Source organism: Schistocerca nitens, chromosome 6 (genome assembly GCF_023898315.1).
Source record: "Schistocerca nitens isolate TAMUIC-IGC-003100 chromosome 6, iqSchNite1.1, whole genome shotgun sequence".
Taxonomy (NCBI): Eukaryota; Metazoa; Arthropoda; class Insecta; order Orthoptera; family Acrididae; genus Schistocerca; species Schistocerca nitens.
In genome coordinates, this window is record NC_064619.1 from 731,957,228 (window position 1) to 732,029,316 (window position 72,089).

Sequence of the window (72,089 nt, forward strand, 5' to 3'; positions counted from 1 at the left end):
GTCGAACAAGGCAGAATCTACATGTACCTTGAAAACTTGGGACTTTTAAAAATTCCTCAAGTAACCAGGGCAAGCAGTCATAGAAACCCCACGTGTAGAGCATACGGAGGATACCAGTCCTCTAGAAGGTATTGTAGCATTTCTCCAAAGCGTAGAACACAGCCACAATCTGGTATTTCTACAGAAAACTTTCTTGACATGGATGGACAAAGTGACAAGATGCTCAATTGCAGAATGGCACACTCAAAATCCACACTGTGCAATGGTAAGTAAATTGCACGACCCAAACCACCATACCAGCCAGGCACGAGTCATATGTCCCATCACATTTCAGACAACTTGTCAGAGAAATGGGGTGGTAGCTAGAAGGAAGGTGTTTGTTCTTATCAGGCTTAGGTATGGGTATGACAGCAGCTTCATGCCAGTTTCTAGGGATGTGCCCTCTGCTTAGATGCACTCCAACATATTAAGCAGAATGTGCTTGCCTGCAAGAGAAAGGTGCTGGAACATCTGAATTCGAACAATGTACGGTTATGAGGCGGAGGATTGGGACGAAGTGAGAGCATGACCTAGCTCCCTGGTAGTAGAGGTGGCATTGTAGCACTCACACTTTGAGAACAGAAATGTATCACCCTCACCTACTCTGCTTGTTTCTGATGAAGGAAGGCAGGGTCACAGAGGAAGGAGCTCAAAATTTCTGCAAAATGGCAGCCCAAGATGTTGGAGATAGCAATAGGGGCTATGATGATCTCATCTGCTACTGTCAGGAAGGAACTTTGCAAATGAATCTTGATCCTGGAGAGCGATCGGATGTTGACCCATATGACAGAAGAGGTAGTGGAACAGTTAAAAGAACTAATGGAAGAAATTTAGCTAGTTTTTTTGCTGTCCCCAGGAACAGAAAACAGTGCATATATATTTTGATAGTGAATGCATTTTTCCATCAAGGTATGGTGGTTGAAAATGATGAGAGCATGGCTCCATGTGCAAAATGCGCCACAGCAGGCCTCAATCCACCAAGGGACCAGGATACAGAGTGGTATAGATGAAGTGCAAGGAATGCAACATCCTGTGGTGGTAAGGGGAACGTTTGTAAGATATCTCACCTGGTCATCACAACTAGGGAAATAATGTTCATCAAAGGTAACCAGGGAGGAGTAAAGCATCCAGTTGGCCTTAATAAGCTGCCATTTGGTCACACACAAAGGTAGAATAGGAGTCAGCAAAAGGGTAACACACGGGAAATGGTCACACGAGTGCGTATCAAAGAGATCAGACCACATGAGACAATGGGCAAGTTGGTTGGTGCAGGAGGAGAGCTCCAAATGAAATGAAATGAAATGAATGGAGTCTGAAAGGAATGTGGGTGCTCCTGTGTTACAGCAGAAGGGGTTAAGTTGATTAAGAACATCAGCCAAGAGGGCACCTCTTGGACAGGTTCTGAGAGAACCCCAAAGGGGATGGTGCATATTTAAGTCACTGAGCAGCAGAAACGGTTGAGGTAGCTGCCCCATAAACTGCAGCATGTCTGCCTGGTGATACTGAATGACAAAGGGGTGTAAATGGCACAAAGGGAAATGGTGAAGGAAGGAAGGAAGGAAGGAAGGAAGGAAGGAAGGAAAAGGCGAATTGCAACAGTTTGAAGGCTGTTAGTCAGGGAGATGGGCTGACCATGAATATCATCCTGTACAAGCAGCAGGACTCTCCTGTAAGATGAAATGCTGACCTAGGACGGGAGGGGAAGTTGTCATTAAAATAAACCTGGAATAAATGTGGGAGCTCAAAGCAATCGTGAAGGCGCAATTATGTTTCCTAAAGGCAGATAATAAGTTGGTGCTAGCCGTAAATTCTCTCTGTTAGATTGAAAACCATGAACATTCCATTGGAGGAGAATCGTGACAAGGAAAAAATGAACACAAGCCTTCGAAGACTACAGAGCACAGAGGCAGGATCATCCTGCTCCTCGACATCTACAGAATCATCGGCATGTTTCTGCTGTCTGCCTGTGGAGTCCAGGGCAGAGTGATGCTCGGTGTTGCGCACTGGTGACATGGATGTTGGCCGTGCAAGGGTATCATGTGGTGACACCACTGAAGGGGAAAACTCATTTGCCTTTCTTTGACTACTTCTAGCTTTTTCATTTAGCAAATGGAGGCTTGAGTCGGTCGGCTGGAGAGTCTTGGGAAGTCTTTGCAGGAGTATTCCTTCTGTCCTTTCTGGCCTGCTGGTTGTGTAGTTGATGACTATGCCCCCACAAGGAGAGCGTTTGGTGGCGTTTTACACAGCCAGACAGGGAGAAGAGGATGCTACTATTATGCTGGGTGATTTTACAGTAGTGATGCTAAATTTTGAAGCTGCATGTCTGCTCGGCCATGTCCTTCACGGAGTGAAATGTCACAACAACAGTACTGTAGATGCCAGGAGATAGAACACAGAGTTTCTGACTAGTTGACAACTTACAAGTGACTGGGTAAGGCCCTTTCTCCTTCACCCGGGTCTCCCATATAGCCCACTCATCAAGATACATGGTACAAATGCAGGAGGCAGAGGCAAGGTCACCATTGCAGTTCACGTAGCAGGGAGGAGGTGGACAATCACCCTCGTGAGCATCCCTACCACAGGTTACACATTTGGCTGGGTGCCAACAGGACTCTCGAGTGTGGTTGTAATGATGACACTGGTAGCAGCACATCAGGTATGGAATATATGTTCTGACTGATAACTTCATAACCTGCTTTGATCTTTGATGGAAGAACCACTCTATCAAAAGTGAGAAACAGGGTGAGTGTGGGTGTGGGATCTCTCCCACCAACACCAGCATTTCTGAACCACAATAAATCCTATGTTCCCATAACCCTACTTGCGTCATTAGTCACTGTCCTCATCCATCCACCCCATCCATATTCCCATTCCAGAACTACACAACTGTCAATCCACCATGACACCTAGTCATTTCATTTCTCTCCTTTTCCGCTATTTCCCACCTCCCCACTTCTCACCAACCTGCCATCTGACTTGCAGGACTTCACTGTCTGTGTGTGCATGCGAGTGGTGCACTCACGCACACACATATGAGTGTCTAGTGTTGACAAAGACCTTAATGGCTGAAAGCTTTAATTGTGAGAGTCTTTTGCTGAGCCTATCTGTGTCTCAGCATGTCTGCTATATGGTGAGAGGCAACTTTCCTTCTCATAATAAGCTCAAACATTTGACTTCCTTATCTCAGTCCTCACTTGTTTCTTCCATTTTATATTTTGATTTCCAACATTATGCTCAGATATTTAAATGATGTGACTGTGTCAAGCAGGACACTACTAATGCTGTATCCAAGCATTACAGGTTTGTTTTTCCTAGTCATCTGCAGTGACTCACATTTTTATTATCAGCTGCCATTTGTCACACCAACTAGAAATTATGTCCATGTCATCTTGCATCATCCTATACTCACCCATCTTTGATGACTTGCAGCCTAAGCCCAATGAGACTTTATGTTGACCAAGCAGTTAAGGAAACCCCATATATATTTGGAGTAGGAATGTCCACATGCAAGCCAAACACCATTGGCTGGGTGGGGGGAATCCTAATCAGTGTACATGAATAGCTAAATTTTCTAAGCTCACCATAAATATGTCCTCCAGAGACTACGTAACACAATTCAGCAAGTTCATACGAGTGGGGGCTGAGGTGGTACTTTGCAGCCCTTTCATCTGGTGTAGCTTTTTGGCCACTTGAAATCATGTTGACATATTTATCAATCCATGCCATCCTCTGCTGTGCCTAGCGACCTCACTGGATGTATTTATGACTACACTGATTGATCCATCTTACATCCAGTGGAATAATAAGGAACCTCATTTAATAATTGTAGCAAGAGATACATCACAGATATTGGTCTAACCTACAGTCAAAGGCAACAAACATGGTTGTGAGTGACACTTCGTTTCATAATAATTACGAACATGGGACTCTACACCTAACTTTTTTCTCTACTGTATGTCTTTCATGTCTTCCATGACTTATCAACCAGCAAGATTCTTTTCTTTCTATTTGCTATGTTTATGACTAACACTAATGATATTCCAAAGAGTATGCTGCATCCCATTTTAACAAAGTTCATTGTGGCACATGCCTGCTTATTTCAGGCAATAAATCAAACTGTTTGTTAACCTGAACTTCCAATATGATTTCTGTATTTATTTCCTTTTACTTGTCACTTCTTACCCTTTCCCAGTTCCCATCATGTTTTCCTTCAGCAGCCTATCCAATTCTAGCTACATGATTACTAGTTTTGCATAATGTACACTAATACTTGTCCTCTTCTCTCTCCTACCTAACCCACAGTTACGTGGGAGAGCATCATCAAGTACTTTATTGCTACTTGTGACCAAACTCACAAACTGATCCATAATCATTCCAAGTCTTATTAAAGAGGTGCCTATATTATACCAATAGCTACATTTACAAAGAACATTAATTCTTGAGTAACAGAAGAAACACACAAACTGCCATGCAGGTAACATTACAACATTGCAAAGACAAGCACTAAACAGCACTTAGAAATGCCATGCAAACACCATTATCTACAGGCAGACATGTTTTCATATCTAGGAATATAAATACAAATGTCAGTAAGAATATACAATCAGCAAATGACCTGCAAACTCAGTAATATGGTGCTGTGATCAACATACTGGACACTCTGTCAAGATGACAGCAGTTTTCTCTCTGCCTGGCTATCCAGACTTAGGTGTTCTATAACTTCCCCTAAAACACTCTAGGCAAGTACAAGCCTGACTTTCTTACCCATCCTCTCTCAGTCCAAGATAGAGTTCAATTTCAAATGGCACAGGATATTCAACCCTAGTCTGCTTTCATTCCTTTCTCCCTCCCTTACTTCTTATCTTAACTGAATACCCACCTCTAACAATATACTACTACTTCTAGCAGTGACTCACATGTCACACTTCCACACTTAAGGATTTTTTTGGTGTGAAGATGCCTAAATGGTTAAATGAAGAGACTAGATCTTTGTACAATCCTGCCCAGTCTTTATATAACTATACCACCCTAGAGAAGTCCAAAATTCATGTCTCATTAAACTCAATAAACTCATTTTAATAATGGAAGCAGCCAAACCACTATGGAAGCTACAGCAGCAAAATACGGAAGTCACCAGAGGCCTGTTGAGATCTACAAAAATTGTGTCCCAGTGGTGGATTTAAAAACCAGAAAAGAATCTGCCCATATGTGGCACGTAATTCACTGTCAGGTTTGAAATAAAATGTCCCTGGCAAATTGTGGCATGCACCCAAGACTCTTTCAGTGAGGATATTTTCACAATCACTGTTAATATGCTGTGCAACAGGTCTGTGAACGGTATAGCATTCCAAGGAGACATTAAAGAGGATAGAGCCACTTTTTAAATGACTGTTCCAGAGGACACTATTTGCTTTTTACTTCTCTCTATCTTCTATAAAATATATCTTACAATCTTGTTTTGATTACTAGACATACTCAAATCTGTTTTGAAATAGGGCTCACTCCTTCACATCCAATGAAAAACAGGTACCTGACAATATTTCACTATATATATGTAATACTACTAATTTATATAAGGATAACCACTAGTGGAGCTAAATAACTGAGCCACATGAAAAACACGTTACATAGAAGTGCTCAAACTGAGGGTTTTTTTTTTTTTTTTTTTTTTTTTTTTTTTTTTACGGCCGATGACCGCAAACAATAGTTTATAATGCTATTCAATGACACTCAAGTCTTGCATAGGCTTTGCTACAGTTTTAAAATGTGTTTCATTTTAGAATACATTAAAGGATATGTATCCTTGATAATTAAAATAGGAAATTACAATTTTGTTGTAAACCACACATTAGACTCTATATTTTTGGAATTGTGTAACTTTATTCTCATCAGTCATTTGTATATATTTTTGGGTTGTTCCAAATTGGAAGTTTTTTAATATTTTGAATCGTTTATTTCATCACCACCTCTATGATAATTGCATATGGACTGCAAGCTGACTGTTATGCTTCCAACACAATGGTTTCACCCTGAGGGTTTGCCCACCCTTGGCCCACAGGTGGGTCTCCACTAGAGTGTACTTATGAATACCACAAGGACATCAATGTTATGAACACGATACAGTATACAAACAGTTTGTTAATACGTGAATAGTTAGATGTACCACCAAGGGGAACCAGCAATATGTCTGAGCAGCACAAACATCAGGTAACAGAGGTCACTGCTATCAAGGAAACACGTTCCACCCACATGTCATTTGGTTATGTACATGTTTTCACCTGCTGAAAATGTGCTGGCTAAATCTCATAGTCACAAACCTCAACTAGAAAAGACCAGCCAAGATGCTCCATTCTACACCAAATTGTCACTGCACTGCATCATGGTATACTACACAGTATCTACGAAGCTGCGAGCAAGGTGTACATCATGGAGGCATATGTGAACAGACCGCAAGTAGAGTTGGTAAAGGGAAGGACTCCAATTCGGAGAGAAGGGACCACACGAAAACTGCAATCGTTAGCCCTGATCTGGGCTGCCGATACGGGAGATGGAATGCCGTGGGCAGGAAAAGGAGATCATATCTAACTGGCGAGCAGTTGCGCACATCTGATCTGCAGTGAAGGGGCACCAGCCTCCACCAGTACGCTGGTTGGTCACCGGACTCGTCCTAAAAGCTCCTGTCGCTGATCAAACCCCACAGTGGTTCACAGGGTCGAGTAAATGCACTGCTGAAGGCACTGTCAAACCATAAACCACACTCCAATAGTCAGTACGAGATTGAACAAGGGCATTGTAGAGCTGCAGCAGCGTACAGCGATCTGCATACCAATTGGTGTTGCTCAAGCAATGGAGGGCACTGAGGTGCTGCCACCACTTCTGCTTAAGCTGATGAAGATGAGAGGGCAAAGTAAATCGAGTGTCGAAAACCAGACCTACGAATTGATATGTCTCCACTACACTGAGTGCATCATCATTAAGATAAAGTGTCAGTTCCGGATGAAAGGTATGATGCAGACAGAAGTGCATGACACACGACTTTGCTGCTGAAAACTGGAAGTCGTTGGCTACAGCCCATGACCGCAGCTTGTGGATGGCTCCCTGGAGGTACCGCTCAGCTAAAACAGTACTGGAGCACCAATTCAAAACACACAAGTTGTCTGCATACAGAGAAGGTGAGATGGAGAGTGCGACACCCGCTGTTGGACCGTTAATGACCAATAAAAATAGGGAGACACTCAATACAGAGCCCTGTGGCCTGGATATGGATGGAACTATGGGAATCAACAACTTGTACACGGAAATTATGGAGCAGTAGGAAGTTTTGGATTAAAATTGGGAGTGGTCCCCGGAGACCCCACTCACAATATGTGGCAAGGATATGACTTCGGTAAGTCATGTCGTATGCTTTATTTAAGTCAAAAAAGACAGCAATCAGGTGTTGGCATCTGAAAAAGGCTGTTTGGATGGCAGACTCTATGGACAAAAGTTGTCAGTGGTAGAACGGCCCTGGCAGAAGCCACCCTGACATGGAGCCAGCAATCCACATGACTCCAGGGCCCAACCCAACCGCCAACATAACATACATTCTTGCAGCTTACAAGGAAGGTTGGTGAGGGTTATGGGCCAATAGCTATCCACATCAAGAGGGTTTTTACAAGGGTTTAAGCACCGGAATGATTGTGCTCTCCCACCACTGCCATGGAAAGACACCATCACAACAAAGACTTTGAAGATGATGAGAAGATGTCGCTTGTAGTCAGATGAGAGATGTTTAAACATCTGGCTTTGGATGTGATCAGGCCCAGAAGCTGTGTCGAGGAAATGTGCAAGGGCACTGAGGAGCTCCCACTCTGTAAATGGTGTGTTTTAGGATTCAATGCAGCATGTAGTGAATGAGAGGATGTTCCCTTCCAGCTTCCGTGTGAAAGTGGATGGATAGTTCTCTGGCACAGGACTCGGCACAAGGCTCAGCAATCGTGTTTGTGTCAGTACAAAATTCGCCATTTATGGTACCAGCTGTTGTGGCCTGGTACCTGAAAAGACGTTAGATCTCTGCCCAGACTTGGGATCGCGCCGTGTGGCACCCGATGGTTGAGACGTATCTCTCCCAATACTACTACTTCTGTTGCTTAATAAGCTAGTGTACACGTACACACCAATACACCTTAATTGCTTCAGCAACTTCTGGCGACCACCAAGGGACTGACTTTTGCCTCAGGCACCCTATAGAGCGAGGAACTGTATTTTCTGTTGCAGAAACAATTGTGCTGGTCACTTGCTCAACCATCACTTCGATGTGACTATGTGGCATAGATTCGGTGGTGACAGCAGAGGTGAAAGTTCCTCAGTCTGCCTTGTTCAAAGCCCATCTGGGCATGTGTCCATGTGCCTGACACTGGGGCAGTGACTGGATGATGGGGAAGTGGTCACTACCACACAGGTCTTCATGTCCTCTCCATTGGATAGATGGGAGAAGTCCTGGGCTGCAAATTCATAAATCAATGGCCGAGTAACTACCATGAGCCACACTGAAATGTGTAGGGGGCCCAGTACTTAAGAGGCAGACATCGAATTGCAACAGTCAAGTTTCATTATCTCTGCCTTGGCCAGTTAGCATGGACCACCCCACAAGGGGTTATGGACATTTAAATCCCCCTGAAGTAGGAAAGGTTTAGGGAGTTAATCAATCATTACAGCTAAAATGTTGAGGTGTACTGCAACATCTTGAGGAAGATATAGTCTGAAGACAGTTATTTCCTGCATCATCCTAATTGTGACATCCACAGCATCAAGAGGGGGTTTGAAGCACACATTTACTACACTCCGAGTTTAGGACTTAAACGCAAACTCCACCAGTCATTCTATTATAGTCACTACGGTTCCTGTGATATCCCTTATAGACATGCAGGGCAGGGATCCACATTGCTGTGAACCAGGTTTCCTGTGGGGCAATGCAGATACTAGGTGTAAAGTTTAACAGTTGCCGTACCTCAGGCAGGAGGTGGACAAACCACCGCAATTCCACTGGAGGATGACATCATGAGCCTGGGAGGCATGGAGCATTCAATGAGGCAGTTTACGACTGAGGCACCTGCTGCCACCGATTTATTGCCCGAGCAGATTATCCATTGTGTCTGAGGGTCTGGCAAGATCTAGGTCCTCAGTGGACACCAAAATCTCCACCCCATCCTCAGCCACAGAGCTTATAGGTAGCAGAGGTGTTGGTGATACCACAATTTCCTTGGTCTTAGGCATTTTATTTTTGGATTTCTCTCGCTGCTCCTTAGGTTTCGTAGGCTGGGAGGACTTCACTGGCTCAGTATACAGGACTGAGGATGAGTGTGAAGCCGTATGACCAGCTGCTTTTGGTATCTTCAGCCACTCGTGGTTGTTGTCTTTCCCACTAGAAGAAACCTGGGAAGGGAGGGTCACAAAGGACACCTTCCTAGCTAGTGTAGCTGAAGAACACTTCTCCGGAATAGAAGTGGTGAAGTATGCCCCCGATGGTTGGGGGAATGGGGGGGTTGCTGCTGAATTAGTTCGCGCAGGTGCAACAGGGAGGGAATTGCCCCACCATCAAGGAAGCAGGTGTAGTCTTCCAGCTCTGAGTGATGACAAGGGTTGGCATAGCTGATGGTGCCAGAACCGTTGTAGCAGCAGTGTAAGGTGATGTCATATGCACAGGATACAGGAGTTAAAATTTTCTCTTTGCCTCAGTGTAGGCCAGTCTGTGCAGGGCCTTGTACTAGACAATTTTCCTTTCTTTCTGAAGAATCCTGCAGTCAGGTGAGCAAGGTGCATGGTTCTATCAACAGATGACACAGATAGGAAGCGGGGGCAAGGAGTACTGGGATGTGATGGGCATCTGGTATCTCGGCATGTGATGCTGGATGTACTGCGGGAAGACATATGGCCAAACTTCCAGCACTTAAATCACCACATCTGGGGAGGGATACAGGGTAGACCATCACCTTGACCTTCTTGGGCAATGTATCACCCTCAAAGCCCAAGATGAAGGCACCACTGGCAACCTGATTATCCTTCTGACCATGGTGGACACACTGGACGAAATGTACACTTCACCGCTCTAAATTGGCATGCAGCTCATCGTCGGACTGCAAAAGAAGGTCTCTGTATAATATGATACCCTGGACCATATTTAAACTCTTATGGGGCGTGAGGGTTACAGAAACATCCCCCAGCTTGTCGCAAGTGTGAAACTCCTGTGCCTGGTCAGAGGATGATGTTTTAATCAAGACTGACCCAGATTTCATTTTGGACAAGCCCTACACATCCCTGAACTTGTCCTCTAAATGCTCAACATAAAATTGAGGCTTCATCATAATGAAAGAATCCCCATCAGCTCTAATGTACAACGTACCGGGGCAAATAAGATCCACTGCCATCTTTAGCCTGACGTTCCTCCCATTGAGTGGCTAGTGAGGGGAATGATTTGGCGTCATACTCCTGTGCATTGAACTGAGGTCGTGATCACTTAGAGACTGCTGGTGTTTCACCACCATCAAGAGATCATGGACTATGCTTCATCATGTGTCATCCTCCATGATGCCACCCACTCCGACCAAGGACCCTCCCCATGGACACCACCCAGCCGCTGCAAAGGCCACCTGACAGGATGGCCATTGCCGGGAGTCCCGATGCCCCATGGAAATGGGCATCTACTCCTTGGAATACGTGGGGAGTTAACGGTGCAGGCATCAGCAGAGCAATCCTTGTGTGGTCAGGGGGCTACAACCAACAGGGTACATGGCGGCCCCACCACAACGAACTGGCTACTGTGCTGGGTATCAGGTGCAAAGAAGTCCATGGTCATCATCAATGCAGAAATCGACACTGCAAAGTGCATGGTGGAATTGCATCCAGGAAGGTGTCCTTGCCCAAGAGATGGAGAATGGTCATGACTGCTATGTGATGATGAGAAAGTGGGCTAAAGATCTCAATGCACATTGGACACCATGCACCTTGTAAAGGCCTTCCCCTGTTGGCTCACTCTTCAGGATAATTTTGAAGAATGGAGGTCAAACCTTACAGGGGACCATTACATGAAGGCCAAAAGGTGTGAAACTCTTTAGTTGCTCTTATGACAGGTGTATTCTAATCCCCGGACCCACAGGGGTGAAAATTGTAAGAGTGAGCAAAATATAATACAGAAACCTAGGTGCTAGTTCATTTAGGAACTATGCTGTTCAAATGTCTCTAATGCAGTTAAATTTTTACATCAATATTTGCTATGATATGGAGACAAATGGTGGATTGCATACCTGTTATACCTGTTCAGTGAACTGAACCTATTTTGCAGAAACACCACCCAGAACTAACATGTAATTGTCGATTATTCTTTTTTCCTGATTATTGATTTTTCAAGCTGATTTCACATTTTTTAACCTAGATGTTCAGAGAAATAATAATTTAAAAGTGATCATTTTACAAATACATACCTCATGTGCTTGTACTGAATTAATACTTTATATATCTGTGTGTGGTAGCATCTGCACCTTTGTGCGTGTTGATAAAAAATGCTGCTGATAGAAAAACATGTTCTTCAGTAATGTAGTGACTACTGGGTTAGCCTCCAAAATGGAAATAGTGTCATATCTACGCACTGTATTTGTGGTGTCACCGCTAGACACCACACTTGCTAGGTGGTAGCTTAAATCGGCCGTGGTCCATTAGTACATGTCGGACCCGCGTGTCGCCACTGTGTGATCGCAGACCGAGCGCCACCACATGGCAGGTCTCGAGAGACGTACTAGCACTCGCCCCAGTTGTACGGACGACATTGCTAGCGACTACACGTATGAAGCTTTTCTCTCAATTGCCGAGAGACGGTTAGAATAGCCTTCAGCTAAGTCCATGGCTACAACCTAGCAAGGCGCCAATTGTATCAGTGCATGTATCTTACAAGTCTCATTTGTATAGTCAAGAGAGATGTATCACAAGGAGTGATTAAAAGTTAAGTATATTCCAAAGCTACGTATTTTCTTTATAGCAGTCATAACGTATCCTGTTCCAGACCTTTTTTTTTTTTTTTTTTTGTGGTTTTAGGGCGCACAACGTCAACAGTCATTAGCGCCCAGACTACTTTAGGAATGCACCGCGAGTCACAAGTTTAAAACAGCAACAAAACGGAAAACACGATGAAAGACATACTGACAGGCATAGGATTAAAAAAGAAAACAACATAATCAAATGTCCTTTGAGAGGGTTGTCAAATTGATAAAATGAAGAACGCGAGCAGCTGCTCGTGGGTCATCCGCTAAAATGGCTTCTACAGTACATGGCAGGCCAATATCGAGACGTAGGGTGTTAAAATTCGGACACGACGTTAAAATGTGGCGGACCGTCAGCAATTGCCCACATGGGCAGAACGGCGCCGGCGCAGCCGTCAGCAGATGGCGATGGCTGAACCGGCAGTGGCCAATTCGCAACCGGGCCAAAACTACCTCCTCCCGCCGAGAAGGGCGTGAGGAGGACGTCCAAGCCACGGGTAGAGCTTTCAAGGCCCGAAGCTTGTTGTCTGAAAGTGCAGCCCAAGCGGCATGCCACAGCGAGACAATGCGCCGACAAATTACCCTGCTACAATCTGACGAAGGGACACCACAAGAAGCTGTCCGAGGCTGGAGGACCGCAGCCTTGGCCGCGGCATCTGCAGCTTCGTTCCCAGGGATACCGACATGGCCAGGAACCCACATAAAGCTAACCGGAGAACTGACGTCCACCAGCTGCTGAAGAGAGCGTTGGATCCGGTGCACGAAAGGGTGTACCGGGTACGGATCACCGAGGCTCTGGATAGCGCTCAGGGAATCGGAGCAGATGACATATGCAGAATGTCGGTGGCGCAGATGTAAAGGACAGCCTGGTAGAGGGCAAAGAGCTCAGCTGTGAATACCGAACAATGGCCATGGAGCCGATATTGGAAACTTTGTGCCCCGACAATAAAAGAACACCCGACCCCGTCATTGGTCTTAGAGCCATCTGTATAAATGAAGGTCATATTAATGAACTTCGAACAAAGTTCGACAAAACGGGAGTGATAGACTGAATCGGGGGTAACCTCCTTCGGGAGCGAGCGGACGTCAAGGTGGACGCGAACCTGAGCCTGGAGCCAAGGTGGCGTGTGGCTCTCGCCCACTCGAAAGGTTGCAGGGAGTGAAAAATTAAGGTGTTGAAGGAGGCGACGAAAGCGAACTCCAGGGGGTAGCAGGGCAGAGACATACAACCCGTATTGACTGTCGAGAGAGTCATCAAAAAAGGAACGATAAGATGGGTGGTCAGGCATTGCCAGTAGCCGACAGGCATACCGACAAAGCAGTATATCGCGCCGGTAGGTGAGTGGCAACTCACCAGCGTCAGCATGAAGACTCTCGACGGGACTAGTATAAAACACTCCGATCGCAAGTCGTAAACCCCGATGTTGTATGGAGTTGAGGCGGCGTAAGATGGATGGCCGTGCAGAGGAGTATACGAAGCTCCCATAATCCAGCTTGGAGCGGACGATCGACCGATATAGGCGAAGGAGGACGGATCGATCCGCTCCCCACGACATACCACTGAGAACACGGAGGACATTGAGAGAACGGGTACAACGGGCAGCCAAATAAGACATGTGGAGACCAACTAAGTTTCCTGTCAAATGTAAGACCTAAAAATTTTGTTGTCTCCACGAATGGGAGAGCAACGGGACCAAGTCGTAAAAACGGTGGGAGGAATTCTTTGTAGTGCCAGAAGTTAATACAGACCGTCTTCTCGGCAGAAAAACGGAAGCCATTGGCGACACTCCACGAGTAAAGACGGTCAAGAGAACGCTGAAGACAGTGCTCCAGGAAACACGTACGCTGCGCGCTGCAATAGATGGTAAAATCGTCCACGAAAAGGGAGCCTGATACATCAGCTGGGAGGCAATCCATTATTGGATTGATCGCTATGGCGAAGAGAGCGACGCTCAAAACTGAGCCCTGTGGTACCCCATTCTCCTGGCGAAAGGTGTCTGACAGGACAGAACCCACACGTACCCTGAACTGTCGATCCATTAAAAAGGAACGAATAAAAAGAGGGAGGCGACCACGAAGACCCCATGTATGCATGGTGCGGAGAATGCCCGCCCTCCAACAGGTGTCGTAAGCCTTCTCCAAATCAAAGAACACAGCCGCGGTCGGGCGCTTCCGCAAGAAGTTATTCATAATGAAGGTCGACAAGGTAACCAGATGGTCAACAGCAGACCGGCGCCTACGAAATCCACATTGTACATTGGTAAGTAGGCGTCGAGACTCGAGCAGCCAAACCAATCGAGAGTTAACCATTCGCTCCATCACTTTACAGACACAGCTGGTAAGCGAGATGGGTCGATAACTGGAGGGCAAGTGCTTGTCCTTCCCCGGCTTAGGAATTGGGACAACAATAGACACGCGCCAGCATGCGGGAACATGTCCCTCAATCCAGATGCGATTGTAAGTACGAAGAAGAAAACCTTTACCCGGAGGAGAAAGGTTCTTCAGCATCTGAATATGAATAGAATCAGGCCCTGGAGCGGAGGACCGTGATCGGCCAAGTGCGTTGTCGAGTTCCCGCATGGTGAATGGGGCATTATAACTTTCACGATTCGAGGAGCGGAAGTTAGGTGGCCTAGCCTCCTCTGCCTGTTTGCGGGGGAGGAAGGCAGGGTGGTAATGAGCGGAGCTCGAAACCTCTGCGAAAAAGCGGCCGAAGGCATTGGAGACAGCCTCAGGGGCCACAAGGACGTCATTCGCTACCGTCAAGCCAGAAACTGGTGAGTGGACCTTAGTGCCAGATAGCCGGCGCAGGCTACCCCAGACAACAGAAGAAGGAGTAAAACTGTTGAAGGTGCTTGTGAAAGCAGCCCAGCTGGCTTTCTTGCTTTCTTTAATAATACGACGACACTGTGCATGTAATCGTTTATAATTGACACAATTCACCACTGTAGGGTGGCGTTTAAAGGTGCGTAAAGCACGTCGACGAGCACGTAGAGCGTCTCTACATGCTGCGGTCCACCAGGGGACCGGTACGCGACGTGGAGAAGAAGTAGGGTGAGGGATGGAATATTCAGCAGCAGAGAGAATGACTTATGTGAGGTGTGCGACCTGACTATCGCAGCTTGGGGATGTTTGATCCTGAAAGGTCGCCCCTGAAGAGAAGAGCCCCCAGTCTGCTTTGGAGATGTTCCAACTAGATGAGCATGGAGAGGGGGTATGCTGCAGGAGATGGATAACACACGGGAAGTGGTCGCTCGAATATGTATCAGAAAGAGCATACCACTCGAACCGGCGTGCAAGTTGGGGAGTACATATAGAGAGATCTAAATGGGAATAGGTGTGAGATGTATTCGAAAGAAAAGTAGGGGCGCCAGTATTGAGGCAGACGAGATTGAGCTGGTTGAAAAGGTCTGCTAACAGGGAGCCCCTCGGGCAGGATGCTGGAGAGCCCCAAAGGGGATGGTGGGCATTGAAGTCTCCAGTTAACAAAAATGGTGCAGGTAGCTGAGCAATTAGTTGCATCATGTCTGCCCTGGTAACGGCAGACGACGATGGAGTGTAAACGGTACAAATGGAAAATGTAAAAGTGGGGAGAGTAATGCGGATGGCAACTGCCTGCAGGCCGGTGTGCAACGTGATGGGATCGTAGTAAATATCATCCCGGACCAGCAACATAACCCCTCCATGAGCTGGGATACCTACCACAGGGGGTAGGTCAAAACGCACAGAGGTGTAGTGTGCCAAGGCAATTTGATCGCATGGGCGTAGCTTCGTTTCCTGGAGGGCTACGACGAGCGGACGGTGCAAGCGAAGCAGCAACTTCAAGTCCTCTCGGTTGGAGCGAATGCTGCGAATATTCCAGTGAATAAGTGCCATCGTAAGAAAAAAGGAAGATGAAAGAAGGGGTCACCTCGAAGGCCGCTGAGGGCCTGGCTTCGAGCGAGCACTGCCGCCGCTATCAGTAGGCGGACAGTCATCGTCCATTGGGTCTATAGGTTCATCAGCCATCTTGGGAAGATGGCCGGGAGGGGGAGCTTCCTCCGCCGGTGAACGGCCAGATGTTCGGCTACCAGCGGTGCGGCCAGGCGAAAGGGATGACGGCCTGGGGCGGCAACCGCTGGGTGGCGCAGGAGAAGAAATGCGCCGTGGCGGAGAAGGAGAACTGTGCTTCCTATTAGCCTTCTTAGATGGTCGTTTGGTGGAAGTACCGGACGAAGGCTGGGAGGTCGAGGTACGTAGGAAGTCTGCACGTGACGGTTCCTTCTTGAAGGCCCGTGCATCTGACTTCTGGGTCTTCGTCTTAGCAGAAGCTGATGAAGGGGCTGGTGTCTGTGGGGTGATGGGACGAAGAGGAGACGTCGACCGCGCGATCTTAGCACTGGCCGAACGGACGACCGTGGTGCTGAAGGTCAGATCGCAGGTCTGGGTTGCCACCTCCCTGGTAGTCCGAGGAGAGGCGAGGACAGTACTGTATTTCCCCGCTGGGAGCAGCGTGGGCTTCCTGCTAGCCAATAGCTTGCGAGCAGCCGAGGTGGACACTTTCTCTTTGACCCGAATTTCTTGGATACAGCGTTCTTCCTTATAGACAGGACAGTCGTGGGAGGATGCAGCATGGTCACCCTGACAGTTCACACAACGAGGAGACGGAAGTGGACAGTCACCCTCATGGGCATCCCTGCCACAAGTGACACAATTAGCCGCATTGGAACAAGATTGGCGAGTGTGATTGAAACGCTGACACTGGTAGCAGCACGTAGGTGTCGGGACATAGGGGCGAACAGAAATAACCTCGTAGCCCGCTTTGATGCGCGATGGCAGCTGAACACTATCGAAGGTCAAAAAAAGTGTCCGGGTCGGTACAAGGTCATTGTTGACCTTTTTCATGACCCTATGGACAGCCGTCACGCCCTGCTCAGCGAGGAAAGATTGAATCTCCTCGTCAGTCAAACCGTCGAGGGATCTAGTGTAGACCACACCACGAGACGAATTCAAAGTTCGGTGAGCCTCCACCCGGACAGGGAATGTGTACAGGAGTGTGGCCCGAAGCAGTTTTTGTGCCTGAAAGGCGCTCTCAGTTTCGAGTAATAAGGTACCGTTACGCAACCTGGTACAGGATTTGACAGATCCGGCTATGGCATCGACGCCCTTCTGGATAACGAAAGGGTTGACAGAGGAAAAATCCTTTCCGTCCTCAGATCGAGAAACGACGAGGAACTGTGGGGCAGGCGGTAGTACTTTTGTCACTGGTAGCTGGTCACGTTTCCGTTTTTGGGCAGAAGTCGAGAGAGATGGAGTGAAATCCATTGCGGAGAAATCCCCCATGATTGCCAGCGTCTCCGATGGCGCGCTCCTTCCTTGTGGGGACCCTCTCAGAGGGCACTCCCGCCTTAGGTGAATGTTTACACCTCAGGTCACACCTCCCGAGAAACAGACGGAGGGACCAATCGGCATGGTCAGAAGGTATCAGCTCAGGCAATCACCCCTCCCCGGGCCTGGCCTTTACCAGGGGGTACGCGCGTGCCTTACATGTCTACCCAGGGCGGGGAATTATGCGTTACCGCGTCACCGGCTACGCGTGCGAACGCGTGGGTCGGCCTTCAGGCGCGCACAGGGAGGAAGGAAGAAGAGGAAAAAGGGAAGAGAGAGAGAGAGAGAGAGAGAGAGAGAGAGAGAGAGAGAGAGAGAGAGAGAGGACAGTGTCTCAAACGCCGAGGCGGAGACCAGAGAAGGCAAGGAGAAGAAGGCAATGAGAAGGCAAGGAGAAGAAGGCAAGGAGAAGAAGGCAAGGAGAAGAAGGCAAGGAGAAGAAGGCAAGGAGAAGAAGGCAAGGAGAAGAAGGCAAGGAGAAGAAGGCAAGGAGAAGAAGGCAATGAGAAGAAGGCAATGAGAAGAAGGCAATGAGAAGAAGGCAATGAGAAGAAGGCAATGAGAAGAAGGCAAGGAGAAGAAGGCAAGGAGAAGAAGGCAAGGAGAAGAAGGCAAGGAGAAGAAGGCAAGGAGAAGAAGGCAAGGAGAAGAAGGCAAGGAGAAGAAGGCAAGGAGAAGAAGGCAAGGAGAAGAAGGCAAGGAGAAGGCAAGGAGAAGAAGGCAAGGAGAAGGCAAGGAGAAGGCAAGGAGAAGAAGGCAATGAGAAGGCAAGGAGAAGAAGGCAATGAGAAGGCAATGAGAAGGCAAGGAGAAGGCAAGGAGAAGAAGGCAATGAGAAGGCAAGGAGAAGAAGGCAATGAGAAGGCAAGGAGATTATGCAGGGGAAAGAGTAAGGAAGACAGTGAGGTGGAGAAGAGCAAAGAAAGGAACCAACCAAAGAAAGGAAGAAACGAGAAGTGAAAAAGCAAAATGACCGCAAATAGAGGTCGTGGAACCGTCCGTCTCCGGACGCAGGCGCTAACTACCCCCTTGAGGGGAGGGACTCCTTTTAGTCACCTCTTACGACAGGCAGGAATACCTCGGGCCTATTCTTACCCCGGACCCGCAGGGGGACTGTTCCAGACTTGACGCCAGTCGGTGTGTGTGTACGCGTGCCTTTCGGCTTCCTTGTCAGTGTGGTGTAGCTAGCTTGTTACGCCACAACAGTATTAATAGGCAATGGTATTGCACATGATCAATGTAGATTTGAAAAGTTCCACATGCAAGAGATCCAATGGCTACTTCAGCACTTGCATGGCCACCGTCACGTCCATTTGTTCTGTTTCAGTGATGAACCAATGATTGTTCACCTTTGAAGTCGAGTAGTGCCAGTTACGGTAAAATCTTAAATATTACCAAATCTGTAACATCAGACTTCTATTTTTATTATTGAATTAAATCCAAACAGATTAGTAGGTGCAGTGGAATTCCAGATCAACAGAATCTTCCCCTTGATGCAAAGAAGTTTTCAAAAAGTCTCAATGCCCAGGAAAATTAGAAATGTTTTTACTGCTTTTCCTTTTTATCCCAAAAATTTGTAACTAATTATTCCAAAATTTTCATTCTGATACCCAAATTATTATTTTAATGAGTGGAATCTCTCTTCATCATGCAACCCTAGCATCCTATGAGGCTCCTTTTGAAGAGAGCTTAAGGCTGTGATTAAGATTGTGGTCAAGTCAATTGCACTTTGGTCTGCACAACGTCACAGTTTCTTGTCAACTTCCATAACAGTGCAACTAATAAGCAAAATGGGAAGAAGAAAAACAGCAAGCGTTTGTAAATACACATCTGTATCCAACAAGAAAAGTTAATTTAAAAAAATGATAAATGAAGAATGGTCATAATTAGGTGTAACATTGCTTCAGCTATACCTGAGTCCTTCGAAGTGGAGGTTGCCTGCCTCCAATACAGGGAACCAGTCTACCAGTGTTATTTCTTCTTCCTGAAATAAATTTGTTCTGTTTAACTTCTATAATCACAAATAAGCAAATTTACAAAAATTTCATAACATTACACTATACCATATTTGAAGCAATTTGCCAATCATTGCATCATTTCAAATTCTTATCAACACGTGATGTGTTCATGCCGTACTTCATAACAGGTAACTGTCATCTGTGAAAAGACTGACAATATTGATTGTCTGGTCATCACCACACAATGTAATGAGGATCATTACACACTTTCCTTGCTGAAAGCTAGAACTTACTTCCGTACCTACCTTTTTTTGCGTTACCGCACAAAACCAACTGAGGTCATAAGCGCCCATCTCATAACCTTAGAACACCAATATGTGAAATATGTTAACAGCAACTATATGTTGAGCCCAATCAACAGAAGGAAAGAGCTAAAATCAAGGACTTCCTCTTGAAGAAACATCCATAAAATATGTAGTAGTGACAGCAGAGATCCCTAACCAAATATTAAATGTCCTTTGAAAAAAATGCTATGATTTATAAAACAGCACCCATGTTGTATACTAAAATGACCAACAACTCAGGTGACAAATGTACACTGAAACATAAGCAGTTCAGAAAACGACACTGGATCAGAAAATGGCAAACCATCATGTGATTATTACACAGAACACAAAGTGGTGGGGGATCACTACTTAACATATGGTGATGGCTATAGAGACAGTGACCAATAAACAACCTAGTTAAAGTGATCATCTTGCAATGAGATGGCCAAGAGGTGGCCAGCCAAACTGTTGGGAGAGGTTATGTCCCTGGAGCTTGTTCCTGTAAAGAGAAAACCAGTGGTAAAGGCTAAGTGACACCATATACCAACAGACTGCAACATGGAGATCATCTGAAGCAATGGGAGAGCTAGCAGGTTGAGGTAGGACTGCAGCCTTGTTTCTCATCAGACCAATGTGATGAGGAACCCACAAGAAAATCATAGTGGCTCCCACAAGAAAATCATAGTGCCTCCCACAAGAACAACAAGTATAAGCTTCCTTTGACTCTTACAGCACAATGAGGATCTGAAGGCTTATGAGAGAGTTGTAGCATATGACAATTAAAAAGTATATGTTGTCAGATGTACTAGGCGGTCTGATAGAGCACAAAGATCTCTGCTTTAAAAATCTAGCAGTTTGCAGGAAGAGCATACCAAAAATGGTCAGTGCCGATGATAAGGAACACCCAACATCATGGACTGTGAATGATCAGTCTAAATGAAGATGCTACCACTAAATTATGAGCAAAGGTTGAAGAACTAACAGCAATAGATCGAATCTATTTGTTTCCCAAGCAAAATACTTTGAAGTCCAAGATAAACATGGGCAGCTGCATGAAGCATAGTTGGTGAAGGGCTCACACCAAACAGGAATATGGCAGGATGCGCGAAACTGAGCTGTGGGAGCAGTAGCCAAAAGTGAGCTCCAGAAGGTAAGAGAAGAAAGGTGTGGCCCATACTGGCAGTTGAAGGGGCCATCAAAATAAAGGGCACAAGATGAGTGGCTGGGCACAACACTACAAATAGCAATCATATCCACCAAGGAGACGATCATTCCCATAGGACAGTTGCAGTTAGGCAGCTTCTGCATAGAAGCTCTCAACCAGGCTAGTGGAAAGGTTGCCAATGGCCCAACATATTCCACAATGTTGGCCTGTGTTATGACCATGAATGAATGAAACACCCATAGTCTGGCTTCAGACAGACAAGGCATTGGTATAAATGGAGCAGGGTGATCTGAGCCGCACCCCAGGAAATACTGCTTAAGACACACAGGACACTGATGGACTGGATACAGTGTGCGGCTAAGTAAGATGTGTGGAAGAACCAGGAAAGATTCCTAACAAGGGTAAGTGCCAGGAATTTTGTAGATTCAGAGAACCGAAGAGTAACAGGTCTAAGGTGTAACGATGGTGCAAGAAACCCATTGTGACACTAGAAATTCATACAAACTGTTTTTTCAATGTAAAATCAAAAGCCATTCTTGATACCACACAAATAAAGAGGATAAAGACATCACCAAGGCTGCCAGTCAAGGATACAAGTCAAGGATACAGTCCATGGAGAACTGCATAACATCACTAAGTCATTGACCAAAAAGGAAATTGGAAACACCTGCGAGAAAACATACCATAGTAGGGTTAATGGAGACAGCAAAGATTGTTGGTTGGTTTGGAGGTGGGAGAAGGGACCAAACTAGAAGGTCATCGGTTCCTTGGTCCTAATAAAATAATGCCACAAGAGTGACAATAAAATGGACAAAACATATTACACAAAACGGAGAGAGAGGAAAAGCCAAAAGAGTGAAGGGGAGGCAACGAACACTAAAATAAACAAAAGAGGACAAAAAACACAAAAAGATGCTAGAAACAAAAGACAGTAAAACATGAAAGCAGATTACAGTGGCTGACCAAGCACAAGAATAAAAAGGGAAAGCCAGCTACTCTGCAATACATTAATACCTCCACTCTAAAAGCACTAGGGTGGAGGACACAGAGTGACAAAGGGCATGCCCTAAAAAATACACGGAATTATAAACCCACTCTCATGAATAAAACAAACTGCAGCTGCTGTAAAGGCATTGTCACCCAACACCAAACGCAGGGTACTGGGAAAGTTAAAAGCCTGCCGCAGAGTGGCTGAAAGTGGGCAGTCCAGCAAGAGGTGGACGACTGCCTTTTGCGACCAACAGCGACACTCAGGTGGGTTCTTGAGACAGGGTAGGTAACCATGCATTAGCCACGTATGGCCAATGATGAGCCAGCAGAGGACAACTGATTCCCTGCGAGAGGCCAGCAGGCAAAACTTCAATACATTCATAGTCTCTTCAATGACATGCAGTTTGTTGTGCACGCTGTTACACCATTCTGTCTCCCAAAGCCGATAAACCCTGTGGTGTAACACAGAATGCATTTAAGCTTTCGAGATGCCTATCTCCAGAAGCAGTTTCTGTGCTGCCTGTTTGGCCAGCCTGTCAGCAAGTTCAGTGCTCAGGATTCCAACATGTCCTTTGGTCCACACAAACATCACGGAACAGCGGGACTGTTCCAGGGTATAGATGGGCTCCTCAATGGACGCTACAAGAAGAGCGTGGCAGGTGTAGTACTGGTCGATAGCCTGTAAGTTGCTCAATGAGGCAGTTCACAGGAGAAATGACTCTACAGGGCATGAGCGGATGTACTCAAGTGCACGAGATATGGCCGTCAGCTCTGCAGTGAAAACACTGCAGGCAACTGGCAAGGACTGCCATTCAATATGTCCTCCATGAACATATGCTAAAGAAAAGAGAGGAAGTGGGAAGTGACAGCGGTGAGTGGGGGGGTGGGGGGGGGGGGGGTGTATAACGGAGTCCTCAGCACCATGCAAAAGGTCCACACAAAGCTGCGGACAAGGTGTACACCATGGAGGCATACATGAATGGACCGCAAGTAGAGGTGGTAAATGGGAAGGGCTCCAGCTCTGAGAGAAGGGATTGCACACGAACTGCAATCACTAGCCCCGATCGGGGGCACCAATGACGGAGATGGACTGCAATGGGCAGGAAAACAAGACGGTAATTAGGATGCCCAGGGGAACTATGATTGTGTGCTGCATAACTGGCGAGCAGTTGCACGTGTCTGATCTGCAGTGGCGGGACACCAGCCTCCACCAGTACGCTGGTCACCGGACACGTCCTAAAAGCTCCTGTCGCTAATCAAACTCCGTAGTGGTGCACAGGGTCAAGTAAATGCGAAGCTGAAAGCACTGCCGAACCATAAACCACACTCCAATAGTCAATTTGGGATTGGACAAGGGTTCTGTAGAGCTGCAAGGGCGTACAGTGATCTGCACCCCAATTGGTGTTGCTCAGGCAATGGATGGCATTGAGGTTTTGCCAGCACTTCTGCTTAAGCTGAAAAAGATGAGGGAGCCAAGTACAGCTAGTGTCAAAAACCAGTCCTATGAAGTGATATGTCTCCACTACAGTGAGTGGATCACCATTAAGAAAAGTGTGTGTTCCGGATGAACGGTACGATGTCGACAGAAGGGCACGACACACGACTTTGCAGCTGAAAACTAGAGCCATGACTACACCTTGTGAATGGATCCCTGGAGGCGCTGCTCAGCAACAACAGTACTGGAGCAGCAATACGAAATGCACAAGTCATCTGGATACAGAGAAGTTGAGACGGAGTGTGCAACAGCCGCTTCTAGACCGTTCATGGGTACTAACAATTGAGGGACACTCAATACAGAGCCCTGTGGAACTCTGTTCTCCTGGATATGGATGGAACTATGGGAGTCACCAACTTGGACATGGAAAGTACAGAGCAGTAGGAAATTTTGGATGAAAATTGGGAGTGGTCCCCGGAGACCCCACTATTAATACGTGGATAGAATATGATGTTGGAAAGTCATGTTGTATGCTTTATTTAAGTCAAAAAAGACAGCAATCAGATGTTGGCATCTGGAAAAGGCTGTTTGGATGGCAGAATCAATGGACAAAAGTTGTCAGTGGTAGAGCAACCCTGGCAGAAGCTGCCCTGACATGGAGCCAGGAAGCCACGAGACTCCAGGACCCCACCCAACCGCCAACATACCATACATTCCAGCAGCTTACAAAGATCGTTGGTGAGGCTGATGGGCCGATAGCTATCCACATCAAGAGGGTTTTTACCGAGTTTGAGCACCGGAATGATGGTGCTCTCCCAGCAGTGCCATGGAAAGACGCCATCACTCCAGAGCCGTTGAAGATGACAAGAAGATGTTGTTTGTAGTCAGATGAGAGATGTTTAAATATCTGGCTGTGGATGCGATGAGGCCCAGAAGCTGTGTCATGGCAATGTGCAAGGGCACTGAGGAGCTCCCACTCTGTAAATGGGGTGTTTTAGGATTCAATGCAGCATGTAGTGAATGAGAGGATGTTCCCTTCCAGCTTCCGTGTGAACGTGGACGGATAGTTCTCTGGCAAAGGACTCGGCACAAGGCTCGGCAATCGTGTTTGTGTCAGTACAAAATTCGCCATTTATGGTAACAGCTGTTGTGGCCTGGTACCTGAAAAGACGTTAGATCTCTGCCCATACTTGGGAACGCGCCGTGTGGCACCCAATGGTCAAGATGTATCTCTCCCAATACTTCTCCTTCTGTTTCATAAACTAGTGAACACATACACACCAATACACCTAAATTGCTTCAGCAACTTCTGGCGATCGCCAAGGGACTGACTTCTGACTCAGAGACCCTGCAGAGCGAGGAACTGTATTTTCTGTTGCAGAAACAATTGTGATGGTCACTTGCTCAACCATCTCATCAATGTTAGCGTGTGGGGGTGATTCAACAGTGACAGCAGAGGTGAAAGTTCCCCATTCTGACTTGTTCAAAGCCCATCTGGGCAGGTGTCCATGTGCCTGACACTGGGGCAGTGACAGGAAGATGGGGAAGTGGTCACTACCACACAGGTCGTCATGTGCTCTCCGTAGGATAGATGGGAGAAGTCCTGGGCTGCAAATTCATAAATCAATGGCCAAGTACTACCATGAAGCAGCAACAGTATTTAAAGAGGCAGATCGAATTGGGACAGTAAAGTTTCAACATCTCTGCTTTGGCTAGTAAGGATGGTAGCACCCCACAAGGGGTTATGGGCATTAAAATCTCCCAGAAGTAGGAAAGGTTTGGGGAGTTAATCATTGCGGCTAAAGTATTCAGGCGTACTGCACCAACTTGAGGAAGATATTCACTCCAGAAAGTTATTTCCTGTGTCGTCATTATTCTGACACCCACAGCTTAAAGAGGGGTTTGAAGCACACGTTCACTACACACCGAGTTTAGGACATAAATGCAAACTCCACCAGGCACTCTTTTATAGTCACTACGGCTCCTGTAATATCCCTTACAGCCACGCAGGGCAGGGATCCGCATTGCTGGGAACCAGGTTTCCTGTGGGGCAATGCAGATAGTAGGTGTAAAGTTTAACAGTTGCCGTAGCTCAGCCAGGTGGTGGAAAAAACCGCCGCAATTCCACTGGAGGATGACGTCGTGAGCCTGGGAGGCATGGAGCATTCAATGAGGCAGTTTACGACTGAGGCACCTGCTGCCACCAATTTATTGCCTGAGCAGTCTATATCCATTGTGTCTGAGGTTCTGACAATATCTAGGTCCCCAGCGGACGCCAAAATCTCCACCCCATCCTTAGTCGCAGAGCTTATAGGTAGCAGAGGTGTTGGTGCCACCGCAATTTACTTGGTCTTAGGCATTTTCTTTTTGGATTTCTCTCGCTGCTCCTTGGGTTTCGCAAGCTGGGAGGACTTCACTGGCTCAGTGTCCAGGACTGAGGATGAGCGTGAGGCTGTACTACCAGCTGCTTTTGGGATCTTCAGCCACTTGCAAGTGTTGTCTTTCCCACTAAAAGAAATCTGGGAATGGAGTGACCCAAAGGACCCCTTCCAAGCTAGAGTAGCCGATGGGTGGGCGTGGGGTCTTGGTGCTGAAGTAGTTTCTGCAGGAGTAACAGGGAGGGAAATGCCCCCCACCATCAAGGGTGCAGGTGTAGTCTTCCGGCTCTGAGAGGTGATATGGGTTGATGGAGCTGATGGTGCCAGAACTGTTGTAGCAGCGGCGTAAGATCATGTCAAACACACAGGATGCAGGCATTCAAATTTTCTCTTAGCCTTAATTTACGTCAATCTGTCCAGAGTCTTGAACTTTATGATTGTCCTTTCTTTCTGGAGAATCCTACAGTCAGGGGAGCAAGGCGAATGGTGCTCTCCACAGCTGACACAGATGGGAGGCGGGGGACATGGAGTATTGGGATGTGATGGGTGTCCGCAATCTCGGCATGTGACACTGGAAGTACAGCAGGAAGACATGTGGCTAAACTTCCAGCACTTACAGCACAGCATCAGAGGAGGGATACAGGGCTTTACATCACACTGGTAGACCATCACCTTGACATTTTCAGGCAACCTATCACCCTCAAAGGCCAAGGTGAAGGCACCACTGGCAACCTGATTATCCTTCTGACCCTGTTGGCCACACTGGATGAAATGTACACTTCACCGCTCTAAATTGACATGCAGTTAATTGTCGGACTGCAAAAGAAGGTCTCTGTGTAATACGATACCCTGACCATATTTAAGCTCTTATGAGGCGCGAGGGTTACAGAAACATCTCCCAGCTTGTCGCAAGTGCGAAACTCCTGTGCCTGGTCAGAGGATGACGTTTTAATCAAGACTGACCCAAATCTCATTTTGGACAAACCCTCCACATCTCTGAACTTGTCCTCTAAATGCTCAACTAAAATTTGAGGCTTCATTGTCATGAAAGATTCCCTATCAGCTGTCGAACATACAAGGTACTGGGGCAAATAAGATCCACTGCCATCTTTAGCCTGATGTTCCTCCAATGGTGTGGCCAGTGAGAGGAATGATTTGGGGTCGTAGTTCTGTGGATTGAATTGAGCTCGTGATCACTTAGAGACTGCTGGTGTTTCACCACCAGCAAGAGATGATGGACTATGCTTCATCGCATGTCATCTGCCCTGAGGCCACCCACTCCGACCAGGGGCCCTCCCCATGGGCACCACTCATCCGCAGCAAAAGCCACCTGGTAGGATAGCCATTGCTGGGTGTCCCGATGCCCCAGGGGGATGGGCATCTACCCCTTGGCATACGTGGGGAGTTAACGGTGCAGGCATCAGCAGAGAAATCCCTGTGTGGTCAGGGGGCTACAACCAACAGGGTACTTGGGGGCCCCACCACAATTGACTGGCTTCCATGCTGGTTATCAGGTTCAAAGAAGCCCATGGTCATCATTGATGCAGAAATCAACACTGTATAGAGCATGGTGGAACACACACCCATGAATCTGTCTTCACCCAAGAGATGGAGAATGGGCAGGACTGCAATGTGACGATGAGTAAGTGGGCTAAAGATCACAATGCATGATGGACACGATGCACCTTGTAAGGTGCCCTTACCCCATTGGCTCGCTCTTCATGAAAGTGTAGAACAAAAGAGGTCAAACCCTACAGGGGGACCATCACAAAGTCCGAACTATATGAAACTGCTTTTAGTCACCTCATACGACAGACAGGAATACCTCGGGCCTATTCTAATGCCTGGACCCGCAGGGGTGACAGCAAAGATGCCTGAGGGAATCAGAGTGTAGTAGGGCAAATGCTTGAGGGGGGTGGGGGGTAGGCTCTAATAGGGTTAATGACGATAGCAAAGCCTGATGCATGGGGGAGCAGGCCACAGTTGGGTTAATGCCTGAAGGGAAACAGGCCACAGTAGTATTAATGGCACTTACGCAAGGCACCCTGTTCTCCTGGATAAATGTATCCAACAATGGTGAACCAACACACATCTTGGAAATTCGGTCTTAAAAAATTCTACACAATATGGGGCACGAATCATGGGAAGCCCCATGTGTATTGGGTACAGAGGGTACAAGTCCTCCAGCACGTGTCATAGGCTTTCTCCAAATCAAAAAGCCTGACCACAGTCTTATTTCTGCAGGAAGCTATTAATGACATGTGGTAACAATGTTATGAGATGGTCAGCTGCAGAGCAGCATGCACGAAATCCACACTGTGCAGTGGTTAGTATATTGCAAGACTCCAGGCACCATGCCAGCTGACCACGAATCATACATCCAATCATCCTGCGAACAGGGCTAGTGAGGGTAACGGAGTGGTAGCTAGAAGAAAGGTGTTTATCCTTACTGGGCATGGATATGACAGTGGCTCTGCCAGTATTGGGAAAACACGTCATCTGCCAAAAAGGGCATGTAACTATGAAGGAGAAAGTGATTGCCCACAAGAGAAAGGTGCTGCAACATCTGAATGTGAACAGCGTCTGGCCCTGGGGTGGAGGATTGGGATAAGATGAGAGCATGAAATGGTGGCATTGTAGCATTCACGATTCTGAGAGGGGAAGAATATCAGCGAGCTACTTCCATTCATTTCCAAAGGAGGAAGTTGTGTTGACAGTGATTACAGCTCTCAATCTCCACAAAATACTGGCCCACGCTGTTGGAGATAGGTATAGTGTCCACAATGACGTCATCTGCTATGGTCAGGCTGGTCATCTCCCAATAGACCACCATCACAGACAGTCAATGCAGGTTGCCCCCCATGATAGAAGAGGGAGTGAAACTATTAAAAGAATTAGTGCAAGAAATCCATTTACCTTTCTTGCAACCCCAAAGAAAGCAATGACACTGCACATGAACAGTTTATAATGAATACATTTTGCCATCATAGGATAATGGGTAATAAAGGGGAGAACGCTTCTCTGCATGTGAATTGCATCACAGCATGCCTCAGTCCACTGGTGGACAAGGACACAGTGTGGTAAAGAACTGTGAGGCATGCAACATTCTGCATCAGTGAAGATAATGTTCATAAGAAACTCTATCTGGTCTTCATGACTGGGGTGATGATTTCACAGAACATAGTCAGGAGGGAGTAAATCCTCTAATCAGCCTTGGGAAACTGTTAATTGGGATTACACGTAGATGGGGGTTGGAGTCAGTAAATGGATACTGCATGGTAAATAATAGCTCGAATTTGTGTAAGAGCTGTGGGTGAAGGAGATGGGGACACTACCACGATACTGGGCAATTTCACAACAGCAATAGTGAATTACAGGTTGCAAGTCTGTACGGACATGTTCTCTGTGGAGTGACTCCTAGCAAGAGCAGTCCTGTAAGTGCCAGATGGTAAAATGCAGGGCGTATGAGTAGCCAACAACTTACCTGAAACACGGTCAGGTACATTTTCCTTCTCTTGCGTCTCCTGGGTGGCCCTTTCATTGAGATACATGGGACACTTGTGAGATGAGGTGGCTTGGTCATCATTACAATTGATACAGCTGGGAGGAAGAGGCAGGAAAATAACCTTCTGAGCATCTCTACCACAAGTAACACATTTTTCTGTGTTTCAAGAGCACATGCAAGTTTGGTTAAGATGCAGTGGTTTCAGAATGTACAGTCAAACTGTGATAACTTTGTAACCCAATTTAATCTTTGATAGAAACAATAATTCAGCAAATGTGAGAAAGAGAGAGCATGTAGGCAGCAAATTTGCTTTGACCTCTTTCATTACCCAATGGCCTGTAGTGGTGCTCTGAGCAGAGAGATAATGTTGGATTCCACCTCCCCCACCAGATTATCAAGCAGCCAGTTGTAAATAACATTGTATGTAGAATTCTTTGCACAATGATCCTTGACATAAATAGGATGGCTGTGGGAGAGTGAGGTTGTAAGCAGTCGTTGGGCTCAAAAATCAAAAACTGTCTCCAAAGGCAAAGTGCATGAGAGCAGGACTTTCAGAGTAATGAATGGATTAACTGTAGCTGAAGATTGAGATTCAGTACATGACACAAGGAACAGAGCTGCAAATGGGAAACACATTGGATACATTTACATGTACTAGATGTAGACTGAGGAGGAGAAGATTGGCCCACTGAAAAAAAAAAATCTGCCTTGATTCTTAGCGTCCCCTACAGTGCACACCTTCTGGAGGTCTCTCACGGTGCCTCAGCCACCTTAGGTAACTGTTTCCACCTCAGGTCATGCATCTGTATCTCCTGACAGAGGGACCAATTAGCAATTGGGATGGTAAGAGCTCTTGCAATCACCCCTCCTGGGGTATGGCCTATACCAGGGGTATGTGCAAACCCTACCTGTTGACCCGGGGCAGGGAATTACACATAACCCAGTCACCTGATACATGCCATGTACATGGACTGGCCTTCATAAGCATTCAGGGAGGAAGAAGAGAGAAAGAGATACCTTGAACGCACAAGTGGAGGGAGGGGAAAATACAGTGAACATAGAACGGAGGAAAAAACTGATGGAGGACTGAAACTTCCTGGCAGATTAATACTGTGTACTGGACTGAGGCTCGACTTGAGTCTCAGTCTGGCACACAGCTTTAATCTGCCAGGAAGTTTCATAAGAGCACACACTCCACTGCAGGGTGAAAATCTCATTCTAGATGGAGGACTGTTCTGATGTCGGACTAGCAACACTTCAGAAAACAATCCCAAAAATAGCTGAGGCATGTTGCCCAAAGGAGGGGAAAGAGAATAACAGAAACATAGACATGCAGCATGAAGGAAAGAGGTGCTGCAAAGGCTAGGGCCTAATGACAACCAAGCAAAAACTCACCAAAGTGTGGTGAGCCCCCTGGGAGCTTATCTATTGATTACACAGTATTTGAAGTAACATGCTGCATCCTCCTTATTGAAAAACCTCCAACTGAGTCACAAGATTCAATCAGTACCATATACAGCTGTACGTTTGTTAGTAGGCATTGGTATGGCACCAAGTCAAATGCCTTCAGAAGTGAATAAATATTGCACTTAGCAGACTGGCTTGATCCATAGCTTTCAGGATGATGATGATGATGATGAGCATACACCATTTCACAGGACTAATGTTTTCAGATTCCTTAATGGCTGGATTTAAGATCATTTTTGGTGTTGAACTGTCACTTATTTCAGATACTGTTCTAATGGTAAATAAAGCAGCATTTAGTTTCTGTACAAGATCTTGAACATGGGCTTTCTACGACAGCTTACTATCTATCTGAATGGCTAGGAACTTTAACTGTTCCGTCTCACTTATAATATGCCCATTCTGTCTGATCAAAATATTGGTTCTTGTTAAATTGTGAGTTAGAAACTGTAAAAATTGAGTCTTACTGTGATTTAGCATCAAATTTTTTCCACAAGCCACGAACTTATTTCATGAACTATATTACTTGATACTGTTTCAATATTACACACAACATCCTTCACTACCAAGCTGGTGTCATCAGCAAACAGAAATATTTTTGAACCACCTGTAATACTAGAAGGCATATCATTTATATAAATAAGATACAGCAGTGGCCCCAGCACTGACCCTTGGGGAACGCCCCACTTAACAGTGCCCCATTCGGACTGAACATCACTACCACTCAATATTGTGGAGAATTACCTTCTGCTTTCTGTTCTTAAAGTAAGCCGTGAACCAATTGTAAGCTACTCCCCTTACTCCATAATGGTCCAACTTCTGCAGTAATATTTTGTGGTCAACACAGTCAAAAGTCTTTGTCAAATCAAAGAAAACACCTAGCATTCGAAACCTTTTATTTAATCCATCCAAAACCTCACAGAGGAAAGAGAATATAGCATTTTCAGTTGTTAAAACATTTCTAAAACCAAACTGTACATTCGACAGCAAATTATGTGAATTTAAATGCTCCAGTAACCTTGTATATACAAACTTCTCGATAACTTTTGCAAACACCAATGGCATAGAAATAGGTCCAAAATTGTCAACATTATCCCTGTCTCCCTTTTTATAAAGTGGCTTCACTACCGAGTACTTTAATCAGTCAGGAAACTGACCACTCCTAAAGGAAAAGTTACCAACTAAAACTTTGCACAGTCCATAAACACCAGAAGTACACCTAACTCGTCAAGAGTGCAAACTAAGAGAGATATTCCCCTATGGAAGCAACCATTCATGTGTGGCAAAGTATCAGTCAGTCTGGTTTCTAAGCTAATGAATGCAAAATTACTGAATGTCAGTGGTCACCGTACCTTCTTCCTCAGATAGCAGAGACTTTTTGCAATACACACAGACGGGGTGTACCCTGTCGGGAGCCACCATAATCAGTTCATTGTATGCCAGCATCACTGTTTCCATGGTCTTCATTGCCATGGCATGATCTACAGGTGTGGATGGCCAACTCCTCCCCCTTTAATGGAGATATAAGGCCAATGATGCCCATACCTCTGTCTTAAGCAGTTGGTGGGTGGGGGTTGGGGGTGGGGGGTGGGGGGTGGGGGGGAGGGGGAGATGTGCCAGAAGCCCAGCCAGCATTTCTATCTGGATGTCGGTATTCTCAGATGTAGCTGCTGCCCCAAAATACAGCTTGAAATGTGACAACTCTTATTTGCCTTGTTCAGTGGGTTGCTCATGTGGCTACAGAGGTAGCGAAGCAACTGCCGTCAGTTGCTATTACTGCACTGTGTACGATGAATGCTGCTGCAACATTAAGTAATAATTGTGGTGTAGGGTCATGGGTCCGATAGTCTTATACACTGAGACAAAATACCGACATTCTCTGTACAAGTTGTAAGACCTGGAGTTAGCTCCTTAGGTGGCAGTTGGCAAAGCTGGTGTCACTGTTGTAATAGCTTCCCGTGTCTTTTACACCCATTATTGCCAAACAGTGTGCCACAGAGTGGCAAATTTGTGATAGCAAGCATCTTTGACATTTGGGGGTGGTGCTATACTGTGCCAGAAACTGGAGCTATATTTGCAGATTGGAAGTCTGTGTAAGTTGGCACGAGGAGACAGCAGGTTCTCCTGGGCGAGCTCAGTATGGACTGTATGCAAATTGTCCACAGACTGCTGGGTGACATATGGACAGCAGAGGATAAAGGCTTTACCTCTAACTGTGTGTTCTACACCTATATTACTGCTGTATGACATTTGTCTACATTTCTAGTTTTGCAGCCTACATGTATACGTGGTGACAAATCAGTATTCTGTCATCATTTTGCTGCTAACAGTTGTGATTCCATAACAAAATTTACTCTTTTTAGGAACATGTGTAATTCTTATGTTACATCAAGCTGTTTCTCACTTCACCATAACCATTCTCATTATATGTTTGTGAATGCAAGATCTGAGCAGATGCATGTGGAATGAGGTGTTCCTGTGTGATATAAGCACAGTGATTTTACAGGTTCACATTACAGTGACAAACAATCAAATACAGATGTATGTACAGTTTGATATTTAAATATGCTGTAGCAGTATCCACACAAAAAAGTTGGTTGTTTTATACATGTTATTAGCACATGATGTTTGAGGTAACTGTGTGTCAGATGTAAAGTTCTAATGATAAATATTATTGTTGTTGTTGTTGTTGTGGTCTTCAGTCCTGAAACTGGTTTGATGAAGCTCTCCATGCTACTCTATCCTGTGCAAGCTTCTTCATCTCCCAGTACCTACTGCAACCTACATCCTTCTGAATCTGCTTAGTGTATTCATCTCTTGGTCCCCTCTACGATTTTTACCCTCTACGCTGCCCTCCAATAATAAATTGGTGATCGCTTGATGCCACAGAACATGTCCTACCAACCGATCCCTCCTTCTGGTCAAGTTGTTCCACAAACTTCTCTTCTCCACAATCCTATTCAATACTTCCTCATTAGTTATGTGATCTCCCCATCTAATCTTCAGTATTCTTCTGTAGCACCACATTTCGAAAGCTACTATTCTCTTCTTGTCCAAACTATTTACCGTCCATGTTTCACTTCCATACATGACTACACTCCATACAAATACTTTCAGAAATGACTTCCTGACACTCGATGTTAACAAATTTCTCTTCTTCAGAAACACTTTCCTTGCCATTGCCAGTCTACATATTATATCCTCTCTACTTTGACCATCATCAGTTATCTTGCCCCCCAAATAGCAAAATTCCTTTACTACTTCACGTGTCTCATTTCCTAACCTAATTTCCTAACGTAATTTGCTCAGCATCACCCGATTTAATTCCACTACATTCCATTATCCTCATTTTGCTTTTGTTGATGTTCATCTTATATCCTCCTTTCAAACCACTGTCCATTCCGTTCAACCGCTCTTCCAAGTCCTTTGCTGTCCCTGACAGAATTACATCATCATCGGTGAACCTCAAAGTTTTTATTTCTTCTCCTTGGATTTTAATACCTACTCCGAATTTCTTTTGTTCCCTTCACTGCTTGCTCAATATACAGAATGAATAGCATCACGGAGAGGCTACAACCCTGTCTCACTCCCTTCCCAACCAATACTTCCCTTTCATACCCCTCGACTCATAACTGCCATCTGGTTTCTGTACAAATTGTAAATAGCCTTTCGCTCCCTGTATTTTACCCCTGCCACCTTTAGAATTTGAAAGAGAGTATTCCAGTCAACATTGTCAAAAGCTTTCTCTCTGGCAAAGCTATAATGTGTGATCACTGAGTCATTGTAGAAAAATTATGTTTAGGAGTCTAAACTGTTAGTGATGTGACTAATTATCTCACAACTTGGTAAGCTTGTTTTCAGATTATCTAATAAAATTTAACATTTGTGGACCTCCAGTCAATATTGCCACTAGTACTAGTTCATTGCCATTTGCCACTGTATGCTGCACAGTAGCTGTCTGTGTAGTGGCTGAGGCAACTATGGCACATGGGTTGTCAAATGAGAGGTGATCAAAAGAAATTTACTAAGCCTTTTCAAGTGATCGTAATTAAGTGTTGTTGAAGTCTACCTTATTTTTAACAGTACGTGAGATGATTACATCGCCTAGTGTGCAAGGTGTGGTCACAAATTTATGAGAAAAATTCCTTAATCACTATTCCATGATTAATAGAAAATTTTGCTTGTTATACTGAGTTGTGTAAATAATCATTGTTTTACAGTTTTCCTGTTCAAGCAGTTTCAAGTACATTTTAATTGTGTAAATGGTCATTACACTTTTACAGTTTTTTGATTAAATAACTTCAAGCACATTAAATTTTAAAAAGCAATTATGCTAAATGTCCACTGGGACATATAATCCACAGAAAGTGTAACCAAAGAAAGAGATAATGATTAATGATTTTATGATGAGTATTTAGTTTTAATAAAAATGGGAAAGTGTCAGTCTCTGTTTCCAACACCCATTCCCCACAACAAATTCCTTCTGACTATAGCCATTCACCAGGATAACACAGTATATGGCTAACAACTGTGGAAGATCATCATTTACCAGCATCATTTGCAGCACCTTCCACACTTACGTCTTAAATATCCTGACCTTCCACTCCACCTACAGTTCAATGGTGGTGATCAGGTGCTACATACCACTGCTGTGACAGAATGTATCAAACCCTGAAGCTGTGACCTGGCAGTTGTGAGAGAACAGGATGGCTGGTGCACCCTCTCACTGCTGGTGGATCTCACTGTTGCTGTTGACATCCGTGCAAGTAGGGGAAGCGGAACCAGAGGTCCACTAGTATCAACCACATTTCCCCAGGAAAGGGATTGGAAAAATCTGAATGTCCTCTACCTCCCTGTCTTAGCCAGTTGAGGGCAAGGTGAAAACTTCTGGGGAGTGGTCGCTCAGTTCCGTGAATAGGCACGACACAACCTCACCTGACAATCAACGTAGCAGATTATCTCAGGTCAATATATATGCCATCAACTTAATGCTTTCATGCGAGACGTGCCCTGGTGAGATGGATGCAGCAACCAGAGGATGTGTGGACAAGGTGAAGGTGTAACTACAACATTGCATTCATTGTCCAATTGAAGCGACAAGATTGAATGACAGACTGATCCACTCTTTCATACTGAAATAAGGCCAAAAACGGGATGGCCATCTGTGGAAAGGTGAGCAGGTAATCACAACTGACCTTTCAGTGTTTTTATAATATTGTAAGTGATAAAACAAATTGTTTTTTCCCTATCAAACTCCATATCAGGACCCACAGGCAACTGGGACAATGTATTGGCATTAGCATGCCAGGTGTTGGGCCAGAATTGGATATCAACATAATAATTGTTGAGAAATATTGCTCAATGGTACTACCTGTTTACGATACATGACCAACTGCAATCTGGAGCCATACAGAGAAACAAAGCTCTTTAACACCACCTCTATCAGGGATTGATTCTTTTAGGTAGGGGGAAGGGCTTTAGGTCCAAAGATACTTATCTGCTGTGATGCATCAGCAGCCAGTATTAAGGTTTTCTGGGATTAAAGGTACTAACGCAAGGAACATAAACTATGTTTCAACCACAAAAAGGCATTCTGAAAAGTGTCTGACCAAAATAACTTTGCATCTTTCTTATGGAGCTGACAGAGGCTGAGAGACGACAACTGCATTTTGTTTGGATTTGTTATACTAGTTCCCCTTGGTAAGGAATAACAACAGCTCCTTCACGTTCTGATGTATGGGCTGTTAATCAATTGCTAAAAAGTAGTCATTACTTGAGGCATGGGCTTAATACTTGACACTGGGTGCAAAAATGTACAATTTCCCCACCTACAATGCACACCACTGTCCTCCACGCTTGAAACACCCCCTGTAAGTTCTGAAACTGCTGGTGGCACCTCTGAAAATTAAATCATCCAGATAAGATGCACAATTCAGGGTATGGCGAACTCTCTGCTTGATGAAATTCTCGAACAGTAGGAACAGCAAAAAGCAATCTGCTAAACTTATATTAATAATGAGCAACTGCAGATATGGGTCTCTCAAATCAACATTAGAAAAATAATGTCCACCAGCCACCACCAGTATCTCCTTAGTGACAGGTATTGGATGAATTTCCACCTCTGAGTTTTAATTGTGGCTATAAAACAGCCATATAACCCATTCCTGCATTGGATTTTTTAACCAAAATTAATGGCGTTGCCCACTCACTCAATGCTGCAATCAAAATAACCCTTAATTCCTTTAATTTGGCTAATTCAGTGTCAACTACAACTTTCATAGCAAATGGTAAAGTGCAAGCATAGGAAAAACGATGTGTTCCCAGGCCACTTAAGCTGAATGTGGGCCAGAAAATCCCTTGCTTTACCCAGCATTTGCTCAGCTGTTTATGGAACTGCGAAAGTGATTCATTGTCATGAAAAGAAATAACTGGTGACATTACATTAACATTATCAACAACCTTGAAATCAAAATGCTGTGAAAGTGTCAAATCCACAATTATTTGTTGCCAAAGAGGAATTGACGACCAGGAATGCTACTTGGTACTCCAGATTCTCATATTCTGCTGCCACAACCAGTTGACCTCTTAATGGAACTCTTTGGCAACTATAGGAGATACTTTTCTTGTTAAATTCTACACAGCTCATGATACGTATGGCACATTTACCGACAAGGCCACAGCACCAACATCAAGCTTAAACACAACCGAGTATCTCAAAATGGACAAGATTGTGAGCTGTTTACCAGATTTGTGAGTGAGGCATGGAAAATTTGTTAATTGACAACTAGGCAACATTGTTAACATTACACTCCGTAGCACAGACGTCAGTAATGTGGCTACTGTGGTTGCACCTGAGACGACCTTCATTTAAATGCAGACATTTCCACCACTTATATTGTGTGTGGCAACTGAGGCATGCCCTACAATCTAAGGAGCTTACCAGTGCCAAGGAGGTGGCCAGTCTCTTCTTGTGTACTGGACCACGGATTATGATAGCACTACACCTTTCATATGAAGAGGTGTCCACTAATGGTGAAAGCCTATTCCTACCATCTGTCTCCTCCCCCCATGAACCATGGACCTTGTCATTGGTGTGGAGTCTTGTGTGCCTCAGCAATACAGGTAGCTGTACTGTAGGTGCAACCACAATGGAGGGGTATCTGTTGAGAGGCCAGACAAACGTGTGGTTCTTGAAGGGGGGCAGCAGCCTTTTCAGTAGTTGCAAGTGCAACAGTCTGGATGATTGACTGGTTTGGCCTTGTAACAATAACCAAAACGGCCTTGCTGTGCTGGTACTGCGAATGGCTGAAAGCAAGAGGAAACTATGGCCGTAATTTTTCCCGAGGGCATGCAGCTTTACTGCATTATTAAATGATGATGGCGTCCTCTTGCGTAAAATATTCCGGAGGTAAATTAGTCCCCCATTCGGTTCTCTGGGCGGGGACTACTCAAGAGGATGTCGTTATCAGGAGAAAGAAACTGGCGTTCCACAGATTGGAGCGTGCAATGTCAGATCACTTAATCGGGCAGGTAGGTTAGAAAATTTAAAAAGGGAAATGGATAGGTTAAAGTTCGATATAGTGGGAATTAGTGAAGTTCGGTGGCAGGAGGAACAAGACTTCTGGTCAGGTGCCTACAGCGTTATAAACACAAAGTCAAATAGGGGTATGGCAGGAGTAGGTTTAATAATGAATAGGAAAATAGGGGTAATGCAGGAGTAGGTTTAATAATGAATAGGAAAATAGGAATGTGGGTAAGCTACTACAAACAGCATAGTGAACGCATTATTGCGGCCAAGATAGATACAAAGCCCACACCTACTACAGTAGTACAAGTTTATATGCCAACTAGCTCTGCAGATGATGAAGAAATTGAAGAAATGTATGATGAAATAGAAGAAATTATTCAGATAGTGAAGGGTGACGAAAATTTTATAGTCATTCGGTAGTAGGAAAAGGGAGAGAAGGAAACATAGTAGGTGAACATGGATTGGGGCTAAGACAAGAAAGAGGAAGCCGCCTTGTAGAATTTTGCACAGAGTATAACTTAATCATAGCTAACACTTGGTTTAAGAATCATTAAAGAAGGTTGTATACATGGAAGAACCCTGGAGATACTAAAAGGTATCAGATATATTATATAATGGTAAGACAGAGATTTAGGAACCAGGTTTTAAATTGTAAGACATTTCCAGGGGCAGATGTGGACTCTGACCACAATCTATTGGTTATGACCCGTAGATTAAAACTAAAGAAACTGCAAAAAGGTGGGAATTTAAGGAGATGGGACACGGGTAAACTGAAAGAACCAGAGGTTGTACAGTGTTTCAGGGAGAGCATAAGGGAACAATTGACAGGAATGGGGGAAGGAAATACAGTGAAAGAAGAATGGGTAGCTTTGAGGGATGAAGTAGTGATGCAGCAGAGGATCAAGTAGGTAAAAAGACGAGGGCTGGAAGAAATCCTTGGGTAACAGAAGAAATATTGAATTTAATTGATGAAAAGAGAAAATATAAAAATGCAGTAAATGAAGCAGGCAAAAAGGAATACAAACGTCTCAAAAATGAGATCGACAGGAAGTGCAAAATGGCTAAGCACGGATGGCTAGAGGACAAATGTAAGGATGTAGAGGCTTATCTCACTAGGGGTAAGATAGATACTGCCTACAGGAAAATTAAAGACACCTTTGGAGATAAGAGAACCACTTGTATGAACATCAAGAGCTCAGATGGAAACCCAGTTCTAAGCAACGAAGCGAAAGCAGAAAGGTTGAGGGAGTATATAGAGGGCTTATACAAGGGCAATGTACTTGAGGACAATATGATGGAAATGGAAGAGGATGTAGATGAAGATGAAATGGGAGATACGACACTGTGTGAAGAGTTTGACAGAGCACTGAAAGACCTGAGTCGCAACAATGCCCCGGAGTAGACAACATTCCATTGGACTACTGACAGCCTTGGGAGGGCCAGTCCTGACAAAACTCTACCATCTGGTGAGCAAGATGTATGAAACAGTCGAAATACCCTCAGACTTCAAGAAGAATATAATAATTCTAAGCCCAAAGAAACCAGGTGTTGACAGATGTGAAAATTACCAAACTATCAGTTTAATAAGCCACAGCTGCAATATACTAACATGAATTCTTTACAGATGAATGGAAAACCTAGTAGAAGCTGACCTTGGGGAAGATCAGTTTGGATTCCGTAGAAATACTAGAACACGTGAGGCAATACCAACCTTACGACTTATCTTAGAAGAAAGATTAAGGAAAGGCAAACCTACGTTTCTAGCATTTGTAGACTCAGAGAAAGCTTTTGACAATGTTGACTGGAATACTCTCTTTCAAACTCTAAAGCTGGCAGGGGTAAAATACAGGGAGCGAAAGGGTATTTATAATTTGTACAGAAACCAGATGGCAGTTATAAGAGTCAAGGGACATGAAAGGGAAGCAGTGGCTGGGAAGGGAGTAAGACAGAGTTGTAGCCTCTTCCCGATGTTATTCATTCTGTATATTGAGCAAGCAGTAAAGGAAACAAAAGAAAAATTTGGAGTACGTATTAAAATCCATGGAGAAGAAATAAAAACTTTGAGGTTCGCCGATGACATTGTAATTCTGTCAGGGACAGTAAAGGACTTGGAAGAGCAGTTGAACGGAATGGACAGTGTCTTGAAAGGAGGATATAAGATGAACATCAACAAAAGCAAAATGAGGATAATAGAATGTAGTGGAATTAAATCGGGTGATGCTGAGCATATTAGGTTAGGGAATTAGGTTAGGAAATTAGGTTAAGAAATGAGACACTTAAAGTAGTAAAGGAATTTTGCTATTTGGGGAGCAAAGTAACTGATGATGGTCGAAGTAGAGAGGATATAAAATTTAGACTGGCAATGGCAAGGAAAGCATTTCTGAAGAAGAGAAATTTGTTAACGTCGAGTATAGATTTAAGTGTCAGGAAGTCGTTTCTGAAAGTATTTGTATGGAGTGTGGCCTTGTATGGAAGTGAAACATGGATGGTAAATAGTTCCAACAGGAAGAGAATAGAAGCTTTCGAAATGTGGTGCTACAGAAGAATGCTGAAGATTAGATGGGTAGATCACATAACTAATGAGGTGGTATTGAATAGGATTGCGGAAAAGAAAAGTTTGTGGCACAACTTGACCAGAAGAAGGGATCAGTTGGTAGGACATGTTCTGAGACATCAAGGGATCACCAATTTAGTATTGGAGGGCAGCGTGGAGGGTAAAAATCGTAGAGGGAGACTAAGAGATGACTACACTAAGCAGATTCAGAAGGATGTAGGTTGCAGTAGGTACTGGGAGATGAAGCTTGCAGAGGATAGAGTAGCATGGAGAGCTTCATCAAAGCAGTCTCAGGACCAAAGACCACAACAACAACAACAACAACAACAACAACAACAACCATCTGTCTTATTAAGTCGGTTAGCAGAGCTGCAGCAAGACTGCTTTTTGACAACAAATGGTGGCACATGCAGATCAGCCCCAAGGAATGAGTCCCTGCAGTGATGTCTGACAGTGTACTAAGGAAGAACTTCAATCCCCTTACAGTATGTGGCACTCGTCAACAAATGCTTCCTGGGACTGTGCAGACAGCTCATATGACAATACTGAGTGTGCAACATCACCAAGATATAGATCAGTTAACTGAAGACTTCACTTGCAACAACTGATCCAAAGCAAACCTTGTAATTATATCACAGATAATGGCATCTACATAAGACATGCCACACTGATGACAATCAAACTTAAAATCTCTAGACACAACCTCTAATTCTGCTTTCCACTCTTCGTCCAGTTTTTTAATGCACTTTGATAGCCATTTTAACTTGAGCTGCATTGCCAAAAACTTGCAATTTACGCTCAACATTTGCAGTCATTGCCATACACTAATCTCAAAACTTCCATGAAACAGTGTTCATGTGTAGACAAACCTTCTTTCACACCAAATTACACGGAAAGGAACTAGAAGGTAGGAGATCTGCACTCTCAAACAGGGTGTCCAATTTATCCTGGCCACCCTCAATAAATGTTTGTCCAGATGCAAATTATGAAATGTTTTAAGCAAATGTTCTTTAGCCTTCAGGAAAAGATATATTAGCACGATTGGTTTCATTGTAGCTTTGTTTTTTACAAGGATATGTACAGCTGTGTGTCTTTTTTAAATGGCACTCAGTATTTTTTATTTGGTAATTAATTTCTTCTCCTAAAGACGTATTAAAAAATGTATCACTGTGTACCATTTACTGAAACATAAATTTATTAATTACATAAGATAACAATGACTTTGTGCCCAGGATCACAAACTCTTCCATTTCCTGGAGTTGTCAGAAAACAAAGTAAAAATGTAACACATAATTGACTGACTCTACTGTACCATTGCTCAGGAGTAGAACATTCGTTGTTGTTGTGATCTTCAGTCCCGAGACTGGTTTGATGCTGCTACTCTATCCTGTGCAAGCTTTTTCATCTCCCAGTACCTACTGCAGCCTACATCCTTCTGAATCTGTTTAGTGTATTCATCTCTTGGTCTCCCTCTACGATTTTTACCCTCCACGCTGCCCTCCAACACTAAATTGGTGATCCCTTGATGCCTCAGAACATGTCCTACCAACCGATCCCTTCTTCCAGTTAAGTTGTGCCACAAACTTCTCTTCTCCCCAATCCTATTCAATACCTCCTCATTAGTTACGTGATCTACCCACCTTATCTTCAGCATTCTTCTGTAGCACCACATTTCGAAAGCTTCTATTCTCTTCTTGTCCAAACTGGTTATCGTCCATGTTTCACTTCCATACATGGCTACACTCCATACAAATATTTTTAGAAACGACTTCCTGACACTTAAATCTATACTAGATGTTAACAAATTTCTCTTCTTCAGAAACGCTTTCCTTGCCATTGCCAGTCTACATTTTATATCCTCTCTACTTCGACCATCATCAGTTATTTTGCTCCCCAAATAGCAAAACTCCTTTACTACTTTAGGTGTCTCATTTCCTAATGTAATTCCCTCTGCATCACCCGACTTAATTCGACTACATTCCATTATTCTCGTTTTGCTTTTGTTGATGTTCATCTTATATCCTCCTTTCAAGACAATATCCATTCCATTCAACTGCTCTTCCAAGTCCTTTGCTGTGTCTGACAGAAATACGATATCATCAGCGAACCTCTAAGTTTTTATTTCTTCTCCATGAATTTTAATACCTACTCCGAATTTTTCTTTTGCTTCCTTCACTGCTTGGTCAATATACAGATTGAATAACATCGGGGAAAGACTACAACACTGTCTCACTCCCTTCCCAAACGCTGCTTCCCTTTCATGTCCTTCTACTCTTACAACTGCCATCTGGTTTCTGTACAAATTGTAAGTAGCCTTTCGCTCCCTGTATTTTACCCCTGCCACCTTCAGAATTTGAATGAGAGTATTCCAGTCAACATTGTCAAAAGCTTTCTCTAAGTCTACAAACGCTAGAAATGTAGGTTTGCCCTTCCTTAACCTAGCTTCTAAGATAAGTCGTAGGGTCAGTATTGCCTTACGTGTTCCAACATTTCTACGGAATCCAAACTGATCTTCCCCGAGGTCGGCTTCTACTAGTTTTTCCTTTCATCTGTAAAGAATTCGCGTTAGTATTTTGCAGCTGTGACTTATTAAACTGATGGTTCGGTAATTTTCACATCTGCAACACCTGGTTTCTTTGGGCTTAGAATTATTATATTCTTCTTGAAGTCTGAGGGTATTTCTCCTGTCTCATACATCTTCCTCACCAGATGGTAGAGTTTTGTCAGGACTGGCTCTCCCAAGGCAGTCAGTAGTTCCAATGGAATGTTGTCTACTCTCGGGGCCTTGTTTCGACTCAGGTCTTTCAATGCTCTGTCAAACTCTTCACACAGTATTGTATCTCCTACTTCATCTTCATCTACATCCTCTTCCATTTCCATAATATTGTCCTCAAGTACATTCCTTCACTATCTGAATAATTTGTTTTATTTCATCATACATTTCTTCAATTTCTTTGTCATTTGCAGAGCTAGTTGGCATATAAACTTGTACTACAGTAGTAGGTGTGGGCTTCGTATCTATCTTGGCCACAATAATGCGTTCACTATGCTGTTTGTAGTAGCTTACCCACACTACTATTTTTTTATTCATTATTAAACCAACTCCTGCATCACCCCTATTTGATTTTTTATTTATAACCCTTTATTTACCTGACCAGAAGTCTTGTTCCTCCTGCCACTGAACTTCACTAATTCCCACTATATCTAACTTTAACCTATCCATTTCCCTTTTTAAATTTTCTAACCTACCTGCCCGATTAAAGGATCTGACATTCCACACTCCGATCCGTAGAATGACAGTTTTCTTTCTCCTGATAATGATGTCCTCCTGAGTAGTCCCCAACTGCAGATCCGAATGGGGGACTATTTTACCTCCGGAATATTATACCCAAGAGGACACCATCATCATTTAATCATACAGTAAAGAACATTCAGAGGTGCTCAAAGTGATGATCCTAGACACCTATACACTGGCACACTCATTGAATGAAAGAATTATTTGCTGCTTCCAGTGTTTGTGCTAAAGAGAATTAGAAGCAAGCACAGTATGTTGCTGCCTGCCCTCTGGAGTTTGTCAAATATGGCGATGGACAATGTCTTTAATTCATCCCCAAAGAAAAAAAAAGTCTGGACGATTTAAATCAGGAGACCTAGCAAGCGAAGTAACTGTTCCTTCTCGACCAATCCATCTGGCAGGATACCTTCAATTCAGAACACAACATACATACAAGATATGAAGGGGTCGGAGAGATATAGTCATAAGCCACAACTTTCACGAAATTGAGTTTTTCATGCTGCGACATTCTTAACAATGTCTTCTTCACAATGTGTTGAAAAAGTTCCGTGTAACTGCAACAGACGGCAGGCTATGATGGAGTGCAGTTCTATGCTGTGCTATCTGGTGATAGTTTCAGAAGATACATAGTCACAAGCCACGGCAAAATGGCAGGTGCGTCAGGAACGTCTGCAGCGTCTTCGGGTCTTCAACGCACATTTGACACAGACAGTAGTGGAAGTGAAGAGCTTTACCCTTTGGATCCTGAAAATGATGAATCTTGGTATCCATCGACCAGCAGTTCTAGCTCATATGATGTTTCGGTAACTATATAAAACGGTTTATTTCTGGTGATTAATTTCCTGTGGCTTGTGACTTTGTTTCTCTCAACATTGCCAACGCATTTCACAGCCATCCTGTGTGTTAATGATGAAACTTGATGGGCACATTTATGTTACTGCATAAAGGTACAACAATGTAGTTCCAAAGGCAAAAGATGTGTAAAAAATATTTTCTCATTAATGTGATTTTAGCGAAATTTAATGTTTTGTGTGGCTTATGACTATGTCTCACACAAATTCTTAGACTATTTTGCTCTTCATATTATAGCTTGAAATAAGTAGAATAAATGAAGAATCACCCGAAAAACCAAAGCCCTCACGGAAAAGAAAGCGAAATATTGATCAGTGGAAGAAAAATAAAGTAAAACGTCGACGAAATGCTGGTCAGCAGTATAAGTCTTTAAACACCCACAAGACCGTTCAGGCTGATACTACAGGAAGTCCCTGTATTTGTTTAAATAAATGCTTCACAAAACTTCTTGGAGAGGAAGAAAACATTTTTCATTCATTTTGGGACATAGGAAACTTTAATGCCCAGAATACTTACCTGAAAATGGAATCGAAAAAGAGGAGGTTTGTTCACTATTTAAATACAAATGGTTTAATATTTTGTATATTTATTTCATTTTGTTATATTTGTCATAATTTCTTTCAAAGCTATCCAAAAAAGACTTCCATGAAAATATCATCCAGGGATGTTACATTTTCTTATAATGTGATGGTATGCAGAATAGAACTCTTGATCTGCAAGGAAGCTTTCCTAAGAGTTCATAGCTTACAGATACATACATGAAGAGTGAGGAATTTGCAACATATAATGAAGCAGTGATTTGCAGTGCCAAAAGAAGATGGAAGAGGTTTGTATGTTACTCTGTGCTGTAAGTTAGAGATGTACTCAAACTGAGTACTATACAAATATTTCTATTAGGAAGAGGATATAAGCTCACCTTTTTTCCTTTCAGGAAAACATGGAAACTACCCACACAAATTTCAAGATGAAGCTGTACAAAGTGTGAGAGAATTTCTCAACGCCATACCGAAATATAACAGTCATTACAGTAGGCAACAGAACGTCAATCAAGTGTATTTGGATTGTGATCTCACAATTGCTTCCTTATTTCGAGATAAATACTCAGAATACTGCAAGGAAAAGCAAGTTCCTGCAGTATCTGAAAGTAAATTCAGAGAAATTTTCGTATCTGAATTTGACATAGGCTTCAAACTACCAAAAAGTGACACCTGTTCACAATGTGAAGGATTTCTAATTGCAATAAATAACCCAGAATTATGTGCAGAAGATGTCACAGAAAAGAAACAACAATGTGAACTGCATCTCAAAAAGGCTGACAGAGGACAAAATATGATTGCGTCTTTAACTGCTCTGGCTAAAGAACATTCGAAAGAGCATCATGTGATAGCAATGGACATGCAGCAAACGTTCCCCACACCTAAACTAACAGCTGGTCCAGCATTTTACAAGAGGAAAATATGGACATACAACTATGGTATCCACGACTGTGGATCAAATAAGGGCTATATGTTTCTGTGTAGCGAGAAAGATGGAGGACGGGGTTCAGATGAGGTTGGGAGCTGCTTATTGAAGTTCTTGGAGATAACTAATCCTCACAGACAAAACGTCTCCACATAATCACAGACAACTGCAAGGGTCAAGCAAAGAATTGGACTATTATTTCTTTGGAAAGGTCCCTTGTCGCTATCAAAAGATTTGATTGTCCAGCATTACTTCCCTGTGGTAGGTCACACCATGCTACCTTGCGATCGTGATTTTGGCCGCGATCGTGATTTTGGTCGCATTGACCGGTATGCAAGAAACAGACGTCCAATAGTGTACACTCCAGATGAATGGGCAGAAGTAATAAAATCTGCGAGTCCAAAACATTTAACCGTAACTAAACTGGAAAGAGAAGACTTCAGAAATTTGGAAAGCCTGAAGACATTGATCTCTCAACATACAGAATCCACATCTGGAGATCCCCACCATTTCAGTGAAGCTACCCAATTTAAGTTTGAGTCTGAAGATCCCTTCAAGCTAAGTTTAAAGCACTCTTATTCAGACAGGAGCTTTCATGTTGACATTTGTATTAAAAAGAAAGGAAGGCTAGTAGAACCAAATCCATATCAGCTGCCAATAAAGTACAGAAAGCCACTACCAATTAACCAGAAAAAGTTGATATACTGTCTCTTATACCATACATACCTCCAGTAAATCAAGATTCCTTTCAGTCATGTGCTGGAAATAACGTGTACAATGATGATGTAGAGGAACTTCCTTGATGTAACTGTATCAATGAAAAAGTTATCCATACATCTCAGATACCTGATATGTATATATTAATGTGTAAAAAATTTATATTGTGCTTGCTGTGTAAGAGTAGTTAAAATAAATCCTTACAAATTCATACTTTATGTTTTAAACAATTTTTTGGGAGATATAGTCATAAGCCACCATTGACTACATCTTAATTAGAATCATTCTAAAATTAATGTTTTATAGCATGCAGAGAGTTGACTATTTAACAACATGCTTCACAAGTATTAAGCAAGTGTTTGCAGTAGAAATAAGGTTTCTATTTTGTATTAAACATTTTCAGACCTCCGTGGAACTTTAAACTTGCTGTATCTCAAAACTAGTTCGATGTGGCTTATGACTATATCTCTCCGACCCCTTCATATTATGTGCTAGACATCCATCATGTTGATACCACATATGCAGTCTGGTCCTTAGTGGCACTTCATCCAGGAGACGAGGAAGAATTCGTCTCAGGAAGCTGGAATAAGCTGTGCCTTATAGACTACCATTGGTGAAATAAGGGCCAATAATTGTGGTACCAAGCATCCCACAACAGACATTAACTCTCCATAGACGCTGATGTTCCACTTATCTAAGCCATTGTGGGGTTTTGCTGGACCAATAATGCATGTTCCTTTAAATTAACTTACCCTTTTCTTGAAAGAGTACATCCATCACTAAATAGAACATTGGAGAAGGAGTTCGGGTCAATGAGGATTTGCTGCTGTGCCCACTGACAGAACTGTACATGATTCTGGAAATCATTCCCATGTAGTTCTTGATGTAGGTGTGCATAGTAAGAATGGAACTGGTGACATGTAAGAATATGGTGTACTCTGGTTTTTGGAATGCACATCTTGTGTTCAAGCTGTTGTGTGCTCACATGCGGATTCATAGCTATGAAAGCAAGAACAGTGACTTGGGCATCTCTGTATGAGGGAGTGTGATGTCGATTGTGTTGTTGTGGGATGAAATTTCCCATTTCCTGAAGCATCGCAACAATACAAGAAAACATCCATCAGGAAAGTGGGTACTTATCAGGATATCTCTATCTGTACAGTTCCGCTGCCTGTGTAGCATTTCGCCAACCTTCACCAACAACAACAACAACAACAACAAAGGAAATGTTATGTCAATGCAGTTTGTAGGTAGGACAGTCTTTACAATATGCGTACTCTACACAACACTACTTAAAAGGATTAAAGTAGTGTATTAAATATACCATTACATAAGAGAACAGTATTGCAATTAGTGTTGTGCGAACTTACACTCCCCATAGATGAGTAGCATTTCTAACTTCTCTTTATTGGTGTACATTCTACTCACAGAACTCCAACTGACGATGGTTGATGGAATGACGAGTGTGCATTTTACTAATTTTTATATTTGTCCTCTGTTAACAACAGCACGTGGATGTGATACATTTTTTGAATAAGTCTTTAGGAGAGGAAATGAATTACAGAATAAAAAATAGAGGGTGTCACTTAAAAAAGTCATACCACTGTTCGGATCTTTGTAAAAAAACAAAGCTACAATGAAGGCAATAATGCTGATTGATGTCCCTCTTACAGCTAAAGAACATTTGATTTAAACATTTTGTAATTTTCATCTGGACAAACAGTTACTTAGAGTGCTCAAGATAAATGGTACACCCTGTATACAGGGTTACTAACTTTTCATACATTTCATGCAGTTTTTCCACTTGTCCATAACTATGCCAAGAAGTCCAAGAAGTTTGATGGATTGAGGAAACATTAAGGTTTCTGGTGTCAGTGACACATGTTTCTGCAGTTTCTCTCAAAATGACAACAGTTACAGATGGTCAACATTTCAGCATATTGTTACTGTAGTTGCTGCAGATGCCAAAGATGATGCAACTGGATTGATGGATGCACAAGACACATTTGTCACCACTTTTACAACTCATTCTCAATGTACAGGTTCAGATGCATTAAGTCACAAACTGCGGGAAAACATCACATCCTATCCAAACTGTAACAGGTTACCAACAGAAAGAATTCAAGCTTTTTGAAGAACTGAACAAACTGAAATGACACACTAGCCAGAAATGTGAGCATCACATGTAATATATCAAGAGAGGAAATCAAGAGTGTTACCCAAAACAGGCAAACATATATGAGTGGTAGATCAGCAGGCCTGGCTTCTAAGCAACGACACTCCCAACAGTCGATGGTTACCTTCTATTCACACACCTCATAAACCACAGGCTTTTCCAGCATACACGATTAAGTCACGCTCTGTCAGCAGACACTTTAACTGCAACCACTTTGTTGGCTGCTAGCATTGTTGGTTCTGAACTGGGAAGGGGTTAGGAAACTGAAGGAAAATGACTAATGAACCAAGGTTGAGGCGGGGAGAGTTACAGCAGTGTAAGGTACATTATAGGAAAATTTACTCCTGTGCAGTTCAGAAAAGCTGGTGTTGGTATGAAGAATGCAGATGGCACAGGCTGCGAAACAGTAATTTTAGGGAAGAACGTTGTGTCAGGCAGCATGCCCGACAATGGGGTCGTCTAGCTGTCTCTCAGCAAAAGTTTGTCAGTGGCCATTCATATGGAAATACAGCTTGTCGGTAGTCATGCCCATGTGGAATGCATCACAGTTGTTGCAGCTTGGCTTGTACATCACATGATTTTTTGCATAGGTAGCCTTGCCTCTTGATGAGGTAGGTGGTGGTGGTGGTGGTAGGATGTATGGGCCAGGTCTTGCATCAAGGTCTACTACAGGGATATGGGCAGACAGACAAGGGATTGGGAGCTGGGGTTTTTGGAGGAATGGATGAAGATATTCCGTAAGTTTGGTGGAAAGCAGCATACCACTGTTTGAGGAGTAGGAATGATAGTGGGTAGAACATTCTTCATATCAGGCCACAATGAGAGGGATAGCAGAGAATGTGGTTCAGTTGCTACAGTCCTGGGTCATAATGAGTCATGCGGGTAGTGCTCCTATCCAGCTCGACAATGGGACTTTGGGAGATGGTGGGTGACTGGAGACATCTCCCAGGCCTCAACTTTCCAGTCATCCCATCACCCCCAGTTAGCCCCACCATCCAGCCACAGATGAGTGTTCTCCTTGTTACCACCACCCAGGAATGGAACAACTGAAGCACATTCTCCACCAAGACCTCTCATTGTGGCCTGAAATGAGCAATGTCCTACCCTCTATCCCTCCCTCCCTTCCCACGGTGGTTTTCTGACACCCACTAAAACCGCACAATAACTTCATCCATCGCTACACAACCCCTGTTCCCAACCCCTTGTCTCATGGCTCATATTCCTGTAACAGACCAAGATGTCGCATACATTCTCCTCCACTAACCACAGACCACCCACCACCCACCACCATCGCCATCTCCAGTCCTGTCAGAAGCATCAACTATCTCATAAAAGGCAGGGCTATCTGTGAAACAAGTCATGTGATGTACAAGCTAAGGTGCAACCACTGTGCTGCATTCCGCTTGGGCAAGACAACAGACAAGCTGTCTGTCTGCATGAATGGCCACCAAGAATGTGTCCTGAAAAAACAACTGGACCACCCAGTTGTTAAGAGCACTATCCAACACTATGTTTGCATCCACCAATGTGATTCCTACCAATATCAGCTTCTTAGAACTGTGCACATAGGATATATTGCAGGGTGAGTTCCTATGTTCCCATAAGCCTTCTTGTCTGTCCGGCATCTACTTAACTGTTTCCCTGTTCCCAGTCCACAATCACACAACCTTATATTCCACAAAAGCACCCATAGTATTTTCCCTTCCCTCCTTCCCCCAATCCCCCTCCCACACACCATCTAAACTCCCCATTGCACCTTACTGTCCTACCCTCTCCTCACCATTTCCCAGCATGAATCTTGAAACAATGTGGGTTGGACTAGACACTCTGAAATCTTGAGGGTGTCAGGGATGAAATACAGTGAGCAAAAAATTATTTGCAACTTCAGAAACCAACTGAAGTTGTAAGAGAAAAAAAAAAAAAAAAAAAAAAAAAAAGATAAAGATGGGCATTGTAATTGAGGAGAGAGGAAGACAGGATTTACCCTATCCACAATGTTATTCAGTATACACTTACATCTAAAGTTACACTCTCTGCAAACAGTAGTGTAGTGCATGGCAGAGTGTACTTTCCATTGTACCAGTAGTTCAAACTTTTTTCATATTCCATGTATAGAATAACTGGATTTTCCATTCTTGAAAAGAGTAACTGCTTAATTCATCCTCCTCAAAATCTATAAATGATGTAAATATGGGTTTGCTTTTCTTCAAGCTATTTGGATGGGCAAATTCTAATTTCAGTACTGACATTTCTGCAAAACAAAAACTAACCTTCCCAGAGATAATGATCTAACTGTTTATTGATTCTGTATGATTTTGCAATTTTAATCTTCATTTCATAACAAATTTTGTCAGCTATCACATCTGTCCCTGGAAATGTCAGTTTAAAATGTGGTGTCAAAATATCTATTTCACCATTAGAAACTTTCAGTGTTTCCAGATACAACCATTTTTTTTATTGTAGCTGACATTTCTTCTTCTTCACCATCACCATCATCATTTTTTACTTTCTCAGACGTTAAGTCTGGTTAAAAATGGAAAGTGACACAGACCTTGATCAAGTGTCACTTCCTTTTAACTGTACGGTATATGTTATATTGCATTTAGGAACTTTCGGGTAATTGAACATGTATCAATAATTACAGATTTCTGTAGTTGTATATATAAGTTTGGATGTAGCTGTATTGCATTGATGTACTGGTGGATATTGTGTGGTATGACTCCTGTAGTTGATAGTGTAATTGGTATAGTGTCAACTTTAACCTGATGCATGTCCTTGACTTCCTCAGCCGGTTGGATGTATTTTTCAATTTTTTCTCCTGTTTTCTTTTGTATATTTGTTGTTTTGGGTATGGATATTTCGATTAGTTGTGTTAATTTCTTCTTTTTATTGGTGAGTATGATGTCAGGTTTGTTATGTGGTGTTGTTTTATCTGTTATAATGGTTGTGTTCCAGTATAATTTGTATTCAACATTCTCCAGTACATTTTGTGGTGCATACTTGTATGTGGGAATGTGTTGTTTTATTAGTTTATCTTGTATGGCAAGTTGTTGATGTACTATTTTTGCTACATTGTTATGTCTTCTGAGGTATTCTGTATTTGCTAGTATTGTACATCCGCTTGTGATGTGATCTACTGTTTCTATTTGTTGTTTGCAAAGTCTGCATTTATCTGTTGTGGTGTTGGGATCTTTAATAATATGCTTGCTGTTATATCTGGTGTTTATTGTTTGATCCTGTATTGCAATCATGAATCCTTCCATCTCACTGTATATATTGCCTTTTGTTAGCCATGCATTGGATGCGTCTTGATCTATGTGTGGCTGTGTTAGATGATACGGTTGCTTGCCATGTAGTGTTTTCTTTTTCCAATTTACTTTCTTCGTATCTGTTGATGTTATGTGATCCAAAGGGTTGTAGAAGTGGTTATGAAATTGCAGTGGTGTAGCCGATGTATTTATATGAGTGATTGCTTTGTGTACTTTGCTAGTTTCTGCTCGTTCTATAAAGAATTTTCTTAAATTGTCTACCTGTCCATAATGTAGGTTTTTTATGTCGATAAATCCCCTTCCTACTTACTTTCTGCTTAATGTGAATTTTTCAGTTGCTGAATGTATGTGGTGTATTCTATATTTGTGGCATTGTGATCGTGTAAGTGTATTGAGTGCTTCTGGGTCTGTGTTACTCCATTTCACTACTCCAAATGAGTAGGTTAATATTGGTATAGCATAAGTATTTATAGCTTTTGTCTTGTTTCTTGCTGTCAATTCTGTTTCCAGTACTTTTGTTAGTCTTTGTCTATATTTTTCTTTTAGTTCTTCTTTAATATTTGTAATATCTATTCCTATTTTCTGTCTGTATCCTAGATATTTATAGGCATCTGTTTTTTCCATCGCTTCTATGCAGTCGCTGTGGTTATCTAATTTGTAAACTCCTTGTTTAGTGTGTTTTCCCTTGACTATGCTATTTTTCTTACATTTGTCTGTTCCAAAAGCCATATTTATATCATTGCTGAATCCTTCTGTTATCTTTAGTAATTGGTTGAGTTGTTGATTTGTTGCTGCCAGTAGTTTTAGATCATCCATGTGTGGCAAATGTGTGATTTTGTGTGGGTATGTTCCAGTAATATTGTATCCATATTTTATATCATTTAGCATGTTGGATAGTGGGTTCAGAGCAAGGCAGAACCAGAAAGGACTTACCAAGGACTTACCAAGGTCTCCTTGGTATATTCCATGCTTAATCTGTATTGGCTGTGATGTGATATTATTAGAGTTTGTTTGGATATTAAGTGTGGTTTTCCAGTTTTTCATAACTATGTTTAGGAACTATCAATTTAGGATCTACTTTGTATATTTCCAATATCTGTAGTAACCATGAGTGGGGTACACTATCAAAAGCTTTTTGGTAATCGATGTATGCATAGTGTAGTGACCTTTGTTTAGTTTTAGCTTGATATATCACCTCTGTATCTATTATTAGTTGCTCTTTACATCCTCGTGCTCCTTTGCAGCAGCCTTTTTGTTCTTCATTTATAATTTTGTTCTGTGTTGTATGTGTCATTAATTTCTGTGTAATGACTGAAGTTAATATTTTGTAGATTGTTGGTAGGCATGTTATGGGGCAATATTTAGCTGGGTTTGCTGTGTCTGCTTGATCTTTAGGTTTTAGATAGGTTATTCCATGTGTAAGTGTATCAGGGAATGTGTATGGGTCTGCAATGTAACTGTTAAATAATTTAGTTAGATGTGAATGTGTTGAGGTGAACTTCTTTAGCCAGAAATTTGCTATTTTATCATTTCCAGGGGCTTTCCAATTGTGCGTAGAATTAATTGCTCGGGTGACTTCATGTTGCAAAATTATCACTTCAGGCATTTGTGGTATCATCTTGTATGAGTCTGTTTCTGCTTGTATCCACCGTGCATGCCTGTTATGTTGTACCGGGTTTGACCATATGTTGCTCCAGAAGTGTTCCAGGTCTGTTATGTTTGGTGGATTGTCAATTTTAATGTGTGTGTTTTCTATTGTCTGGTAAAATTTCTTTTGGTTTGTGTTGAATGTTTGGTTTTGTTTCCTTCTATTTTCACTTTTTTTGTATCTTCTAAGTCGTTTGGCCAATGCTTGTAACTTCTGCTTCTTTTCATCTACTTGCTCTATTGCTTCTTGTTGTGAGATTTTACCTAACCTTTTTCGTTTTTTGTCTGATATTTCATTTCTTATAAATTGTGTTAGCTGTCCGATGTCTTTTCTCAGTTTTTCTATTCTGATCTGTAGCCTATGTTGCCATGCTGGTTTTGTGGGTTTCTTCTGTGTGTTGGTTGGTTCTGATCTCTGCCTAGTGTGTATATTTAGTGTAGTGAGTGCTCCTGCATAAACCAGTAGTTTTAACTCTTCCATTGTTGTATTTTCATTTATTTTGTTGTGTATGATTGTATTGATAGTTGTTATTGTTGTTTTGACTCATGGGTTATTTGGTGGTCTATGCAAGAATGGTCTAATGTCTGTATTTGTGTCTTTGTATTCTATATATGTCGGCTGAAATTTCTCTTCTATATCTAACATGTGTGTCACTTCGTGTTCTATTTGTGCTTGTTCTGGTGGCTGTCTTAAGATGTCGTTTACCTCTGATTGTTTAATTGATGTGTGTTGTTCTTTGTTTGTTTGCTCTGGGATGTTTGAGTCCATTACCGTATTTTCTTCTTCTTCTGATTGCACATTATTTTGTTCTAGTATTTGTTATACTTGTTGTTTGATGTTTTCTAATTCTGACTGGGGTATCCTGTTATTTTTGATTGTTACACGGATCTGATCAGCTAGTCGTTCTGTTAAAAATTTTAATTCTGGGTATCTGGTAATAAATGTTGTGTATACTTGTGATCTGTATCCAGTTGTGTTGGTTCCTAGGTTTGTTGCTTGGTAATAACAGAACATGAGGTGTCGATTAACTTCATCTGACCATCTCATCCTCTGTCTTTGTTTTCCTTCTAGGGTGGTTGCAGGAAGCATATCCTGCAAAACACCTCTATTTGGATTTAAATCATTTTCCAGTTGGCTAGCAGTGTCGTTACCATTGTGGGCGGGCATAGGGTTCAAGCGTCGTCCCCGACCATGACTGCACTTGTCCGAGGCTTCTTTAGTTCTGTCCTGAACCAAGCAATCACATTGTTGTTATTATTATTATTATTATTATTGTTATTATTATTATTGTTGTTGTTGTTGTTGTTGTTGTTGTTGTTGTTATTGTTGTTGTTATTGTTGTTGTTGTTAAATCTATTCCAGGATTACCCTACTTCATTTTGTGGTGACAGCCATGAAATGCCCTGACCAGATATCCTATTCTTCCTTCCACTGTGTTTTACTAATTCTCACTACATATACCTTTCCATTACAAAGGAAAATACGGAAGAAATGCTTCATTTTCCTTTTCACACCACTGCACAGATGAATGATGTAGATATTAGTGTCTTTGGCATTGAGAAACAGCTAAAATCACTTAAATGGAACAAGGATTAAGGGCATGAAGAAATGCTTGTCGTATCCTATCTACAATTTCCAGCTCAGTTAGATCCCATTTTCTCTATAATGCATTACACTGTGGATACATTGAGGTAACGGACTGTGTCCAGTGATTGGAAGGAAGGACAGGACATACCCATCTACAAAAAGGATACCAGAAGTGTTTAACAGAACTACCATACTATCTCATTGAAATCCATGCATTGCAGAACCTCAGAACAGACTCTGCAATCAATATTTGAACAGAATTACCTACTAGATGAAAACTCACAAAGTTTCTGATCATGTATGCTGCACAAAATGTTGGGTGAAGGATATAGGAACAATTGGTTACCATAGGTTGAAACCAGGATGATTTCTGGAGCAGTGAATGTGTTTTAAGGATAACTTCCAGCTTCTCAGTTCAGAAAAGCTTGAAGAAGTGGTGGTAATGGTGACAAACCAGATGGTCTGGGCTGTGAAGCAGCCATTGAAATTTGGTAGGTTATGATCATCTGCATTTTGTGTATGGTGCTACACTTTTCTCTTGGCCATGTGTCATGTTTACAATGAGCATCAATCTATCCTTTCCACAACTGTTGACTTTTTTGTCATCAGTTTTCTGACTGGTTTGATGTGGCCCACCATGAATTCCTCTCCTGAACCAAACTCTTAACCTCAGAGTAGCACTTGGAACTACTGTTTCAATTATTTACGGGATGTATGCTATCTTCCTCTACAGTTTTTGCTCTCTACAGCTCACTCTAGTAACACAGAACTTATCTCCTAATGTCTTAACCTATCTCCTATCAGCCTGACCCTTCTCCTTATCAGTGTTATCCATATACTCCTTTCCTCTACAGTTCCAGGCAAATCCTCCTCATTCCTTAGCATATGGGCCCACATAATTTTCAACATTCATCAGCAGCACATAATCTCAATTGCATTGATTCTCTTTTCTCTGGTTCTTTTGCAGTCCATGTTTTACTATCATACAAGGCTGTGCTCTGAACATACATTCTTAGAAGTTTCTTCCTCAAATTAAGGACTATTTTTGACACCAGTAGACTCCTCTTGGCCAGAGAACACCTTTTTGCCAGAGCTAGTCTCCTTATGATGTCCTCCTTGCTCCATCCATCATTGGTTGTTTTGCTGCCTAAGTGACCTCTTGACCATCATTCCAATCTAAAGTTTCTCACTCTGTTCATTTCTGCTACTTTTCATTAATTTCATCTTTCCTTAGATTTACTCTCAATTCATATTCTGTACCCATTAGATTGTTCACATCATTCAGCACATCACTTAATTCTTCACTTTTACTCACAATCGCAATGTCATCAGCAAACTGTATCACTGATATACTTTCCCCTTCAATTTTAATCACATTCCTTAATTTTCATCATTGCTGCTATGCCGTACAGATTGAATAGTAGGGGCAAAAGACGACATCCCTATCTTACATTGTTTTTGATCCAAGCAATTTGTTGTTGGTTATTGGCCTATTATTCCCTCTTAGCTCTTGTAAATATTGTATATTACCTATCTCTTCCTATAGCTTACCCCTATTTTCCTCAGAATTTCTAATATCTTGCACCATTTTACATTGTTGAACACTTTTTCCAGGTTGACAAATCATACAAACATGTCTTTATTTTTCTTTAATCTTGATTCCATTATGAACCACAACATCACATTGCCTCTCTTGTGCATTTACCTTTCCTAAAGCCAAACTGATCGTCATGTAATGCATCCTCAATTTTCTTTACCATTCTTAATCTTGTCAATAAGTGGGATGCCTGAACTGTTAAGCTGATTCTGTGATAATTCTCGCACTTGTCAACTCTTGCAGTCTTGGGAATTGCATGGATGGTATTTTTCCGAAAGTCAGATAGTATATTTCCAGACTCATATTCTACACACCAACACGAATAATTGTTTTGTTGCCACTTCCCCCAATGATTTTAGATATTCTGATGGAATGTTATGTATCCATTGTGCCCTATTTCATTTTAAGTCTTCCAAAGCTCTTTTAAATTCTGATTCTAATACTGGATCCCCTATCTTTTTTAACTAGACTCCTGCTTCTTCTTCTACCACATCTGGCAAATCTACCCCTCATAGAGGCCTTCAAAGTACTTTTCCCACCTATCTACCCTGTTCCCTGAATTTATCAGTGGCCTTCCCATTGCATTCTTAATGTTACCACACTCACTTTTAATTTCAACAAACATTGTTTTGACTTTCCTACACACTGAATTAGTCCTTCTGACTATCTTTTTTTTATTTCTTCAAGTTTTTCATGCAGTTATTTCATCTTAGCATCCCTGTTCCTATTTATTTCATCCCTCAGCGACTTATTTTTGTATTCCTGAATTTCCCTGAACAGTTTTTCACTTCCTTCTTTTATTGATCAACTGAAGTAATTCTTTGGTTACCAATGTTTTCTTCGCAATTACCTTCTTTGTACCTGGAAAACTTCTGTGATTGCCCTTTTTAGAGACATGTGTTCCTCTTCAACTGTACTGCCTAATGAGTTATTTCTTATTGCTTTATCTAGAGCCTTGAAGAACTTCAAGCATATCACATTCCTTAGCATGTTTGCATCCCACTTCTTTGTGTGTCGAGTCTTCATGACTAATATCTTGAACGTCAGCCTACACAACAGTTGACATTATGAACTAAGTTCTAGGACAGTAGATTATAAGTCATAAGTTTAGATATTCCAGGAAATGTATCTGTGACGATACACAGTCAATTTATTCCTCTGTAATGGGGAAGAAATGTAATTTATGACTTTCATAGTCTTTCTGATGTAAATTACAAAGAGCTACTCATCAAGTTGCATTTATTAAATCTGATACCAAATTCAGTTAGCATTTACAGACAGAAATAATGAAGCAAGCAAAATAAATGAAAATTTCCAAATGGCATTGAAATGTTCAACTATCATTTTACACATACTCTGGACAAATAAAGGTTCTTTATCTTCAGAACATAATGAATCTTGAAATTTTCTGCTGCTCTCTTGGGTTCCAGTAAGTCCTGGTTGGTTTGCCAAGCAGGTTACGTCATTAGGCTGCGAAGTTTTGTTTCTGTGCTTGGCAAATATTTTGATTTTGTTGTGAACCATAACATTTTGTTGGTGTTCCTTTTTCTGCTACCCAAAAATTCAAAATCACTTTTGTACTCGATATTTTGATACCTGCAGTGAGGTGGTCGTTTCTTGCCACACTTTTGTTGTAGATAAAATACGATGAGATGCTCTAGTATGTGTGTTAGAAATGTGGCCATTTATCTGTCATTCTTTGTCAATATTGCAATGTGGAGGGGGCATTCCCACCTACCCAGTTCACAGAAGCTAGTGTGGGAAGGAAGGATCCATATGATGCAGGCTGTGAAGCAGTCAAAGTGAAGAATGTTCTGTTGGGCAGCGCATTCATTCAACAACTGGGTAGTTCAACTACCTCTCGGCCACAATTTGTGTGTGGCCATTCATGTGAACATACAGCTTGTTGTTTGGCACATCCATCAGAACATGGCACAGTGCTCACAGCTTAGCTTGTAGATTACATGACTGTTTTCACAGTTAGCCTTGTCTTTGATGGGATATGTGATGCTTGAGAGCAGACTGGAGTAGGTGGTTGTTTGGTCGGTACACTTGTGCAAGTCAGTGGAGAGCACTGCCCTCTATCAAGTCATTTCTGCCTGAGGGATAATGGCCAAGATACCACACTCCTAGGGTGGGTAATAAGACAATTGCCACAGAAAGAGAGCGAACAGTTGTGAAATAATACTCGATCTGGCACCTGTCATAGATCGCTGCATACACGCCTCTAACACTGAAGGTTGAATATGTGTATTTTCATTTATGTGTGGGTCAACTGTCAATTATAAGTGCTTCTGCACACAGACTGTCATTCATTGCCATCTAACTGAATGTGAACAAATATGCAGTCCTTTAAATTCCTGGTCCTCAGACAAAATTGACGATTTAAATTGCTGTCTGTGGACAATAACATTTTTGTCCACTTGGGCTGGACTGTGATGGATTCGATGAAATTCCATGCAGGAGCAGCCACCTGTGGGTGAAAATGCAGTGAACTTCAATGGAGCAGCATGGGGATGAAGCAAATTTCATTAGATGATGGATCTCACTTCACTGATAAAAGTTAGACCAAATGTAAAAACTGGGAAAAGAAAGAAAAAAGCAAAAAGATGGGGTGGTCTTTCCATGATGGAGTGTTCATTGGGTCCCACATTGAGAATGCTGGAAAAGAGGTCCCAACCCCTGCTCCAAGAATGAAGTAGAACCTTGTATCTGTAAATAAAAATCACTTTCACAGAGGAAACTGAGGGCCACTTCAACCATCCGAAAACCGTCTGCTAATATTAAATTTAAGGAAACAGGAAGACTAAACTTGGCACAAAGGGCCAAAGGAAGGGGACATTCCACCAATATGTGGGGTACCATCAGTCTGGCTCAACAACATTGTGGGGGAGAGTCATTACATAGGAGGAAACAATGGGGGGAGCCTGGTAGGACTAATGCATAGATGGCATAAAACAATGACTCCCTCTGAGCAGAGCAGAAGGAAGAGCACCAAACAGCATTGGACTACTTTATTTTAGGGAGTTTATTACTATGAACAGTAGCACATCAGATGTCATTCAAATTTTGGGCAAAGAGAGATTTGACATAGATCCGCATATCCACAGCTGGAATCATGAAAGGAAATGATAGTAAGTATCTGCTTCACTAGCCAAACGGTCAGCCAGTTCATTCCCTGGGATGCCCACATGACTTGGGACCCAGAGAAAGACAACTGAACAGATGGCACACTCATGGGCCGACAGAAGGACACGGACAGAAGATACCAAATGATGACGAGAGTAGCATTGGTCGATAGCCTGCAGGCTGCTCATTGAGTCTGAACAGATTAAAACACTGTGGAGTGAGGCCTGAGGAAAAAAAATGTGAGCTCTGTGAATTTCTAGAAGCTCTGCTGTGAACACACTAAATGATCCTGGCAATAAATGGTGTTCTAAGCCAGTAGGAGACATGAAAGTGTATCCCACCTTACCAACTGTTTTAGAACTATCAGTGTAACAGATTGTGGCACCATAGAACTCTTCAAGGATGGCACATAGAAGATGGCAGAGAATCAAAGAGTCGACAGAGATCTTAGGACCCTCGAATAGGTCAGTCCTAATTCGTAGTCTAGTTACCAACCAAGGGTGGGAGGGGTATGGGAGGAAAGACACGAGGTGCATTACAGTGAGTGGAGATGGGGATCCCGACAGGGAGAAGTGATACGCATGCCAACTGGCAATCCCACGCAAGAGTGGGTGCCAGGAGAGATACATTCCTCATTGGCGAAGACTGCAGGGTACATTGGATAGTGAGGGAATTGGCAAATGATGTCTGCGTAAGAAAGTAGTAGTTGGTTCAGTCATATGTGTAGAGGGGGAATCCCCACTTCTGTGAGGAGACTATCAACGGGACTAGTGTGAAAGGCACCAATAGCCAGATGATCTCCACAATGATGAAGAGGGTCAAGTAGCTTCAAAGTCAAAGAAGCTGCTGGGCCATAAACCTGACTACCAAAATTTAGCCTGGAGAAGACTAGGTCACGGTAAAGATGGAGAAGAGTGATACAGTCTGCACTCCAAGGTGCAAGAGCCAGGAGGTGGAGAGCATTAAGCTTCCACATACATACAGTCTTTAGGTGGCAAGTGTAGGGCAGCCATGTCAGCTTGTTATCAAAAATAAGGCCCAAGAAACAGGACTGTGCTACAACATAGAGAAGCTGGTCACATAAATAAAATTTAGAATTGTGGTGTACTGCGAGTCGGCCGGCCGAAGTGGCCGTGTGGTTCTGGGCGCTGCAGTCTGGAACCGCGAGACCGCTACGGTAGCAGGTTCGAATCCTGCCTAGGGCATGGATGTGTGTGATGTCCTTAGGTTAGTTAGGTTTAACTACACTCCTGGAAATGGAAAAAAGAACACATTGACACCGGTGTGTCAGACCCACCATACTTGCTCCGGACACTGCGAGAGGGCTGTACAAGCAATGATCACATGCACGGCACAGCGGACACACCAGGAACCGCGGTGTTGGCCGTCGAATGGCGCTAGCTGCGCAGCATTTGTGCACCGCCGCCGTCAGTGTCAGCCAGTTTGCCGTGGCATACGGAGCTCCATCGCAGTCTTTAACACTGGTAGCATGCCGCGACAGCGTGGACGTGAACCGTATGTGCAGTTGACGGACTTTGAGCGAGGGCGTATAGTGGGCATGCGGGAGGCCGGGTGGACGTACCGCCGAATTGCTCAACACGTGGGGCGTGAGGTCTCCACAGTACATCGATGTTGTCGCCAGTGGTCGGCGGAAGGTGCACGTGCCTGTCGACCTGGGACCGGACCGCAGCGATGCACGGATGCACGCCAAGACCGTAGGATCCTACGCAGTGCCGTAGGGGACCGCACCGCCACTTCCCAGCAAATTAGGGACACTGTTGCTCCTGGGGTATCGGCGAGGACCATTCGCAACTGTCTCCATGAAGCTGGGCTACGGTCCCGCACACCGTTAGGCCGTCTTCCGCTCACGCCCCAACATCGTGCAGCCCGCCTCCAGTGGTGTCGCGACAGGAGTGAATGGAGGGACGAATGGAGACGTGTCGTCTTCAGCGATGAGAGTCGCTTCTGCCTTGGTGCCAATGATGGTCGTATGTGTGTTTGGCACCGTGCAGGTGAGCGCCACAATCAGGACTCCATACGACCGAGGCACACAGGGCCAACACCCGGCATCATGGTGTGGGGAGCGATCTCCTACACTGGCCGTACGCCACTGGTGATCGTCGAGGGGACACTGAATAGTGCACGGTACATCCAAACCGTCATCGAACCCATCGTTCTACCATTCCTAGACCGGCAAGGGAACTTGCTGTTCCAACAGGACAATGCACGTCCGCATGTATCCCGTGCCACCCAACGTGCTCTAGAAGGTGTAAGTCAACTACCCTGGCCAGCAAGATCTCCGGATCTGTCCCCCATTGAGCATGTTTGGGACTGGATGAAGCGTCGTCTCATGCGGTCTGCACGTCCAGCACGAACGCTGGTCCAACTGAGGCGCCAGGTGGAAATGGCATGGCAAGCCGTTCCACAGGACTACATCCAGCATCTCTACGATCGTCTCCATGGGAGAATAGCAGCCTGCATTGCTGCGAAAGGTGGATATACACTGTACTAGTGCCGACATTGTGCATGCTCTGTTGCCTGTGTCTATGTGCCAGTGGTTCTGTCAGTGTGATCATGTGATGTATCTGACCCCAGGAATGTGTCAATAAAGTTTCCCCTTCCTGGGACAATGAATTCACGGTGTTCTTATTTCAATTTCCAGGAGTGTAGTTCTAAGTTCTAGGGGACTAATGACCGCAGAAGTTGAGTCCCATAGTGCTCAGAGCCATTTTTTTGTACTGTGAGTCGATGATAAAAACGTATTTTGGAGCGAAAAAACTAGAAGCCATAGGAGGTGGCCCATGCAGAGGCCCATGGGATGCCATCTTGGAGCTGGCACTCACCAGATGCTACTTAGTGGGAGCTGCATCAGATGCAAAAGCCATCGATGTACAATGCCAGAGTAACCAGAGGCCCAACAGAGGTCACAAGCCATGGACTGCAAGGAGGAAGAGTGTGACACTTGCCACAGAACCCTGCGGGATACCATTCTCCAGAATTCCATGGGTGCTGAGTGAAATGCCAACTTGAACCCAGAAGACAGCTGAGAGAAAAACTCATGGATAAAAATCTGAAGGGGACCTTGGAAGCATGGTTGGTAACTAAAATGTGATGGCATCAAGCCATGTCATGTGCCTTATGTTTGTAAAAAGAAGCCCATGACAAGGAGCTGGCAGTGAATAAAAGCCTGTCGGGTGGCTTTTTCCATTCCAAGCAAATGGTCAGTTGTAGATCGTCTCATTTGGAAGCCACAGTGATACCGGGACAAAAGGTCGAGAGATTCGAGTACCCAGCATAATCTGAAGCTAACCATCCTCTTGAGCAGTTTATGTAGGACACTTGTCAGGTTAATTGGGTGGTAGCTGTCAAGAGCCGTTGGGTTCTTCCTCGCCTTAAGGACAGTGATATCTATACTGTTTCGTCACTGTGGCAGAAAAGCATCTGTGAACGAAATGCAGTTGAAGACCCTAGACCATCTGGGTGTGGACAGAATCTGGGCCAGCTGCCATGCCCTGTGACGAGTTAAGAGCTTGCAACAATTCCCATTCAGTGAAGGGTTCACTATATAGCTCAATGTGGTGCGGGATGAAACAAGGATGGTGGAGGAGGAGGGGGGGGGGGGGAGGGGGAGGATCTGGTCAACACTGCATTTCTGCTGGAGAAAGGTAGCAGGATAGAAAGGTGATGCTGGTGCCATCACAAAGTGTGTAGCAAGGTGTTCTGCGAGGACTAATGGTTCAGTGCAGAGGCCCTGGACAACTGAATGTTTCTAGCAGCCGAGAACGCTATGGAGCTTGGACCGAACCTACAATGAAGAGGCGTATGTACCCAGAGAGGACACACAGTGCTACCAGCATTCCTTTTTATGCTGCATAAGAAAGTAATGAGCCTTAGCATGAACACACTTAAAACCAAAGAGATTGGTCTGTGGAAGGTGTCACAATACAGCAGCGCCTTTTAGCGGCCGTGGACAGCGACTGTGACATCCTCAGCCCTCCAAAGTACCGATCAATGACAAGGAGACCTGTTCATCGGGGAGACAGCAGTGTGAAGAATAGTGGCAGAGATGCCTCGCACGACTGCATCAATTGAATTTGACAGGGAGGTGTAGAAGTGCACGGTAGACATATACAAAGGGCAATTGGCCCTGTGGAATGCGTAACTTGGGGGCCTGTCCACCTGACAGTAGCAGAGGAACAATAGGATCACTGGATATTGGCCACTGTCACAAATGTCATCACGGGCTGACAAATGGAGGGAAGCCACGAAGGCAGGGTAGGAGATCGTTAGATCGATAGTGGTAAAGGTGCCGTGAGGAGCATCAAACTGGGTAGGGGACCCGTCATTGAGGAGAGACAAATTCAGGTCCGTAATAAGCTGGTCTATTATGGTCCCCTACCCACTAAAGTGACACTCTCCCACAGTGGATGGTGGTCACTGAAGTCCCAAAGGAGGAGAAACGGGGGCGGGAATTATTGGATTAAGGAAGACAGTGCAAAGTAAGGAATTATCCTGTCTGGAGGAAGGTGGACACCACAAATGGTGATTGCCAGAGATGTTTGCTCTCTAACTACTATTGTGGTCAGTAGTAGTCACCTACAAGGATGAGGTGCCATCTGTAAATAAGATAAGATCTCAGACGCAGGTGGGAGATGGCACTACTGGCGACAGTGGAAGGGAGGGGTGGGGGGGGGGGGGGGTGTTGTGTGGCACCTTGTCATAGGATTTATGTTTCTTCTTGTTCTTTTTCTTTCAGAGCTGGAGGGGGGTAGAGCACAGAGGGAGTACTGGTGTCTGCAAGATCCAGAACCAAAAGAGAGCGGGTGGCTTTGGGACACACAGACGCACTATCTGAGTGATGGTAGGAGTCTTCCAGCCTGAGAAATGCTTGTCAGAGGGGTCTGGGGAGGGAGCCCAATCACAGGCAGGTGCCAAAGAAGGGGCACACTTCTTTGATGGGGAGAGGGAGCAGACAGGAGATAGTGGCAACCGCAGGGGAAGCAGAGGGAGAGGGGATAGGGGGATGGGGCTGGGCAAAGAAGAGGTAGGAGGAGGAAATGAAGTAACAGAGAGGAAAGTTAAAGATAGTGACACTGAATGGAGTGTCTCATACTTTTGGTGAACCTCAGCATAAGTCAGGCGATCAGGAGACTTGTAGGGTAGAAGGGGGCTACAGGGGGAAGGGCGAGAGGAATCCACACTGCAGACGACAGGGAGGGAGTTGTTCCCCAAATGGCTCACACTAAAAAACAGGAAATTTTGAAGTCGAGGTCAAAGGTCAAGTGGGGACCTATAAACCAAAAATAGATGAATGAACAGGCAGAAGGAACTAAATTGCAAACAATAAAGGAAACCAGGTGGATAGCCGTGTCGAGATGAATCAGAGCACCAAGAAAGGGGATGGAGGTGGCAACAGGGAGTGAGCAAGGATAGGGAGGGAGGGCAGGGTGACAAATGTGCCCAGTGAGGAAGAATTGGCTGCAATACCTCAGAACCGCATGTGCACCACGTGTGAACTCATGAAACAACTGTGAGCCCCCTGGGAGGGGGGGATCTCACTTGAGTGCATCAGAATTTACCATAAAGTTGACCCTCATAAAACTGCCATAATTCAAATGTGATGTAAAGCAGGTCAGGAATTTTTGTGACATTTGTGAGCCTTGTGGTAAATAATGAGGAACTAGAGGACAACGCTAAATAACCATTTGCTTATTTCAGTAACATGTGCAGCTCACAATGTAATTGCCCATCTTCTGGTGACTATCACTAATTTTAATGTGGCTTTTGGTACGGTTTTCAACACATCCAATAACCCTAGACTGATTGCATCAGCACATCTGAAGAAGTTGTTAATGCTCCCATCAGTGACTGGGGAAGGGGCAAGTGAACTTCATGCACTACTTCAAGCAATGTTGATGTGCTGATGGTAGTACAACTAAATGTATCCTTTCAAGACATAATTATATCACTGCTCTTTATAGAAAATGTTGACCAGTCTGTAAGAACATAATTTAAAACTTGCCTGAGTTTCAATAGCTTTCTGACATTAGAAAAGAGATGTGCTTTTCTCAAAAATAAATGCAAATCTGAAATCATGAAGACTACAGTACTACCATGGCACAGCACATATGGGAACAAAAAGCAGAGCACCTGCAATGCCAAGCAATTTGGGCATTTGAGATGAATCTAGTCCCTGCTAGTGCTGCATTTGTCATGTGCCACTTGCCTTATGTTTTGTAGAAGTGCAGCAAATTCAGTCAAGCAATGTGTAGTGAACACAAACCAATCGTGATGCCCAACACATTGTTCAACAACTGTCTGAAGTGTGATTGTAGGGCTTCTAGTTGCACATCTGTTTGCGCATCTGTTTGCGCATCTGTATGCTGCCATGCTTGTCAAAAATGACCCCACACATTGCTACACACAGAAATAAAACACACAATATGGAACAAGGAAGGATTGTCCTAGTGACGTGAAACACAAATACAATGGTATACATCCATCAATTACATTGCATTATTGCTCACTTAAAGTCATCCCAGACAAACAAGTGCTGCTCACAACAGGGACAATATGGTTGAAACATAGCAGTGGAACATGGCAAACTTATGCTCTCTCAGTTTCTGACTCGCAGTCATGATTTATATCTGAAGTATGTGCAAAGTGCCTATGACTTCACAGATGGCACAGTAGAGTATCCATTCAAGGAACAGGTGGAATCATATCGGAAACAAAACAGCACATCTCTGTTCAAGTCAACTTCTGTACAAACATCTTCATTTTACCTTCTGTCTGTTTAATGTTGCTGAAGGTAACTGACATCTTGTCAAATCCAACAAACTGGGATCAAGACAAGTATAAAACTTATCGATCCAGAATTTTGTTCACCTGGCAAGATCAACATGTTGCTGGGAGCAAAATTTGGTCTGTACATTCAGAAGGCAAGGACTATCTTCATTAGAACTCATCATCCTGTGCTTTAAGAAACAGAACAGTGTTGGGTTATGTATGTCAAAGAAGTATCAAATGGTAGAGCACAAAATTTTGTCAATGTGGCCATTCATGTTATGCTTTGTGAAATCCGACACTGACTTTCTTGAAGAAACTGTGGAAGACAGAAGGATTAAATCATGTCTGAACCATAGCAACACTTGCACATGTGTGCATGTGTGCATGTGTGTGTGTTTGGTGAGGCCTGGAGAACATTTGGCTGGAGGCCATGTGGCTGGTAAGTTGTTGATTTTGGGGGAATCCCACTGTTTGGTGCAGGTCCCGAGATGTCGCTCAAGGTTGTATCAGTAAGGGCAAGATGGGCTGGCTCACATAAGGACAGATAGCGGTGAGCTGCATGAAGACAGATGGACATTCCATGCAAACTGATTGGCAAGTAATTGGCTTACTCTACAAGCTTAAGTTTTATGGCTCATCAACAATCACCCAAGTGGGTAGGATGCAATAATACCCTGGCTGGAATCCTTCACAACTGAGTGGAGTTAAGTGTTGTTTTGTTACATTTGAGTAAGCTCATGTCTGTGTTATCTAAAATTGCATCTGTTATATTAATGCACCTATGAGTGACTGAGTGGATGATCGTCAGTCAGTTTTATTAATTGCAATTTGTGTTGCAAGTAATATGTCATGCAAACGTAAGAGTATTCCCTGTTGTAAGCCTCATGAAGGGAATTAATAGTAACATGATCTATGTTGGAGGCAAAGCTATCTTGGTACATGTGTACTCTTGAGTTATTGTATCAACAGGTGCTGATATTTTCGCTTCTGAATAGCAGAAATTTTAATGAGTGTTAATTACATTGCTAGTCACTTGTGCCATTTGTTCATATTTTCTACTCCCTGACCCTTCTTGAGTGAAGCTTTATTTGTGCAGATTACTGTTCCCATTGGTGTGTGTTGGCAGGGTAGCTTTGGCAGGAAATAAAGTGTTCTTATTCCCGGGCCTAGAGTAGAGGCACGTTTGCCTTTTGCCATGGCGGCATTTCCGTCGTCGCACGGTGTCTGGGTTGACTGGCAGTCTGCTGCCCCTACCAGTCATACTGTGGTGGCTTGAGTGAAGTGAAGCTGCTCATTTGACGTGTACCACAGCGGACTGTCACAATATGGGCAGGAGCCAGTAGTCTGCTCTATTTAGTGAATTTATTGAGCTCAGGTGGTAATGGCACATTTACCAAGCCTGAGGTTCCTCCTCATTATACCTTTAACTACTTACTTAAATGTTGTACTCTTATCATTAATTCTGAGTATGTTAAGTTTAAAACCTGTTAGTTATCAGTGTAAACTGTTTATCTTTGCCTTGGTGCATAGTCATTCGCTAACTCCACTTGGGGAATTTGGCTGCTCATTCCTTGTTGACTGTTACAGTTCTATGCAGTAGCTCTCAGCTTGCTCTGAATATTTGACATCTGTATGTTTATTAAAGGTCATTTTTAATGTTTGTTTGTAGTACTTCAAATTCATACCTTCCCAGTTTGTCTGGTATGTTGGCGTGTGTAGTTTACTGTTTAATGGTTTTTCTTTCTTTTTGTTAAGTGTTATACATTTCTAAGAGGCCTTCCAACAGCTACAATCAATGGTGTGACTTGCAAATCTTCCTGTATTTTGATGAATGTTATTCAATTGTGTAACAGTTACTTAAGCTTGCAAATTGTTAGCGCATCTAATGTCTGTCACTGTGATTCATTTGATTGATAAAATTGTTTGCTGAACCTGCCCAACTGGTGTGACCTTTCCTTGTTTTGTGAACTGTGTACTTCCAATTTCATGCCGTTTTCATAGTGGGACAATCTACAAAATATGGCTTCTAATTAATTAAGCCTGATTAAATTTCGACTGCGAGTATCACAACTGTTTCAGTAAGTTTTTAAATTGTAATAATAATAATGTTGTTAAGTAATAAAGTGTATTAGCCCTACATAAAACAACAAACGACAAAATATGTGAGTCCACATTCCACTTCTTTTCCTTAAAGCTGTCCCAACCCTAGATGTGAGGTATCAATGTCTTAATGATAAAAGAAAAGCAGCAATGTGACTCGCACTTCGTGGAATACGCAACTAAAGATTCTACAGATAGATTCATTATTCATCTTCCATTTCATTTCAGGAAGAGCGAAGTTTGTTATGCAATTCTTTCCATGATGCTTCTCTCAGACTGAACAGAAACTAGCAAGACAATGAATGTTTGTGGAAAGCTACACAAAGTTTGTGAGGAAGTATGAAGATATACGACATATGGTAGTAGCAGTCATTACAGATTTCATTTCATATTACTTGCCACTTCAGCTGTCCTTAAAAAACTCAGTTTAACTACTAAAGCAAGAGTAGTGTTTCATTTTCTTGCCAAATCAAACAGGAATTTGTCACTAAACAGTCTTCCAATGGTAGGACCAACCATTCAACATTATTAGTACTCCGTAATATTATGCTTCCACATACATCGCATTGCCTTCACAGTAGACATGGAGATTATGGATCGACAAGTGCTGGTAGCAGATGAAGATTGCATTTCCAATTAATATTGTGGAGGAGTGATAGATCTGCACCACCTCAATACCAATGAAAGACAATCACATACAGAATGACTTGTGCACCCTTACTTGCAGCACAGTGGTCTGTTACAGTTAGTTCACAAAGAGAGTGAGCAGAGTGAGGCAGCGAACATTCCCACTAATCATTTCAATATGGACCATTGCATCTGAGGATGCGATACAGTAAGGGGGGAAAATCAAGCCCCAATAAGATCTCATTAAGATATTGGTAAGAATTGGAGTTCCCCAACGGAAATGATACAGTAACAGTGCCACACTCCAAAAATATCCACTCAGTGGTGCAAAAAACACAACTACTTTTACTGCTTGATAATGATGAGGTGGTTAGAACTTCAGGTTGATTCTAGCATCCAGATGCTGAACATTTTGAAAGTGTGAACAATGTCAAACCAGAATCTAATATCTACAGCTTCACAAAAGGCACTGTACTGTATGCCACATCATCCATTTTTGACCCATTTTGATTAATTACTCCCATTGTGATCACATTTAAGATATTTTTGCAATGTCTATGGCAGTGTAAGTTAATGTGGAATGGGCCCTTGCCCTCAGAGTTGCACTCCTTTGTGGCAGACACTATACAGTGAAATTCAAATGACAGACAGCATGAGTGTTGATCATGTAGTCATTGCAGTAGGGACTTCTACCAGTATACAGAAGTCAGTACAAGATCTGGATGATCATCCGAAGATTGATCATTTGATTCTGTTTCATGCATCAGAGACATGTCTGAATGTTACTGGAAGCAAATCCCAAACAGAAAAAGTAGTTACACAGTTACCTTTACTTCACACAGAACAACCTGTGATATACGAGCTACCAAACATGAAGTTAGGTTTATTGAATTACTAAGCAACATGAGTTAAACTTGTGATACCCAAAGACAAGAAGACCTCTCTACGAAGTGCACAAGGTATCTATTTAATAGCCAGGGTAATATTCTAATAAGATTTTTTCAAGTTCATCTGGCTATAATGATAGCAAGAAGAGTGACTTATCATTTTAGAAATTAATAGATGTGTAATTGGAATAACTAAATATTTTAGACAATTGTAGGTGGTAACTATCATGTTTAATGAATATCAATTGTGGTGTAACGTATCAGTTGGGTAATATTACATATTTCGCAATGTCGATAGAACCAATGAATGATGGTTGCTGCCATGAAGTCATATTTTAGTTCAAATAGTGGGTTTAAACTTCTATTCACTTCACGAATTTTTCCTCTTGTGCATGAAATCTGCTGCAGGTGTATGAAGAGTTTCTGCAGAGTGCGACAACGATAGTTGCTTCATCAGGCTTTACTGTACCTGCTGATTTGAGTGGTTTATCCCACGCTATCTCATTCTGGTTCAGTGATGTGCCTTGCCCCTAGATCTGTAGCACTGTGACAACTGGTATTACATCAGGGGACAAAACATGATGTTAAGCTGTCAATAGCCAGTATGCGAGTATGCGAGTATTTTTTGAGAAATTTTTTGGGATTGTTCCGTAGACAATTATATTGAGATAATAGACTTGAGATAACATTTCACTTACCAGAGCAAATGAAGTTGCTAATGTTGTGGTGTCAGGAAAGATTTGAGTACAAAAAATAATGATAATGAAGTGGAGATGAATAGGATATGTAGAAAGGAGTTGATTAATTAAAATGAGGGTGTGCAGGGCAGAACACAGAAGGGCTAAAAATCATTGGCAGATGAAATTTGTGAGCACCCTGGAAGGAGGCCAGAAACAGTGTGGGGTTCATCATGTGCCACAAAGCCAAACTTCTTTTGTTGCTGGTGAAACTCACCCCCTCTCTGCCAGAGTGGTGCTGTCTCTACTGCCACTCACCTGAGCGACAGGACGTGGGCCTTCCTCCGCAACAGGGCCTGATTGACAAGAAAGAAAATTGTGTGTTAAAATAAAAAATATTTTATTCTTGAAAGTAAAACAGGTGATACATGAAGACTGTTTCAACATGACATGATAAAGAACAGAATCAATTACTTCAATCTTTTAGAGTGCCTAGTGATCAGTGAATAACTGAGCTTCTGAACTACTCAATTACGTATAACAGTGAACGTTACTAAC

The 72,089-nt window shown here is 43.2% G+C and overlaps 1 protein-coding gene across 1 annotated transcript; it reads left to right on the forward strand.

The window, feature by feature from the left end:
* The first annotated feature begins 17,975 nt into the window (after positions 1-17,975).
* On the forward strand, positions 17,976-47,030 carry LOC126263604 (uncharacterized). Its single transcript, XM_049960690.1, has 3 exons — positions 17,976-18,270; positions 45,673-45,693; positions 45,799-47,030. The coding sequence occupies exons 1-3, from the start codon at positions 17,976-17,978 to the stop codon at positions 46,482-46,484; spliced, it is 1,002 nt and encodes a 333-aa protein (XP_049816647.1). The 3' UTR covers positions 46,485-47,030.
* Positions 47,031-72,089: the final 25,059 nt, after the last annotated feature.

Excerpts from the sequence above, each read along its gene's own strand:
- LOC126263604 (XM_049960690.1), top strand. The coding sequence starts at position 17,976 with ATGAGAAGAAGGCAAGGAGAAGAAGGCAAGGAGAAGAAGGCAAGGAGA. Across the intron at positions 18,271-45,672 it reads GAGAAGGCAAGGAGAAGAAG|TGCCAAAAGAAGATGGAAGA; the intron begins GCAATGAGAAGG and ends AGTGATTTGCAG. Across the intron at positions 45,694-45,798 it reads GCCAAAAGAAGATGGAAGAG|GAAAACATGGAAACTACCCA; the intron begins GTTTGTATGTTA and ends TTTTCCTTTCAG.